Source organism: Carassius auratus, chromosome 5 (assembly GCF_003368295.1).
Source record: "Carassius auratus strain Wakin chromosome 5, ASM336829v1, whole genome shotgun sequence".
Lineage (NCBI taxonomy): Eukaryota > Metazoa > Chordata > Actinopteri > Cypriniformes > Cyprinidae > Carassius > Carassius auratus.
This window is the reverse complement of record NC_039247.1, coordinates 22836280-22889369: the sequence shown is the minus strand read 5'-3', so window position 1 is coordinate 22889369 and position 53090 is coordinate 22836280. Positions and strand designations below refer to the sequence as shown.

General features: G+C 36.5%; 2 protein-coding genes across 5 annotated transcripts; both read left to right on the top strand.

Moving 5' to 3' along the window:
* The first annotated feature begins 1926 nt into the window (after nucleotides 1-1926).
* LOC113081414 (general transcription factor II-I repeat domain-containing protein 1-like) lies at nucleotides 1927-28378 on the top strand. Of its 3 annotated transcripts, none has more exons than XM_026253523.1 (27): nucleotides 1927-2434; nucleotides 11036-11165; nucleotides 11263-11404; nucleotides 11504-11683; nucleotides 11796-11979; nucleotides 12730-13025; nucleotides 13769-13864; nucleotides 14892-14975; nucleotides 15509-15692; nucleotides 16222-16247; nucleotides 16525-16648; nucleotides 18684-18727; nucleotides 18845-18925; nucleotides 20660-20746; nucleotides 22514-22564; nucleotides 22647-22712; nucleotides 22858-23041; nucleotides 23160-23221; nucleotides 23500-23562; nucleotides 23761-24028; nucleotides 24167-24195; nucleotides 24305-24352; nucleotides 25533-25610; nucleotides 25698-25890; nucleotides 26011-26048; nucleotides 26138-26253; nucleotides 26584-28378. In XM_026253523.1, the coding sequence occupies exons 2-27, from the start codon at nucleotides 11040-11042 to the stop codon at nucleotides 26650-26652; spliced, it is 2919 nt and encodes a 972-aa protein (XP_026109308.1). In that variant the 5' UTR covers nucleotides 1927-2434; nucleotides 11036-11039; the 3' UTR covers nucleotides 26653-28378. The 3 variants fall into 3 exon arrangements, with proteins under 3 accessions (XP_026109308.1, XP_026109305.1, XP_026109307.1); XM_026253520.1 differs by having other exon boundaries at nucleotides 1929-2434; nucleotides 23497-23562; XM_026253522.1 differs by having other exon boundaries at nucleotides 1930-2434; nucleotides 22650-22712; nucleotides 23497-23562.
* Nucleotides 28379-29580: 1202 nt separating this feature from the next.
* On the top strand, nucleotides 29581-46753 carry LOC113081462 (probable E3 ubiquitin-protein ligase DTX2). Of its 2 annotated transcripts, XM_026253528.1 has the most exons (9): nucleotides 29581-30415; nucleotides 32190-32784; nucleotides 35860-35918; nucleotides 38828-38965; nucleotides 41211-41278; nucleotides 41608-41769; nucleotides 43121-43282; nucleotides 43514-43603; nucleotides 45375-46753. In XM_026253528.1, the coding sequence occupies exons 1-9, from the start codon at nucleotides 30106-30108 to the stop codon at nucleotides 45594-45596; spliced, it is 1806 nt and encodes a 601-aa protein (XP_026109313.1). In that variant the 5' UTR covers nucleotides 29581-30105; the 3' UTR covers nucleotides 45597-46753. The 2 variants fall into 2 exon arrangements, with proteins under 2 accessions (XP_026109313.1, XP_026109320.1); XM_026253535.1 differs by lacking the exon at nucleotides 38828-38965 and having other exon boundaries at nucleotides 29583-30415.
* Nucleotides 46754-53090: the final 6337 nt, after the last annotated feature.

The window sequence follows — 53090 nt, the reverse complement described above, 5'->3', positions numbered from 1 at the left end:
ATAATCTTTGTTTTATTTAGAGTATATCAAATATTTGTTGTAGTGTAGTCTTAGCCCCCTAATAAAAAATTTGCAGAAGAAAATCATTATTTTACAAGGAACTAGAAACATGCAGATCAGAATTCATATTGACTGTTAAGAGTTCAGAAAATATGTAATCACAAATTGAAAATTGAAAAATTATTTCGTAATTTAAGTTTTTTTAAATTCATTTTCCAGAATTTTTTTGATTAAAAGTTAAATACGAGAATGTTATTCCGTTATCTAATGAAACGGTAATTTTTCTCACATAGGGAAAAAGTGATTAATGACAATTATATACATTATTAGTGAGCAAATTAAATTAAATAGTTATAAAATAATAGGCTTTTCCTTAGAATAAACAGGCCCAAATGAGCTCATAGTTTAAAAATCCTATATATCACTGAGAGACAAGTTTAGTAAGAAGTTATCAAATGAATTTTCATTCCTCAAATCATCCTGAAGATATGAGCCAATATATTTTTTTAAGCAGGTGCAATATCTGGAGAGCAAAATATAATGGCCATATGGGCACCAGGGCCATCTGAAGATACATATCTGCAAGCAAGAGCATGATTTCCACCAGCAAAACTGAATGACCGAGGTGAGGGATAAACGCATTACTATGTCACGCCGGTAGGTGGAGACATAACAAAACAAATCAGCCTGTTCTGTTGATCTCTAACCTTTGCCGTTAGACAGCAGTTTGTCATCACAGATAGATCATCAATGCTGCCTTGATCTTTTGTGTCACATAGACTTAAAGAACTGTACTGTACAAACCCATACAAAATTACTATTATCAAGGCATTATTCCAACAAATGCAACATTTTGAAATGTACTAAACATGTTTTGTGTTTGCTGGGTCTTATAAGCATAACCGGTTTAAATATGGTGCATATCCTCTAAACATTTTAGCATCTGTTTTAGCAGTTTGTCATTGTGGGCCACACCTAGAAAAGTCATTAGTTTCAATCGAAATATTTTTGGCCATGATTCAAACTATTCTATAGACAGAAATGACATCTGAGACATAGGTTTTGTTTGTCTTGACCCAGGAATTCAGATCAATTTAGATCCTGAATTACTTGCAAAAAAAAACAACAACAACAACAACCAAAAACAATATTAGATATCATAGCACTACCTAGTATTAAATAAATGTGCATATTTGGGATTTGGGACCATTCCACCAAGTTTGCAGACAGTTTTTAATAAAATAAATAAATGCATGCACTTTTGGTTATTTAGACTACTAATAATAAGAAAACGGATACAATACAACCCTTCAGTGCTTGGTTCATAATATGATCTCATCCATGGTTAAGAGTGGGATGATTTAAACCAGGGGTCTCCAGACTCGGTCCTGGGGGGCTGGTGTGCAGAGATTAGCTCCAATTTGCCTCAACACACCTGCCGGGAAGTTTCTAGTATGCCTATATGATCTCGATTAGCTGGTTCAGGTGCAGGACCCCGGCCCTGCAGGACCGAGTTTAGAGACCCCTGATTTAAATATTAAATATGTTATTACATAGTATAATACTTAATAATTTTACTTGAATTTTTGCTGAGGTTAATTTATCTGATAACAAAAGAGCATTTTTATATAAGTTATATGACTAAAAATGATATAACAAATACTACTTTTAATAGTAATTTAAGTAGGATATTTCTATATTTTTATTCATAATATATAATTGTTAAGTAAATATTTGTGTATATCTTTTTTTTCAGATGTAGGATTATTTATTATATTTAAGATTCACTGCAGAGGGCATCAGGGATTTCTACGTTGCATTATCTTTATCTAACAATCATAAATGCATTTCCAGATTCACGCAATCGACGCGTCTATTCCGAAACTGATGATCAGGAGGTTGCACGGGTGTTCAGGTGAACGGTTTGCGCTCATTTTCCAACGGTCTAGCTCCTCTTAAAATAAAGCAACAATAACGGGGGGCTGTGGCGAGGGGCAGAGAGAAAAATAGACATGTTACAGTCCCAATGTCAAAAGAGTTAGTTGCACACATTTGTCCTGCGAGTGTCTGCGCGTGCTGTTCCAGCGGTGCTTTAATCCTGTATGTAAATGACAGCCAATAGATGCTGTTGTTGAGTTGGGCTGGGATTAGCGGAGGCGAATGACTTTCAATTTTACTGGATTACAGAACAAAGAGAGGGGGAAAGGGGACACACTCCTCCGGTAAAGAAAACAGAAAGAAAACGGGCCAAACTGATCAAATAAATCACCTCGGATTGCATTTCAACAGACTACGAACCATTCGAGATTATGTCATTTTACAAAATCGCTGTCGGCTTTCTTTAGATGGGAATTCAGCTCTCACCGTTGGATTAAACGGAGAATAAACCTATTCCGGGATTGGCAGCATAAGGCAATTAAACACGGGGAAATCGGTAAGGATTAAAGATACTTCTGTTTGTATATGTATGGGGAAACATGTAACGTTGCGAGTATAGTTTTTGGGCACGTGACTTTTTATGGATGTTGAAAAAGTGAAATTACAGATTATAATTTAGGGGGAGGAGGATGGCTAGGAGTGTTAGCACACTGGCTATCATGCTAACGCTCCGCACGCGAATCTGTGCCTCTCGACGCGATGTTTTACACGCTTTTATGAAATAAACACGCGTTAGAACACGTTTGGGATAAGATAACAATTAAACGCCTTTGCATTCGGCGTTTTTATCTAACTGTAGCCGCCACTCGCACGTTTTGTTTGTCCTGTAAAAATGGCAACACAATTTGCGTGCTAGCAACTTGCTGAAATAGAGCAGTTGTATTGTTGGCCGGCTGATAAATTGCAATCAGTCGGTTTTATTTCATACTCGCTGAAAAAAAATCGCTGTGGTTGCTTTGCGTGGTCACGGACGCTTTTTTCAACCTGAGAAGGTCATGTTTACAATGTCAAATCCACCTATCAGTGGCTGCTAATCTGGGTCTACTGTGTAGACTGCTTTTTTAGTTTACGCATATCTGAATGTGTCCCAGTAACTCAAGTTTGCGGCTGAGTAATAATATCACATGTCTCGACACTTGCTCGGTTTCCCTCGAAGGTCTTCTCGCCTGTCAGATCCATTCATGGAGACAATGAGAGTTTATGATTTATGTCATGTGTCCCTCTGTGAGTTTGTAACTGAAACATGAACTATCTCAGAATGACTTGTATTTATAACAGTAATAACTGTCCGTGTTTGTCTGCACCCAGATTTTATAGCGGACACAGTACCACAGTTGCAAGTGTTTTATATATATATATATATATATATATATATATATATATATATATATATATATATATATATATATATATATATATATATATAGACACACATACCTTGGACTGCATATGGAAAATTATTGCTAAAATGTAGGCTGATTTAGGAAGTTAACAGCAGAAGTGTGATTGAACTGTATAGAACAAACACTGGACAAATTATCTATATTATCAAGACAATTAATTTTCTCCCAATATTTCTAAAATAAACTGTATATATATATATATATATATATATATATATTAGTGGTGGGCATAGATCAAATTTTTTAATCTAGATTAATTCCAAGAGTACATTGAGATTAATCTAGATAAAAAAATTTGATGGCTCATTTGAATTCTGCCAAAGGCATTCAGAATATGTGTGCTATCCAAATAAAATAATGACTAAAAGTAACGTTAAGTCTTTCAGAATGGGTTTCTCAAGACAGGTGGTGTATTAAACCAGGGGCTCATCTCCTGTTTTTAAAATGCTTTACAAAGTGCTTGAGAAAGCTGTAAACAAATTCTACAACCTTACGCCTGTTTCACACATACTCCGTCTGCAGTGCGTATGTGTTTTGTATTTTTTTACGTACCCATGTTAACGGATTCAAGCGTTCACGTGGTTGCGGTCCGTCAGTGTGTTCCAGGAGTGTTGCGTCTGCAGCAGTGCAGCGATCGTTCACGTACCGAGTAGTTAACTGCAAACGTGTCCTGTGTGAAAGCATAATGAGTCCGTGCTGCTTCTGCACCACATACGTAACGCACAAGGACTGCATACACACTGCAGACGGAGTATGTGTGAAACAGGCGTGCGTCTTGTCGAGGTTTGCATTGGGAAGCTTCTTTAAAAAAAAAAAAATTCCCTGAAGCAAACCCGGCGGCTTTAGCTGCATCCATGTTAGCACGTCACGTTTGATGTGGTAATTTATTTCACAGTAGGCATACACACAGGTTTGAAGACTCATTCTCGCCCCCTTCAGATTCGGCTAGGTATACATCCATGCTAAAATATCATGGTGAAAGTCATCATAGCTCGCCTAGTATAGACCCAGCTCCTTACCCAACTTTGATAATAGATTAACAGCGATATCTTTTTTATCGCCCGATAAGACTCTCATGTTAACGCAGCACGTTAACTCCGATAACGCCCCACCACTAATATAAATATAGCTGAGAGCTGGGTCTATACTAAGCAAGCTATGATGACTTTCACCTTGATATTTTATATAACCGACTGACTGAGGCCAGCCTAAAAAGATGCTCAGGACAGTTGACGGGCCACTCCTGCACATCGTCCCGAAAACTTATCTTTTATACATGTTTTAACGCCTTACCGCTTGTCGATTTAAACATTAAAACATCCAAACACAAGACGCGGAAAAGCTGAACGGAGTAGCTGGTTACTCGCGCGCTGTGTTCGGTGCGGAGAGAGAGAGAGAGAGAGAGAGAGAGAGAGAGAGAGAGAGACGCGTATCACGGACAGCGACACTGAACCGAGCTCTCTTCTGTGAAGAGAAAGACGTCTCAAAACACTTGAACATCGAATTTGCTTATTTTTGCTCTTGTGCCGACAAATACAAAAATATGTCAAAATATCCACCTTGGAAATTATGTTCGAAAAAACTGTCAGTTATTTCTCAAGTCAAAGTAAACAGTTGAGGAAAAAAATGCGATGTGTATTATATTGGATGCGTTCATTGCCTTATTTAGCTACTGGCTGCTGTAATGTTAATCCAAGAAAATGAAAGAAAATCACTCACTGCTCTTGAATGAATTACTTTGTAGTTTTAACAGTCAAACCAAAAAATTATTCAGACACCAGATATAATTTTTGATATAGCAAAATTGTAATAATGTGAGAAATGTTGAAGGTGTCTGAATAAATGTAGGTTCGATTGTATATTTCATTTTTTACATTGAAGACTATCCAGTGCTATTTTACATTTAATTATATGGTTTCTGTACCTTGACACCTACAAACTTGAAAAAAACTTAAACATTGGTGTGAAACAGGGCAGGCGTAATGTTGTTTGCACCTTGTGCAATGTGGAATTAGTTTAGAGCTTTTTCAAGCACTTTGTGATGCATTTTGGAAACAGGAGATGAGCCCCTTTTCTAATGCACCACCTAGCTTGATAAACCCCTTCTCAAAGACTTACTGTTTATTTGGGTAACACATATTCTGAATGCCTTTGGCCGAATTCGAATGAGCCATTTTAATCTAAATTAATCTAGATTAATTTCAAGATAACAGTGAGATTAATCTAGATAAAAAAAAATATGATTATGATTAAATATTAGATTAATTATCTATGCCCACCACTATAATATATATATATATATATATATATATATATATATATATATATATATATATATATATATATATATATATATATATATGATGCCAAGAATACAAGTACAATCAAAAGTACCATATTTTATGTAGTCATATTTGGTATTACCTTGTAAATACAATTATACAATTATGTATGAATATAGCAATTATTCAGTAAAGTTTATATCAAAGTAACTTGATTTCAGAACTTGTAAATACATACAAAACACTGGTGAGGAATTACTGAAAAAGTACCATGTTTTATGGAAGTAGTGCATAGTATTCTTTCAAGTTCCTTTGAGTCGAATGTAAACACAGCGGTATATGAATATGGCAATCATTCAGAACAATGCTATATTTCAGAGTATCATTATTTCAGGACTTCTTTCAAGGTAAATTATTTTAAACACAGTCATTTTAAATTGGTTTAAAAAGCTGGTTTATTCACAGCTAATAATGATCAGGTTCTTTTCAAACAGGGTTTTCAGTGTACATATACATGTTATAGCAGAAACACTTAAAAAGATGATAAAGCTATTTATTTTGTAATCCTAACTAATCTTGATTATATAGTTCATTGCATTTTAATATTTGTGTTTAATTTTGGTTTACTCCAACAGACCTAGATATCACTAGTAGAGTACTACTGAATCTACCGTCAGTGTCTTTCACTTACAAAAATTATATTATTTTACAGACGTAGTATCATGGTATTCTTTAAATGACCTTGGGGTAGCATGCAAATATTTTATATTAATATGGCAGTCATTCAGTATCAAAGTATCATGCTTTCAGTATTATCTGTAAGGTAAATTAGACATTTGGCTTTAATTTAAAAGGGTCTTTCAGTCCACATATTCCCATATGCCGGGTGTAGCCAAGTTATCTGTTTCAGCAGCAAAACATTCTTGATCTGAAGCACAGAGCTGAATCTTTCCAGAAGCGGATCACAATCAGGGCAGTATCTTCCCATGCAGGCCGCGCTTTGTGTTTACTCGATGCAACATGTTTGTGTGCCCTTTGGGGAAAATGTCCAGGGTGAAAGGAATTAGGACCAATTAAAAGTAAATTCTCAGCCTTTGAGCCGAACGATTTAGATACAGTTGTGTTTCTGAAGGGATCTGTGAGCAGAATTTGTATAAAGGCTATTAGCAGAAGTATGGTGTATCAATGGCAGAGCCACAAGCCTCTTAGGGCAAACCGGCTCATAAAAACTACGTTACCCTTTCTTGAGATGCCGGTAATATCTTTAAGTACCATACAGGCAGTAATTCAAGAAGTAAAGGAGCGGCTACATTATGCTTCCCCCCTCGAGCTGAGGATCTCAGATAGCGTGAATGAAAAAAACTGCATTTTGGCTGGGTGGACTCGTAACAAGGAGGAAGTCATTAATCTGAGCATTTAAGCATGTCAGTCTGGATCCCTACTTTTCCTGCATTTTTTTAAGGAGTGTCACCAGTTGATTTTTTTTTTTTTAGTGTTTTTTCACCCTAAGAAAATATGTTTGTTATAGCTAACTCATGTCTTTTGGCTACTGCAAAGGAAGCTTAGTGTAGAGTACAAAACAAGTCATTTATACATGAAGCTTAAGGTGTCAGTAGTTTCTCCTGCAGATAGGATAAGCCTGTTCAATGAGGAAGTCTCACCAATCTCTTCTTCTTCAAAGAGTTTTGTTTAACTTAGAAGTGTCAAGATGAAGCCATTACACGACCTTAACCTTTTTAACGCAAGGTTATTTTCTAAGGCAAGCATTGTTATTGTTATCGCTCATACTGCGGGTAAGATTAAGAAATACCTTAACCTAAAATCCTGAATATCCTAAACTTTAAAGGGATACAGTTTGGTGTAGAAACAATTTTCACTCAGAAATAGCTAATTTTACAATTAACTACGCATCAGTATATGGGTACTCATGATTGTGTAGATTCTGACATCCATTATATGCTAAAGTATGAGAACATAAACTGAAAAAAGCAACCACTGGTGTCTGGTGTAATTTGGATTTACTTTGAAAAAGGTTTCTCTTAGAATTTGATAGTAAGTTTTGCTAAAGTAATGCATTGAATTTAACAGGACATTTTGAAGTAGAAAGACTGAAATAGCATTTTCTTATAAAAAAAAAGTTTGCTTACCACCATACTTCAACATATATTATTTTGTGTTCTGAGGAAGAAAGTTTGGCTGCTCAAATTGTTTTCATAAAATTTTTCATTTTAGTTTGTTTTAAGGTCTGAAAATTTCATCCTGAACTCAAGTCGTGCCGATGGAAGACATTTACTTTAAAACAATTTTCACTCAGAAATGTCAAGTGTGTTTCACATTCAAAATGGCAAGCAACACGCTGAATTAAAATAGGGCTGTCAATTGGATTAATCGCATCCAAACAGAAGTTTGTTTAATATATTATAATATAATATATGCGTGTGTACTACTGTCACTACTTTCTTAAATATATACTTGTATGTGTGTATTTATGTATATATATAAATTTACACAGTACAAACACATATATTATGTAAACACAAACGTCTATTTTAGATGCGATTCATCGATTTGACAGCCCTAAATTAAATATGATTTGGAATGTGAGTAGAACTTTATATGTTAATGTTCAATGCAGAAATGTTTTTTTTGTCTATTGACAAAATAGAATGAGAAAAAAAAAAAATGGTGGCTGATTTTTTTTTTCAAAGGAGAAACCCAGATCACTTTATAGCAAAACCTGAAATAGTGACAAAGTTTTGAATATGCAGGCACATTTTCTTCATAAACTGTAAAAGTATATTTTTTATTGTCTGAAAACTTCTTGAATGTGCAACACAAATTGTGCTGATTCTGACGTCCATTATTACACTAAAGCAGCAGAACATACTCTTAAAAAACATTTTAAAAAATGGTGTTGGATTTACCTCTAAACTATTTCCATTCCGAAATTCCTTTTTCACATTTTTTAAGAAATGGCAAGAAACATATTGAAGTAAACTTGAAATTTCGAAGTAGAAATACTGAAAAAACATACTCCAGTAATCTTTGTTTGATTTACAACTTCTAAAAATGATTTTTACAGTGTAGCTTTATTTTTCAAGGACCCTAAGTAGTGAATTAGATGTGGCTGTTTGAATGAATCCGGAATGAACTATAGATATAAGGTGTTGGTGTTCAGATGTTGTATGTAAGATTACGCTCGGGCAGAGGCATCCGGCTTTGAGCTGCAGCAGGATTTATAGGAGGTTTTCAGATGAGTAATAGTAGTACTGGGCTCTCTCTGTGCAGTCTGTGGTTTTGGCTTTGCCCGGAGGCTTGGATAATGGCTCCCAGTGTCTGGAGAGATTAAAGGCCGGAGCTGCATTGTTCACATGCCTCGAGATTAGTTTCCAAGGAAACGGATTGCAGTTGCCATGTGAACACGAGGCCCGAAATTAGGATTGCGTTATATATTTATTAGTTTTTTCAGCTCACATCCGTTATCGCTTCTGTTTTTATTGTTTTTCATCTTTAAGCCATAGCTTGGTTTGTGTTTTTTTTTTCAAAAACCCACCTTAGTTTAGTCCGTACTCAAGTTTACAGCTTTGTAGTTCAGAGCAGACGTGGCTGAAATCGAGATTGGATTCAGGATCTGTCGAGGGGGATGGGTAAAGTAGTTCACTTTAGAGGGCTCATGCTTCCAGGCCTTGTCTTGCTTCCAAGGAGAACAAATTAAGGATGAAGGGTTTTACGGCAATAATCTGAGCTAGCTTTAATTGGTTGACAAAGGCTTATCGTAATTAGCTACTTTCACATGTGTGTGACGGATTTTGGTGTATTAGCACAGGGAAGGGTATTACTATCACTTTCCAAAGCTTCTTATAGGTTTTTCCATCCTTCAGTACATTTTGTACAGCTGAACATATTTTAAGTTAATGGGGAGCTTGAAGCCTTCTTACCCTTTAGAATATAATTAACAAAATATATTGGTTTGTTTTTGGACGTAATTATTGTAAGTCCATTAATTATGATTAGTTGTTAATGTTTTCTCATCATGTCTGTGCTTCCTGCAAACCGCAATCAGCGTATACGGCATATCGGTGTTTCCTATTCGAAATAGCTATTCGCTAGGGATCCACCCAAATTAAAATCCTGGATGCACTTGGCCGAAAACTAGGGCTGACCTTGACTAAAAAGATTTCTAGTCCACTAGTTGTCGTTCATTTTGAGCAATTAGTTGACAAATCGCGTGTTTGTATTAATTACATAATCTGATAACATAATCTGAAAATATTTGTTTTCCATATGAATTGGTTCATTTAAAAGTAGACATTTTTCTTTTTATAGATATATTTTTTATGTCTGTGAGGCAAGCACAGAGTTTCGGTTAAAAAAATGTGACCTGCTCAAGTTCACAGAGGCAGAGACGGCAGAAAGCACAGCCTGTTTGCTTTCATTATTTTACAAAAGCACAATTATTTTATTTTATTGTGAGTGCACACCAATAAATTTACAGAAAGATAAATACATTTACAAATTTAGAAAGATGTATTACTCTGTATGAGCAAAATGACAGTAAATGCAAATGATTTCACCAGTGCCCCTAAGTTAATTGTCATACATTGAGCGCACTACTATTCAGCTTCCACACTCTGCACAAACACTTGAAGAGCACACATTTTTCTAGGTTAGGGTTAGAGGAAGCGTCCATAATCGTAAATAGCAATAATGTATAAACAACATATATAAACAAACCATATTGCTCATGTACATTAAAAGTGTAGCCTTCATTTTTAAGCTTTCCTTAAAGAAGTAATAATAATTATTAAGCAGCTGCAAGTTTCATGAAACCTCAAGTACACAAATCAATTCATTTCGAAGACAGACATCATTGAAAGTAATGATAACACGCAGTTCAGTAAGACAAATGCTGATTAACTACCTTCTCTTATTTAGTGAGTTCATGAACAAAACTACTTCAGATGAGTGGTTCATACGTTTATGAATTGGATAACACTGAAGTGTTTGTTTCTTTGTCTATCCTTTGTGGTCAACTCAATAGCAAGAGATGCTTTTCACTGTACATCTGTCCCTTATAGCATCATCTTTATTTGTGTCAAATTAAATATGGTGTCCTTTAAAAATCTGATTACAAACTTTGCTGACAATTTATTTTTGTGTACTTGTTACATGTACTTACTATAGTGATAACATAACATAACCATAATAAGTACAAATTGTTAATTAATATTAATCAGAATTTGCTTGTGTAATTACACTACAACAAGGACACCTAAAAATAAAGTGTAACCCAATCTTTTGGTGGCACAGCTGTTTTGTGTTTTTAGTTTTAAGTTAATGAGTAATTCATTTTATATTTAATGGATTTGGATTTCAGTCATAGTGTGTTTTATTATGTGTCTCTTCCTGCAGAAGAATGGCACAGATACGGAAGCTTGGCTGTGATGGGATGAGGACCAACTCTCGGCCAGAGCTCAAAGTTCCCCAAGTGTCAACCAGACAAGAAATCCTCACCAGCCTAGTGTCTGCCCTGGACTCTGTGGTAAGACTGTCACCCGCTCTGAGTTTAAAGATACTTACGGTGTGTGTTTTATGCAGAATTTTGGTGGTGGATGACTTGAAGTGAATTGTGTTTGCAGTGCTCTGCCATGTCTAAGCTCAATGCTGAGGTGGCCTGTGTCACTGTGCATGAAGACAGCGTGATCGCTGTGGGAACAGAGAAGGGGAGAATCTTCCTAAACTCCAGAAAGGAAATACAGACAGACTTTCACAAGTTCTGCAGTGAGTTAACATGAAATCAAAGTTGGAACACAACAGTTTTGAATGTAACCTGCACGAAATAGTAGAAATGTTTAACAGCTAGTTGTTCTGATTCCACAGAAGTGTCCTGTCTGCAAGCATTGACCGCCATGAACTCCCACGCCAAAGCTCCTGATGTGGACTGCAGCAGGACTAGCAAAGACTGTGGGCAGCAGAGCAGACAGAGAGCCTTACCAGACACTCATTCCAACATCTTCGTCCTGAGGAAGATGGTGGAGGAGGTGTTCAGCGTGCTTTATAGTAAGATTTTCTCTACATTATTACGTGAGGGGAAAAAGGAAAGAGAAAGGAGGTTTAATCTCTGGCTCAAATCAAAACACATGTTTATCTACTGCCATGTAATGTGTTTCAGGTGAGGCTGTTGGGAAGAGCAGCCTGGTCCCAGTGCCTTATGACTGGATTCTCAAGGAGCCCAGCTCAGTGGTTGTTTACGGCCTGCCTGATGGTGTAACTCTGAGAAAGCCTTCAGAATACGACACCAAGACCTTAATGAAGATCTTAGAGCAGAGCAACCGCATCCGCTTCATAGTCAAAAGGTCTTCTTCTAGTTTATTCTTTATAATATGCTTGTGGTGTCATGGGCAGAAAGCAAAGGCCTGAAAGGTCTGAATTTTCTGCATGACAGAATTGTAAAATAAAATATAAAACATGCTGACAAAATGGAAATGTGTTTTTATACCGCTACTGTACTAAAGTTTGGGGTGAGTAAGATTGTAATAGTCATCATGGATCATGTGACACTGAATTCTGGAATAACGGCTGTTGATAATCCCGCTTTGTCATCACAGAAGTACATTACATTGTAAAATATATTTGAATAGAGTTATTGTACGTTGTAATAGTACGTCACAATAGTACTGTTTTATTGTGTTTTTGATCAAAGCTTTGGTGAAAGAGACTTTTTTTTCAAAAACATTTAAGTATCGAACTTTTGAAGGATTTACCTGTTTAGCACTATAGTCATTACAGGATCCATAAAAGACATATATCATTATAATATTTTGTATATATATATATATCATGTTTGACCTTATAATGAGTGACTCTATTGTCAGATCTCAGATGGTTTACAGATCATATGAATAACTGCTTTCATTCAAAAAACATAATTGGTGTGAGGAGTTTACGTAAGTCATTTGCAATCATAAAAGTAAAGTAAAGTTTTTTTTTGTTTGTTTGTTTTTTTTAAAGAAGAAGAAATTACCACAATTATATCATTGTTTTAACATTTAACATCACTATCAGCACCCAATGAACAAAGACCATGTGTGTGTGTGTTTTAATAGAACACCAGAGGAACCCTCTCGGGATGCCAAATCCTGTCCGGAAGTCAACCATCACTCTTCAGCCTCAAAGAGCGTAAGCAACCACGCCTCTGTCAAACCCTCCACGCAGGAAGCGTCTGCTAGCAACTCCATGCTCTCCAGCTTCCTGTACGGCATGCCCATGTCCTCCCAGCCTCACCCAGACAGCAAGCTGGACCTGAAGCCCACATCACTGCACAGCATAGGTAAAGAGCGGCTGGGCATGTGGCCGTCCGCTGACGAGAAAGCGGTTCAGGCCAAGGAATGTGCTGACAATGGTAAGAGCCTCCTGGTGTTCTTCTATATACACTGGCTGTCAGTATATTTCTATGGAAATTAGAGGTGCACTAATGATGTGTGATACTACTTGTGTAGGTGCTGAACCATATGGATATGGTTCTTTTTTAGGGCTGTGCCAAAAATCGAATGCGATTTTCATGCACATCTCATCAGTAAAGACGCTCCTGTAATTAGAAGTATATCTCCAGCATGTGCATTCAGATCAGGGTTGCCAGGTTTTCATAACAAATCCTGCCCAGTTGCTTCTCACAACTAGTCCAAAACTAGTCCAATCGCGCTTCCAGGAGGTTCCCCGATAAAAATTGCTTCCCGAGGTTACATTATAAGTTTTTTAGCAGGGTTGCTTTGGTAAAATTCATATTTTAGGTGCTAAATATCACGTTATATTTGTATTGGGGTCGCTTTGACCCGCGGACATGAAAAACAACCACAGATTTGGCAACAAGCCAACCCTTCCAAAAAATGTATATTTTAACTCCGGTAAGCAATTTATAATCGAGGAACCTCCTGGAAACGCGATTGGGATAGTTTTGGACTAGTTTTAAGAAGCAACTGGGCAGGATTTGTTGTGAAAACCTGGCAACCCTGATCTGAACGCACGTGCTGGAGATATACTTACAGGAGCATCTTTACTGATGAGATTTGATTTTTTTCACAGCCCCATTATTTTTTATGTACTTAACTCTGAGCTTATTGCTCTGACTGTATGTGTCTCTTCCAGGCGAGCGAGTAGGGCTGGCAGCGGATCTTACTCAGAGTCCTCCCAGCATCCATGTCTCCAAGCGCCTTCTGTTCTCTATAGTGCATGAAAAATCAGGTGGGCGACAGACTGTACTCACCATTACAGTGTCTGGCCAAGGACATGCTGGCCTTCATTTCAGTGGGTTTTCGGGGTCCCAAGCAGTGTATATATATCTAGAACGGGATATAGACCAAGTTAATTTCTGGAATATACTTTTATGTAAACCAGCCGAATTATATATTAACATTCCACCCTGTAAAAACCTTCTGAAAAAAAAAACAGCTTTTACAGATTATTATTGAAATTCTACAGAAGCAAATTGACAATTGTCATTAAATAAATACTTTTATTTATATTTTGGATGATTCATTTACACTAGTCTGAAAAAAGATTTATGGAATCAAATGAGAGTTATAGAAACAAAATAGCACAAAATCTCAAAAACGATCAGTGCTCGATAAAAGAAGTGCCAAGTGCTTGTTGTGTTTTGCCTTTTGAGTTTTCAAGGCAAGACGGTTTCAAAGCTTTGACTGAAGAGATAGAGGGTACTAGTCATTTGGACTCCTTTTTTGGAGCATGACATATTGATGTGTTTATTATAATCTGTTCTTTAGTTTATAAAAACATGGTATGACGATTCATCAGAATTTCTCTCTTGAGTAAATAATGACTTGGTGAACCATCCCTCCCAGTAAGAAAACACAACCACTCTAACTGTTAAACTGTCTGGACAATAAATCAATCATATCTAATGATCCACAGACGTTTCTTTATATATGAGTGGTATTTTCTAGAGGCGGGTGAGACATAAAGAGAGCTGAACTTGGCGTAGTGGGCAGTAGTAACGGGAGTTTAGCCAGGTCACCTGGGCTAGCAAAGTCTGTTCCTCTCAAAAGATCAGCATGAGATCTTCAGTGACTACAGAGAGTCAAGACCTGCCTTAATTGTCTTCTATGTCTAAAAGTACAGAGGAAAACCTCAATGTATGCAAATATATTTCACAAAATGTTAATGGAGACTGTGACATTATTGCTTTTGCCTTAATAGGGGACATGAAATCTGATTGTTACATTATACTTTTTTTTTGGTATTTCATGCACAGAAAAATGGGATTCGTTCATCAGGGAGACTGAGGATATCAACACCCTTCGAGAATGTGTTCAGATCCTCTTCAACAGTAGATATGGTGAGCTGAAGTCACAATGCAGAATTCACGGCCTTCAATAAAATACTGCATATTAATAATAAAAATGTATTTTGAGCTGAAGCATGTCATTTTTTCAGTGTTAACCATGACATATGAAATACTAGTGCAAACAAACATTTTTTTGTAATATATTTATTAATTTATTAATAAACCTTTAAAAAAAACTGAGTTGTTGGCCTTAGAAATGTGTGGATCAAAAATACAGTACGCTTTATAGGGTTAAAGTATTTTCTCTTATTCCAGATTAATATGTAAACGATTGTAAGTAAACCATTAGTCGGTTGATTCATTTGAAAGGTGTGCCGTCAAAACAACCAGCAACACTGGCTCAACCGATAGTGTGCGTTTGGGGCGGGACCACCTTTTTTTGTTTGACCAATGGCATTTAGGGGATTGTTTAAAAACCTGTGTAATACCATTTCAAATAGTTTAGATTCCATTTGGTGATGCTAGTAGCTCAGAGTATCACATACTTCAGCTTTAACTTATCACTTGTTTGATGTTCATTTCAGCTGAAGCGCTAGGCCTGGATCACATGGTTCCTGTGCCATACCGGAAAATCGCCTGTGATCCCGAGGCGGTAGAGATCATTGGAATTCCAGACAAGATTCCCTTCAAGAGACCCTGCACTTACGGTGTGCCTAAACTCAAACGGATCCTGGAAGAAAGGCATGCTGTCCGCTTTGTTGTCAGAAGGTTTGAAACTCCATCTAAACATCCCTTTGTTGGAGAACTAATGTTGACCTGATAAGAGAGATTTCCTTTTGAGTGAATTAAGATGAATAGAGGCATAGTCAGATTTCAACCAGAAACAGTGGCAGTGTGATTTGTAGCTCTTTCAGTTTCAACATGTGATGACAGTGTGAGAGATTTAATTACTGATAACCTCTCATTTTTGGTCATGTAATTAACTGTGTGGCTTACTGAATATGAGTCCAGATATTGGTACTGAATATACAGAATTTTTAATTTGCTTCATAAAAAAAAAAAAAAAAAAATGTCTGGTCGTCTTTGCCATCTGGCAGAGCGGCACTAGGCATCCAAAGTGGAGCGTCATGCTGTTTGTGGTAACCACTGCCATACACGAGCCAGCATGGAGCCGCTGATTTGGCGTAATGAGGAAATCTCCTGCTGCTTGGCACTAGACCTGCATAGACAAGCATTTCAATGTTTCAATATGCTTATGGCTCACATGAACTCACAATTTTCTTTTTCTTTTTCTTAGAATGTTTGATGAACGAATTTTTACTGGTAAGCATTTCCTTAACCAGTATTTGTTTGGCTCCTGTTTATTTAGTGCTCTTATTATAATGTAATAGCATTGCTATTACATAACACTGTACCTGTTTTTGCACTGTAAGAATTGGAAATGTCCTGTTGTTACCTAAGGAGCTATTTCTACCTTGCCTGACCATTTTTTTTCATTTAACCTTATATAGACAGGTTTATTCGGTCTTATTCAATAATATTTCTGATTGAAATCAATGAGATGTTACAACATTAAGCACATTTAAACATTTTCTGCAAGCTGCTGGTAAAGTAGCCAAGGAAGAGGGCAAACAGGATGGTGCCGCCCCTGAGGACGGATTCCCAGATGGCCTCAGGGTCCCAAGCTCTTCTCTAGAGCTGGTCAGCAACACTCACAGTAGCAGGTACCAGTTTACCTTTCAGAAGCATAATATCTGTATTTTCTAAGATAGATTGTGACTTTTTATTTTCCTGTAGCCATACACTGAAATTTCAGCCCCTAGGAAAGAAATTTCAGCTGAAAATGTGACCTGAAACTCTGCTGAAACAAATTTGATAACTTTGGCTACCTTCGCACTGCAAGCCTTAGTGCTCATTTCTGCTTTATTGCTCAGATCTGATTTTTTTGTTTGGCTGTACACAGCATATTTTTTCTGGCCGAAATCAGTGTGGATTGCTTACAGCCTCAAAGTGACCCGTATGTCCAAAAGAATGATAGCAAGATGATTTAATGTACAGGCAATAAAGAGGGTGAAGACAAGGATGAAGAGAAAGAGAGCAAAGTCTTTTTAAGTTTGCCATAAAGTTTTGCTGTCACAATAATATTTACAGCTCACTGTCCCTCCTCTGGCTTGCGTCATGATTATCTTCCATATTATCTGAGCGACCAAAGAACTACCGTTGTGTAAAATCTTTGGAGTGCATCGTGTCAGGGCAGAAATGTGACGTATGACAATCTAGAGTGAGGTAAAAGTCTGATGTGAATTCATATTATTATGTTCGACCGTTATATCGCCGTGGACAATATATTAGCTGATATTTGGAATTTTTAAAATATCGGTCACTGAAACTTTCCGTGTGGCCGATGTTTTTTTGTGCATTTATGTAAAATCTTAAAATTTTTAAGTGTTCCTGTAGCTCAAGTAGTAGAGCATTGCGTCAGCAAGCAAAAGGTTTGGGGTTCGAATCCCAGGGAACACATATTAGGAGAAAGTTGTTAATTTGAATGCAATGTAAGTCGCTTTGGATAAAAGCATCTGCTAAATGCATAAATTAATTTAATTTAATTTATTTATGCTTCCTCTTTAAGACAAGCCACTCAGATGTGAAGCCAGCACCAGAATGACAGTAAAATTGACCAATCATCATTCACTTTCTAACGTGACGCTACGTTGTGTTAGAGAACTCTATTAAGTAGTAATAATATGTTTGAATTCATTTATATGTTTATTAGGCAATATCTGCTGTATTTGATTGCCCATAATTGGCGTAATATCACTTGTAGTATACTTTTTCATATGTTCGCTTGCTTATTTAATTGCTTCTATATACTGATAACCAAGCATGCAATTATACGTCTTCAGGCTTGTATTAAACAGACAAGCAAAACTAAAGAAATCAGAGACAAAATTTTTCATTATTAACCAGTTATCCTATACTATAATTAAAACAACCTATTGCTCGGTAAACTATTTATATATTGTACATAAAATACATGGAATTACACATACTCATTAATTATGAATGTTAGAAAGCCTGGACTAACCCCTGTTAATTTAAGTGTTATCTCTGTTGTTTACATTTGTTAATGTTGTTAATTTTATATGGTTTATAAAGGAAAGTCTGCACTTATTGTGTTAGCTCAATAATTTGAATGACATTTAGGTTTAAACATAATTCTATGTTGTTTGTGCTGTTTACACTGCTCTTGGAAAAAAAATTGGATTTGGGTCACTTTTGCATGCAGTCTGAACGAAGGCTGGATTAAAAGCCCAATAAATGTGACAATAAACAAACAAACATACAATAAATAAATAAACATTTGCAATTTCATTTCCCCAGTAAACAAAGGGTACATAATTGCAAGCGTTTTACTTTTAAACAAAAAGTGTTGTAGATATTGATTGCCATGTATACAGATTTAACACTTCTCATGTAACACAGTGCTTGTATATAATAATCAGTGGGAGAGTTAATTAGCAAGTTATTATTCACTGTTTGCATCGATTTTTTAAAATATATTTTTATTATATTATAGGCTAACAATTAGCCAAGGCTAATTTAAAATCAGAAATTTCGACTTGATTTGATGTTCTGCATTTGGCCTTGAATTTTCTTTCAGGTGCATGCTTTTTTCTTGTGATTAAGAAAATAAGAGAAATAACTAGTAAAGATGCATTTGTGTACAAAATGCTGAAGGAAATCTTGTTTTTGTTTCAGATCAACAAGCTCCTGTGTCAGTCCTTTGGCTGAGTGTGAAGCAGGTAGATTGTCCGCTCATCATTTTAATACTGCTTTGGTTTCTGCCTTGCAGTTTTAGGATTATAAAACATATTTTAAGCGTAAAATTCGAAATAAACCAATATGCTTTATTATTTCAGGGCCATCTGGGGACTGTCTGCCTTTGAAAAAGATCAAAACGGAGCCCCCAGATGGTGAAATTATCCAGGTGACAGTGCCAGGTATGGTCTCCCAGCCCCACAGTAAAGCTCACGCTGAGAGTTTTAATATTTCAGCCTGGCACCTCAAGTTTTGTTCTCTTTTTTGTTAGTTTACAACAATCATCTGTGCAGAAATGTAAAAGTTTAAAGCAGCATGAAATCCCTGTAGGTCTGCTGGATGGGAATGCATTAGCATATTTCACTTACTCACAGAGAGGAAGTGTGTCTCTGATTTAAAAATATTTGCTCTCATTTTCCACCCTGCTGTGCAGTGATCTGAGCCTTTGAGGACAGGCAGGACATCATATACTGAGCTGGAGGAATATCATATACATGAACGGCAAATTTCAGCAAAATTACTGCATGAACAATATTAAAAAACATAATTCTAAACAAATATCACTTTTTACCTCCTCTTTACCATCCAACCTTACTTAAAGACCTTATTTATGTTTTAAATATTCCTCGCTTCAGTAGTGCACCTTATTTTCATTGTCAAACAGAGACCACTTTTCATGATCCGGTCAATCCACAAAGGATTTTTTTTCTCTGCTGTAGGTGACAGGGAGACCGCCGACAGACCAGGCTCTTGTCTTCATGACAACAATATCTATACTTCATGTTGAGCATAAATATAAAGCCTACTGATAAAGGACACCGTCAACAGTATTGACTGCAAAATAGACTATGTTTGACAGGTGCAATATTTGAAAATCAATAATTATTAATTTTATTTTTAAATTACATTTATATCTGAATTTATGTCAACCTATAGACTTTCAAACATCAAAGTGCCATGAAATAATATGTATTTGTGTACAAAATGACATATAAACATATTTTCCTATTCTATTTTGCCTGGAAACGCTTCCAACATGCTTGTGTGTCGCGTGAAAAATAGGCGTTGGTTCTATTTCTAGCATGCACGCGTTTTCCACTTGGCTCGAGCCGGCAGTCTGCAAGCTCTAACCTGTTAACATGGGAGCTTAATTAAAAACGGACACGCCACGCAGCGGAGATGCTTGCGCCACGCATCCAGGGTGTCGCCGGCCTTTTAGAGTCAGCTGCAGGGCGGGATTTGCGCCACTTAATATGTTCGTTTGGAAACACGAAAATGTCCTTATGTTCCGCACACAAAATATTGCATTCTGTCATCCGGTACACACGTGCACCGTACCGAAAGCCCTGTACCGAAACGGTCCAGTACGAATACACATACCGTTACACCCCTTATATATAAATATACATATATATATAGCAAATAAATTCAGTTCTTTACAAATTTTCTATTCAGAAAAGACTTCTGAAAAAATAAATGAAATATGCAGCACAACTTTTTTCAGCTTTGATAAAAATATTAAATTGTTATCTGAAAGATCTTGAGACACTGAAAACTGGAGTAATGGCTCCATAGATGATTTAACATTTATTAAAATAGAAAACCATTATTTTGAATTGTAATAGGATTCGCATTTGTAACAACACTTCATATTATCACCTTTTCTGCATTTTTGATCAAATATATGCAGCCTTGGTTAACAACAGTGACTTATTTTTCTCACTGGCCTCATAGTGGATGATTCAATCAATGCATTATATTCTGAAAGGTATTAAACAGTTTTAGCAGCATAGATTAAACCCTGATTAATACATCATATTATCAAAGTTTAAGGCACTTTGAATGACGTTTCATTTTGTTTTAAATGTACATCCAACTTCTCTTTTCTCGCCTTTCTCTCATCTTCTACATCTCAGAGTCCAATACTTGTACAGAAGAGCTAAGTGAGCCTCAGGCCGAGCGGGTGACCCCTGACCTCTGTCGTCCCAAGGAGCCTGTAGCAGGTAGCTTCTTACCTTATATCTGAATGTAGTTCCACATCCATCTTTTCAGTCTCGTGCCTCTGGTAGTACATACATAATCCCAAACATATGACATATCAAAGCCTCTAAAATAACCCCTCTAATTTCTCATCCAGTTACAAATCCCTCTCCCCGGTCTGTACCTGCCCTCCTACAAGTCTCATAATCTTTACATGTACATGTGTGAGTACGTCTAACGAACTGCCAAGTCCATTCTTGTAAGACATTTCAGTGAGCTTAAGCTCAACATGGATATGACTAATAGTGCTGATTAAGCCACTGCATTGTGTGGAAAAACCATGTCCTAATCTCACAAAAGGAATACTACATGAGTACGAACCTCTGTGAAGATTGAAACAGGACAGCGGCAGTTGAAATACAAAAAAATCTATATTTTGACCAGTAATTAAAAAAATAGGTTCAAATGTGGTAAGACAAGAGTTCAATCAAAATACCCCAGTCTTCCTCAAACAGTAGTCTCACCCGAGTCAGATCAAGTGTCAAACCTGTTCCCAGTGCTGTGCTAGTTTACCCACATCCCATAGAATTCCCTAAATAGACTCCCAGTGTTAGCGCCCCTACTATATAAAAAATACACTGTGAGTTGATATGAACACTCAACTGCTCTGATGTACAGGTATGTACACTATTTAACAGGAAGGAAACCTTGCTATTGAAAAATTTGAAATATCATGGAATTTTTTAATTGTTTTGCTTTTTTAGTTATGCTATAAAATATTTTGTATTTTTGGTGATGTTTTTTACAGTAAGCCTTGGAGGTAGGCCAGAGTCAGATGTTTTGAGTTGGCTCTTTTCCATGAAATGATTTGGTCAGAATGATTCATTAGTGAATCAGTCTGAATCTAAAGGAGTTTGAAAAATCCTTATTCACTAATCAGGAATGGCTTTAGAAAAGTGTGGTTTATACAGAATGTGCGCTACAGTTCAAACATTTGGGGTCAGTAAGATTTTCTAAAGAAATAATTTATAACATTTATAATGTTACAAAATATTTCTATTTCAAATTAAATGTTGCTCTTTTGAACTTTTTATTCATCAAAAAATGTAACCGCAGCACAAGAGTTTTCAGCATTGATGATAATACGAAATGTTTATTGAGCACCAAATTAGACTGGAGTAATGCTGCTAAAAATTCAGCTTTGCCATCCCAGGAATAAATTACATTTTAAAATATATGAAAATAGAAAGTAGATGTTTTAAATTGTAATAATATTTTACAATATTCCAGATTTTACTGTATTTTTGATCAAATAAATACCAGCCTTGGTGAGCATAAGAGACTTGCCAACCCCAAACATTTGAAAAATAGTGCATTTACAATTTATTTTAAGAATTTGATATAATAATAACAATATAAATATAATATTTTATTACAGTTTTATGTATTTTCAAATCATTTAATGGCTTTATTTTATTATTTGCAAGTTATTTATAAACATTTGGTTAGTTTTATTATCATTTTTTATAGTTTTTTATATACGAGTCAGGTGTAGAAACTGGTGTTCATATTAACTCACAGATGAAGCGTTTTGACTCATAATTAATAACACTGGATTTGTTATGTTGAAGTTTGCATTACACAAATGGTCACTGGAGTAAACCACAGGTGAGTTAATCATCAAAACACCTCCTGCAAGCTTGTAGGCGTTACACCATCAAATCATACACACAGGAATATTTCCCATGTGCTACACTCATGTTAATCTTATCCTGTTTGTATCTCTGCAGAAGATTTAACGCCGAAGTCTACAACACAAGGGCTCAAGAGAGCTGTTGAAGGTAAAACTCCAGTTTGAAAGCTCACTCAGCTTGGTCTTTAGATATTGTAGGCTGTTGGTGTGATTGTCCTCCCTTTCCCCAGAAGACATCGGAGAGATGATCCTTCAGCTGCGGAATCAAGTCGAGAGCTTGTTCAGCTCCAAGTACAGTGAGTCATGGACTTACTCACTCCATGATTTACAATCAACTGTGACAGCAGCCTGCATATTTGCCCGTCAACCAGTCAAATACTTCTGGCTATAATTTATACAATTGTTATATTAAGTCAAATCATCTCTCTCTTCTTGCTCTAGGTGAGGCTCTTGGTCTGCCTGAACCGTCTAAAGTGCCGTATTCCAAGTTCCAGATGTATCCAGATGACCTGTATGTCACAGGGCTGCCAGAAGGGATGACTTTTCGAAGACCGAACTGTTTTGGAGCAGCCAAACTTCAGAAGATTCTTGCCGCCAGTAGTCAGATTACATTTGTCATAAACAGGTATAATCATACAAAACACATTTAAAATGATTTAACAAATTTGTTCAGATTCGCATATAACCACTAGAGTGTCTGAAGAAGTGATGGAACAACAATGTGCCTTTTTTTATTTTGTCAGGCCAGAATTGTTGACAGAACAGGTCAAACATGAAGGTGTCTCTAAAACAACCTCCGATTCAGGTGAACTAATATTTTATTTTATTTTATTTTATTTTATTTTTATTTATTTTATTTTATTTTTATTTATTTTATTTTATTTTTATTTATTTTATTTTATTTTTATTTAATTATTTATTTATTTTATTTTTTTATTTATTTGCAGGATGCATGACCAGTCCGTTGCAGGGTTTTTGTTTTGTTTTGTTTTAACTGTCCATTTTATATGTTGTCATTCTGTATTAGCCAGAATATCACTTACTAATCTTATATAATGCTTCTTTTGATTAAATGTTCAGCAGAGACTGACTCCAAAGACCAATCAGATGACCCGGGACCTGCCTCTAAAAGACCAGGATTCTCAGGTAACACCATGATTAAGTTATCAGGTGTTGTACACGATAAGTTTGGGACTTAATTACATCCTGACTGAATGAAGTGATTCAGTTGATCCATGTGCCATGTTTTGGATGCCAGTTCACGTTCAAAACTGCATTCCTTCTAACCTTTCCCGATATGCTATCGCTAAACCCTTGGCTTTTCTAACATTGTTCTGCCCGCAGACAGTCTAGAGGCCAAGCTCTCCCGTATCGACTTGGCGAATACTCTGCGAGAGCAGGTCCAAGACCTGTTCAACAGGAAATACGGCGAGGCACTGGGCATTAAGTATCCTGTGCAAGTGCCTTACAAGAGGATCAAGAGTAACCCCGGCTCAGTGATTATCGAGGGCTTGCCCCCTGGCATCCCCTTCAGAAAACCCTGTACCTTCGGCTCACAGAATCTAGAGAGGATATTAGCGGTGGCCGACAAGATCTCTTTCAGCATTACAAGGTGAAGCGCTTTTTGAAGTTTTTGAAGAGCTTTCCAACTTTTAAATCTTTTTAAATAAGAAACAACTAAAAAGTGATTAACTTGTGTATTATATTAGGAAATCCCAGAGAATTACCAAAGTCTTTCTTATCTTTTCAGACCTTTCCAAGGGCTTATTCCCAAGCCAGGTAAGCTGTGAACATTTCATAGCACTGCTTTATTTATTTATTTTATTGTCTATATTTTTGCTGAACTACTCAGGGAAATAAGTTAATCAAATCATTTTTACTTTGCCAGCACCACGGCGAATAACAATATTGAAGAAAGGTTTCACCCCAATAAGTGGTAAGATTAAGGCATCATTTATGATAGATTTAGTGTTGCAGTTATTTATTGCAATTAATGCACAAGTATCCATTTGTACACTGGAAGTGCAGATCATTGTGGTGCAACCTAACTAGATCATTCCTACTATAATCAATTAAGGTGTCACCGTTTTTGACGGGCTGCACAGCGTCTTTGGCCACTTTAGAATAATGTATTCAATTTTCAAATATACAGCAGTTGAAAAGTAAAATTTGTATTTACTGTACACTGTGGAGCCGTTTTCATGACAAAGTTTTTAGCCACAAACAGGAAACTTTTTTATGCATTTTCTTGTTCGTTTCCGTGATAATGGCGTTTTGGGGACTGAAAAGTACACATTTTTGAAAACACTACAGTTGAAAACGGTGACGTCTTGCGCGTGCATAGTACAGTACGTGTTCGGTGTGTATAAATGCGAGGTACATGTCTATTTTAAAGGCAAGCGTGAACAAACATACACAACAATGTCGGAGTACACGGTACTGTTGTTGCTGCTCAAGAGTTTGCTAACGCTTCTTCAGCAAAGTGTAGATTTACTTAAACAATATTACAACCAACAGCAGAAACGCATTATAATCATACGGCATATTGTAACACAGCGTTTTTGGCCGTTTTCACATATATGTGTAAACGCGAATCGCTTTGAAAACGTTGTTGTGTATACGTGCACTATTTAAAAACGTTTCCGTTTTTGACTACATCGTTGTTGGGTAAACATAAGATCCTGAGATTCCTATTTTTTTCAGGATTCTTTGATTTTCAGGCTTTTTTACACTATAAGAAAATTTGCCATTACTACAAAATTGTTTCATTCACTAATTGAATCGTTTGTAATACTCTAAAATATATTACAACATTATAAATTATGATAGGTAAAAATTGATAACCTGAATGCACTGTAAGTCGCTTTGGATAAAAGCGTCTGCTAAATGCATAAATTTAATTTAATTTTTAATTTAATTTAATTTAATTTTAATTTTAATTTTAATTTAATAAAACAGTTTATTATAAAACGGTAAATGTCCGAGATATTTTCTTTGGAAAATAATGCAGGATAAGTCTCCATGTAAAATCTATCTACTATGACTGATTTAGCTAGCATAAAAATGTACTTTAATGTTGAATACGTCAGTAAACTTGTCTCATCACTGTCCAACAGAAGAAGATGAGGTCAACCGGATGGGAGAGAAAGTGATATTAAGGGAACAAGTCAAAGAGCTCTTCAATAAAAAATATGGTATGTTAATTACTAATAACTGATTTATTCCTTTGTGCAAACGTAAAATACTCGAGTGCTTCATTTGTGATGATGTCTAATGTTCAGGTGAAGCTTTGGGTCTGGACCGCTCAGTCATTGTTCCATACAAATTAATCCGTGCCAATCCAGGCTCACTGGAAGTGTGTGGACTTCCCGATGATATTCCCTTCAGGAATCCTAATACTTATGACATAGTTCGGTTGGAAAAAATCCTGCAAGCCCAAGATGAAATTATCATCAACATCAAAACCCCTCTACAGTAAGTCTTGTGTAAGAAATGGTTTGTGGTTGTGTTGCATGAGCAATGCTTGATGTGTTTAGTACTTGTACTTCATTTGTTTAAGTGTTGTTTGAGCTCATTGGTTTTGCCCTTGTTTAGGCCTTTTACAGAGTTGTGTTCTCAATCTTGTAATAAAGGTAAGAGCTTTCTCAAACTTTGTATTTCACTTTTGGAATTGATTTCACTTTTGGGAAATTAGCGCAAATGTGTACATGCTCTTTTGCAGAAGGTAAAGAAGTGTCTACAAATCGACGCAAACGTAAACGAGTACTTGACAACAGTCAAGCATCCATGCCTTCTGGAGCAGACTCAACACTATCAACCAATCAGATTCCTGTCATGGTAAGCAAACGTATTATAGTGGAGTTGGTTTCTTTTTTTTTTCTTTTTATTCGTCATAAAAGGAATTTTCATCCCAGAATATGTTTATAATCTGACATACAAAAAGTGCATAGCAGGGAGTCGCGAGGACTGGAACTGAGAACCGCTGATGAATGGCTCATTTTACAGCCGTTTTGTTAAAACACAAAATATTTCGAACACAGATGATTTTTGCACAATTAGACCATGAACATGGGGTTCTTTCAAATGAATTTGCATGTTGAACTTCAAAATGGCTGATTTTTAGTAACTGGACTACTGTTAATAGGTTTTTTTTTCCTTTTTTTTCAGCAGTGGCCCATGTACATGGTGGACTATAGCGGAGTGAATGTTCAAGTTCCTGGAAAAGTCAAATACTAATGAACTTTCTGATTCCGTACGAAAAACTTTTACCATTAAGGGACCTTTTTTTTTAAAAACAAACCTGACGTTTCTGAATGCTAAATTCAGCTTTCTTCAGAGCTGTGGCAGATCCTGTGGCTCGCACATGGAGTGTGTTCTGGCAGGTATTAGAGAGTGTGAACTGTAGGAGCAGTTGTTTCTGAATGAAGTGATAATGATGAAAAAACACGGCAGTAAATCAATCTGCTAGTGCTTTATTTCTTCGAGGAATAGTACTCAACTTCATGTCAGTCCAAAAACAAATGCTTTAAATTTTTTTGTGGAACACGAAAATAGAAATCATGTAAAAGAAGATTTGTTCTGTGTGATGATTTGTCAGAAACTGACTTTTAAAGGAATAGTTCATCCGAAAAAGTCAATCTGTTGAACATGTACACACCTTCACGCCACCCAAGATGTAGATGGGTTTATTTCTTCATCAAAACAGATTTGGAGAAATTTAGCATTCGATCACTTGCTCACTACTGGATTCTCTGCAGTGAATGGGTGCCGTCAGAATGAGAGTCCAATTAGCTGATAGAACAAAACATTAATCCACCTAACTCAAGTCCAGTGAAAAGCTGTGTTTGTCAGAAACCAAAGATGTTTATTACCTAAAACTTTTCCTGGAAGCAATGGTTTGAAATTAAAAACATCTTGATTCAATTATTACAAAACGTTATTTGATTGGACTGGAGTTTAGTGGATCACTAAACTGTGACGTTTTTAATCAACTCTTTGGACTCTCATTCTGGCGGCACCCATTCACTGCAGAGGATCCATTGGTTAGCAGCTGAAGTAAAGCTAAATTTCTCCAAATCTGTTCAGATGAAGAAACAGATTTAAGTGTTCCACTAAAAAATGAACAAAATGCAAGTTTGGTGCAACATGAGGGTGAGTGAATAGAAAAGTAAAAGGATAGGATGGAATTTGTGCATTTCACCCATCCAAGTACACACACCACAAGTACACACACACACACACACACACACACACACACACACACCTTCCTTTAGGAGGTTGTTTGTAAAAGGAGTAGCCTTTTATTTGCATATCAGATGAACTATATTGCTTTGCCACCAGGATTTGTAATAGCAGATCCTGGACACAATCATGGTTAAATAACCATCTCATAAAGAATAGTAAGAATGGGATTTGGGATTTGTCTTTACCCCCAGATACGTCTAATCACTGTTGGTATACACAGCCTTGTTTGGTGCCGAGAGCTCGTACAGTATGTGCATAATAGATCGACTCCTGTAGTTATCTGGATCTCATGCCTTGCAAATGTTTGTATTATTATTTATTTATTTATTGAAATAAAAAACTTGTATATGCAGGGAATGTAATCTACCACATTCAGTATAGAGCATAAAGTACTGAATGACTAATGATGATATAAACAGCTAGCTACTGTATGTATTCAGAAAGAAACATCTGCTTCAGGTTTCGGTATGGAAAAGCCCTAACAAGATAGCACTAACTCATATTCAACTGAGAGACTTTTTGTATTCTTTTAGCTTTGTAAGTTACTGTTGAGTTCGTTAAAGTGAGGTATTTCCCGGAGAAAACATCATGAATGTATTGTTTGTAAAGGAAAGAATGCTATAATGTTATTATGTAATGACTGTCTCTGGAATCGCCAGTATTTATATGCTGTACCTTAATGCCATTTAGGCCTTTCGAATAAAATGTGTTGCCTTGCGTTTGTGTGATCATGATGTGAATGTTATGCAGTGAAAGCCTTGGAAATATGTGATCTCAAATGGAAACTAAACTAGATTAACGGAGAAGAAAAAATAACATCCCGATAACATTAGCACCATCTGCTGGCCTCAAAGCAATAACACACACACTCACACACACGTATGTATATATGTAAGTAAAACCTACAAATCTACCATTTGAAAGAACAGTTTTCTATTTAAATATATTTTAAAATGTAGTATTCCTGTCGTGCTAAAGTTTCATTCCTCCAGCATTCAGTGCCACGTGATCCTTCAGAAATCTGATTGCTGCTCTAAATACGATTCTTCTTCTTATAGCTGTTAAATACAGCTGAAATACAGCAATAATTGTGTGGAGGTGTTTAAATTGTTTTCCAATGGCTAGAGAGATTGAATTATAAAATGGAAATTAGAAATGTAATCTTTTTAAAAATAATTTAAAATAGAAATCTTTATTAACATTATTAATATCAATTTCTTTACTGTCATTTTATTTTTTTCCATTGCACATTTTGTATGTTTTATTGCATATACAATGCAAGTCAGTGAACATAAACATCGTAAAGAACACGACACTGAATACAATAAATGTATATAATTTACTGTAAATTGTTTAATTTACTTGTTTAATCATTTACTGTAAAAAACACACTTTACTGTCTTTTTTTTATTTATTAAAGGGATCCTTGAATGAATGAATGAATGAATAAATAAATAAATAAATGAATAAATAAATAGGCGCCTGACAGCTGAGAGTTCATGAACAAACGATTAATTTGAGTCGGATCTTTTAAATGAATCCAATACATAAAACCTAATTCGTTCACGAATCAGACCAGTCCAGTTCTAACAACCCTCTCATCGCATCGGTAGCAAACTGGACAAGAAAATGACCAGTGAATGATTCGGACAAACAAGTTTTGGATGTACATGCCTTTACTTTGCCATTTGTCAAGTTGTCAATAAATACTTTCAAAATAAAAGTCCTATGTCATGCGGACATTATATACCAGAGACAAGATTTAATATTTGTTATAGTACAATTAACGGCAACAGGACGTAAACTTCCAATTGCTTAGAAAAAAGTAGCAATTTAAACATGTAAAGCATTTTATCTTAAATGTGTAAAATATTGCGGATCCCAGTCAAGAGGCGTTCTCTGTGTCCGGCTTCACAGTGTGTGTATCTATGGGAATCCACCAGGAGCGACACAAACACACACCGACCGCAGGCGAAGAAGTCTCCGTGGCACTACAAACAAGTGCGTTACGTTACTTTAAAAAAAGAATCATGTTGAGTAGCCTGTTTTTATTCGCGACCTGACAACTTAAGTCTGCTGCCTACTAAATAGTCTCGGTTATATTATATGATAGTGGTTTATGAGCCTTGTAGCCGTGCAGTAACGCACTGAATGGCGAAGAGAAGCGCGAGACGCGACTCCAGCAGCCCAACAAGATGATGCGACGTCACTGCGTTTATGGTCAAATCTGCGGCTAAATAAACGTGTAACGCTACTACTGAATAAAACACTATAGGGGCGATATTGACATACCTCTAACTGAATACGACTAACGTTAGTTAGCAGGCCAGCTGGGTTTAAATCGGCTGAAACCGAAAGGGGGTTGTTATTGTTGTTAGCTGGGCCAGATCGTCACGTTGCTTTACCCCGGCTTACTTTAAGATCGGACAGCTTTTAACAGACACAATGGCAACGGGCTCCAGTTTCCATCCCGGAGGGAGTGGGTCTAGAAACGGGCCATCGTTCGCTTCACCGTCGTCTTCCTCGTCCGGAGTCCCGGGGCAGGCTCAGCCGATGGCGGTGGTTTGGGAATGGCAGGATGACCAGGGCTTCTGGAGGCCCTACACCGGACAGGTGAGCAGCTACATCGAGCAGTGTCTCCAGCAGCAGAGAGGAGCCGGGCCCAGCAGCAGCATCTGCCTAGCACAGGTGGACCCCAGCCTGTCTGCGTACATCATCGACATCCCCAACCTCAAACAGTTCAGACAGGACACGGGTGAGTGGAGCTCAGAGATCACTGCTGATGAAGAGCTACTAATAGTGGAGTAGTGGTACAGTGAATATGAATCATCTTCATCTAAGCATCTATGGAACTTTAGCCTACTATGGTTTTATTAAATGTAAATTAAATTAAATGTATGAATTTAGCAGACACTTTTATCCTAAGCGACTTCCAGTGCATTATGGGCGGGCAAACATTTTCTACCTAACATGTGTTCCCTGGGAATCGAACCCACAACCTTGCGCTCTACCACTTGAGCCGCAGGAATCTTTTATAACATTTTATTTTAACCTTTAGGAAGGTTTTATTATGGGACACATCCCAAAAAAATAATATTAGGACCATCATACACCATATATTTTTTTTTATGATGATGATTATTATTACGATTATTAGTAATTTAATAAAAACTGCATTCATTGAATATTTCTTATTAATTGGCACAAATGATGTCACGGTGATGTTCAAAATGTTTTGAAGTACCTAGTAAGGTCAGCTTTGGTTCACAAATATTATTTTCTAGACCTGACACTGTGTTCGTGTGTGTGTTGTGTTGTGTACAATGTTCACCAAGGTTGCATTTATTTGATAAAAAAATAAGTAAAACTAAAATAAACAATAGAATTGTCAAATATTATAACTGTCTTCTGTTTGAATATAAGTTAAATAGTGATTTATTCCTGCTGTGTCAAAGTTGTATTTTTAGCAGCCATTGCTTTGTGTCACGTGATTCTTAAGAAATCTTTATTTGGAAATAATGTTTATCCGGTGCTCAAGAAACATTTCGTACTATTATTGTTGATAAAAGTAGTTGTATAATGGTTTACACTAAAATATTAAGTAGCACCTTTTTTCTATGTTTTTGGATGAATAGAAAGTTCTGAAAACAATTTCATCGGAAATTAAATCTTTTGTAAAATGTCTTTATTGTCATTTTTGCTAAAATTAATGATTTATATATATATATATATATATATATATATATATATATATATATATATATATATATATATATATATATATAATATAATTTTGTAGTATACATTAATAAAAGTAATATTTTCTTTAGAAATAGTTTTACGGCCTATATGTAGATAGAGAGAGATATATTTCGTATTTCATAATGCATGTTTTTGATAATTGTTTAGAATAGTATGTGCTGTAGACAGTTTTATTATATATTTTTTAATCAATTTGGACATTTTTATGTTATTAACCCATATGCTGTGCTACGTGATGATATTACCATCTAGTACTGCCACAATACTTTACTGTAAGAAAGTGTTAAGGAGACCTGGTTATTGCTCAATGTGGATTAAGTAAAATGTGTTAACATCTGTCAAGGAAGTGTCTGAATAATCTGCAGAGTGAAAGAAGCCTAGAGTGAATCCTGGTGGAAATTCAGTTGCTGTAAATGTATGCTATTTAAGCTTCATTTTTGATAACAGTTCATTAAACCCGCTGGATAAAGCTGTGTAGTGCTGCATAAAATAGCGTTAGGTCTGTTAACTGGAGATTAGGCTTGTTTTGGGGGATTTTTGAACAACTGTGGTTTCTACGGAAAAGAACAGGAAAGAAGTGACAGAAATCTCAGGAAATAAGCGAACAGATGCCGACAGGATGCACAGCATGTTTTGTTGCTGAAATACACCGATTTGTTTTAGAAGAGAGAGAAGCACTTTTCTGTTGTTGAGAAATATGTAAATGTTTTTTAGAATGATAATGATCTTGTGCCTTTACTATGAAATTTGTCTTTAACCCTTCGTAGGAAAGGTGCGTGCTGTGCGGCGATCCCTGTTCCCGCAGTCCTCTGCCCTGGGCAGTGGGGTTCTTTGGGAGTGGGCCAATGATGAAGGAGGGTGGACGGCGTATGAGATCCGGACCTCCATTATGCTGGAGCACAGCTATCAGGCAGGGCAGGCCACGGCTGACCTGAGCCCACACGGCTACAACTACATTGTGGACCTCACTGCTCTACAGCAAGTCAACAAGGCCACCAGCTACAGACGGCAGGTCAGGCGGCAAGTCAGCGTGCCGTATCCTCTAGCCTCCGGTTCGGTCATTCACTCGGGCCCGGCCTGTTCCTGTCACCAATGTTTGAGCAATAGCAGCGCCGCCGGACCCATGCTGAGCAGGTCACGGCATTCCTTCACCGCGGGGCAGGCCAACCGGCCCAGCCTCCAGACCCAGAGCCAACAGGGACGACTTCCTGGAACCAGCTCTTCTTCAGCCTACTCGCCGTACCCCAGGAGACCTCTCTCGATGGGAAGCTTGTTGTGGAACGGCCCGTGGAGCACCCCCACCTCTGTGGCTCATACTTCAGGACCACCACAGGCTTTCGGTCACCATGCAAATGGCTTAAGGTAATACTACTAAGCATAGTTCAGAAATTGGGGGAAAAAAATGCTGGTTATTCCACATTATTATCATTTTTTAATATAATTACTATATGATACCTTCTCTGTATCATAGAACCACCTTAGGATTTTTGTATGGGAAAGAGACTCATTTTAGACACAATTTCAAGGAGTCTGCACAAGCATGGACGTCTTCCCACAGAGAGGGATTTAAAAATAGTCAACTGGCTTTTAGTCATGAAAAGGAAACAAGATGTTTGACCCGCAGAGTTTCAAATGACACCAAAGGTCTAAAGGTTTAATTTCATCAGCTACTGAGTTCTCCTCCTTCCTGTCATTGTGTCTGTCCTCTTGTGTACTTTGTAGCAGTCGGCTCAGTCATTCTGTGTGACTCCATGTGCAGCATAATTTTGACTACTGCTAAAAAATATTAATTAGTTTAAAATAGCCAGGAAAAACTGTGGTAGGACTTTATTTTATCGACCTTTCTGCAGGTGTATGTGCTTCCTATGTAATTACTTGGTTAGTAAATAGGGACTAATAATCCATAACCAAGTGCCAAACTTAACCATAACCCATGCTGAAGAGGTGATTTGCCCTAAAATGAAAAAAACTCATTTACCCTGCCTGATGTCGTTCCAAACCTGTATGACTTGACTTCTGTTTTTTTTTTTTTTTTTTTTGAACATAAAATAAGAAATGCTTAAAAAAGTCTGTGTTTTTGTCTATACAGTGGATAATATTTTCAGGTAGGTTTGAAAGCAGGAACATAAGCAAAACCTATGTGGGGAAATCTTTGGCCCTCACGCAGAACTCTAGATTGCTCAAATGTCTGCTGGAATTACTGGATTTTGCCCACAAAATTTTGCAAAGAAATGGTTAACATTTGTCGCACTTTAAATGATGACAGAATTCAAATTTTTGGCTTAACTATTCCTTTATGTCCATTTATTTACCTTGTGCCGCGTTTCCACTGCAGGAACTTTACCCAGGAACTAGGGACTTTGGCCTGGTACTCGTGTGTTTCCACCGCAGGAACTAAATAAAGTTCCAGGTAAAAAAATGCCCCTCAGAAAGTCCCTGCTGGCGAGGTGGTACTTTTTCAAAGTTCCGGAACTTTCGGGGGCGGGAGTTGGGCGTTAAACATCCTGATTGGTTGAGTTCACGCAGCATTGGTTGAGTTCAACCACCATTTATTTGGATCAACATTTTCAAATTATTACTGTTATTGTGTCATGAAATATAATTTTCTAAGTATTTCAGGCGAGAATGTAGTTGTTTAAAACTCAAATCTGTGGTTTATTTATAAAGACAGCGCCTATTTAAAAATGTGTTTCGATGATCTCGGAGACATGAGCTCCACTGTGTTGACTTAAAGGGGAAGACCCATATTTTACTTATTGTTCTCTTCTAGAAACTGTGTTGAAAGGGGAACCAGGAAATGTCAGTTTTTACTCCTGCCTCTCACTCATCTTTCACACAGTCAATTTACACAAACCACCGTATCTCAGCTTATGAGACCTTAGTTTCATTATCGGGTGGTCAGAGTACACCCAGGTTATAATCTCTCATGATTACTCTGAAATAAACAGTCTCAGCTTTACAGAATCCTCTAGCTGACTAATAAAACACAAGCAATAAAAGATCAACATCTGGACATAGTATATAACTTCTGAGTGTTGCTTAATAAAAGTCAGATTTGCGCATTTGTACGGCGAGACGTTTAAACTCTTAAACTTGCGTTTAAATTGTGGTGCTTAATACATCCTGCACAGTGTCTGCTGGTTCGTATGATGGAAATCTACAGCCTCATCACACCCAACAATCTCATGAGATTCTCAGGTCACCGTGGGAGTGTCATGCGAGCTGTAATTCCTGTGAAACTGGAGTATCATTGCATAGATAAAGCAAAGTTGAATTGTAAGGAAAACAGCAATTGAAAATAATAAGGACAGCAGCGGCGGCGGTTCGCCAGCTGGCAGAAGAATACAGTTAAGTAGCAGAAACATCAGATGCTTATGTTTTGCATTTGCATAAATAATTTCTTTTATATCGCCGTAATTCACATATTTACTGGAATGATGTTCTTTCAGGTTATGCATTACATTGATCTCTTAAAAGTACTTTGTCTGGTTTCATACTCTTGACACTTAATTATAAAAAAAATCTAATAAAATGTGACCTTTACAATAAGAGAGTGAACTTTATAACATCATTCTCCTCAAAATCAAAATAATTTCTGATTTGTTCAAAAGCTTTGTTCTTCATATGAATGTTTACCAGTGTAATTTTTGTACCTTTTGTTGTTTGAAATCCTTTTAAATTCATTTTTATGTACTCCGATTATTTGCATCTACACTTCAGTTTTTATTCTGTAAATAAAATAAAATAAAAAATTTGAAAGAAGTCCAAGGCTGTATATGCATGATCAAAATACAGTAATAGTTATTTTGTGAAATATTATTACAGTTTTAAAACAACTGATTTCTAATTTAATGTTTATTTTCAGCATTCTAACTCTTGTCACATGATCCTTTAAAAGTCATTCTAATATGCAGATTTTGTGCTGAAGAAACATTTCATGTTATTATCAGTGTTCAAAACTGTTGTGCTGTTTTTTTTTTTTTTGTCTTTCTTTTATTCGAAGATTCTTTGAGGAATAGAAAGTTAAAAAACAACAGCATTTATTTGAAACTGTCACTGTCACTTTTGATAAATGTAATACATCTTTGCTGAATAAAAGTATTCTTGCTTTCAAAAAAAAAATCTTACTGACCTTAAACTTTGGAAAATGTAGTCTATATCTAAATAACATACATATCAGATGGCATAGCATGAATTACACCACGACAGCTTGAGAAAGCTGGGGAATTCCCTTAGAAAGTATCTTGCTTTCATTTTATCTTTAATAGGTCATCAACAGCAATCTCAACCAACTGAATTCCCCCTGAATTATTTTTGTATCATAACAAGAACACGACAAATTTTCCATTATGGGAGTGTAAGTCATTTTGGAATGCTTTTGTTCTCATGCATTAATGTCTGTTTGCACTAAAGATGTGTATGTTTCTGTCTCCACAGCATCCCAACCATCCCTCTACACATGAACGGATCCAGTAGTGTGAACTCTGCACTGGCAGGTACAGCACTCACCCGTCACACATGCCACACCAGAGAAAATCCTTACAGTCTCCTCATCCCAGAAAGCTGTTTGATGCTGCAGTAGCAGTTGAACTGTTTCTTGGGAGTGTCAGTATGAACCACAGAAACGTTTCCCAGTGCGGTGATAGTCAGTGAAGTTAGCTCTGGCATTCTTCAGGCAATGTGTCACAAGTACATTCACGCAACAGCCTTGCTTTATATTTTTTCCACCTTGATTTTTTTGTCTTAATGTCAGTTTATGACATTAACGGCTTCATTGAGTCACCAGTTTGTGGGTTTCGAGTTGGTATGTTTTAAAAGAGCTCTCCTTTCAACAAGTTTCAAGCTAATGGCGCGTGTCTGGGGAGGTTGGATATCTGTTGTTCTTGTAGCTGACAGCTGCTGCAGCAAGATGAATGGGGCATGCGGGGAACAGAGAGAGAGAGATTTGGGACGAAGAGACAATTCCAATCTAATTTTCACTAGATTGAAGGTGGGGAGATGAATAAAGTGAGTAATGCAAACATGAGTAAACTGTAGGGTTTCTCAATGGTCATCTTCACCTGACCGTTGACTGCTCCAACTCGTGGTCATTCTGTATGAAGTAATTTTCATCATGAGCCCAATCCGCTGATGTTTTTGCGCAATTTTTGTGTCTGCACTGATTTCCGCATGGACAATGAATTGCGCATATGTGAGTAAAATGATTTGACTCACATTGTACAACTATGTAGTGTACAAGACAGGTTTAATGTCAGACACAGATGACCCAAACATAAATGTTTAGATGGGTGATCTGGATTTTGTTAGTATATTTGTGTAATTGATAGTTGTTTGAAAACTGAATGTTAAAGAGATAGTTCACCCCAAAAGGAAAATTATGATAATTTACTCACCCTCAAGTTGTTTTAAACCCATAAGAGCTTTTGTTAAAGAATTAAAGAAATCTATATGAATTGAGTGGTTTAATCAAGGCGACACACTTGCATTATATGATATAGCAATAAAAATAATAAATACAGTGAATAAAAAAAATACAGTGAATAATGGTTACTAAAAGTGGTTTGAGTTGTAAAAAATTAAACCCAAGTATGAAAAGCCAGATTTTTTTCATGTTTTTCACAAACCATTCAGGCTTAAAAGGATTTCTCACTCAAGAAAAAAATAAGTAATTTTTCAGCTTATTTTTGAAATTCTTTTTATTTTTCATGCAGATGCACTTCACATCAAAATCACCCCACTAGCTGTATTTTTTTTGTATTCTTTCTATATAGCTATTCAGCTAATCTGAGGGAAATTCTTGTTTTTTTTTTTTTTGTGCAATATATATTGCACAAAAAAACAAAAATTGTGCAGACCTAGTTTGTCACTACAAACTATAGTTCAGTGACTAAATGGCTGAACTATCCTTTTAATTATGCCTTTATATAGGGAAGTGCAAAATTAATGGATTTGTTGTTGGATTGCCTGAATAGCTAGTTGGCTAATCGTCTTAAGAAAGCTCTGTAAAATTAATTTTTTTTTTGGTCCATCTGACCCCAAACAGATGCATTTCACAACATGGGTCTTGAGGCAAAATGGTTAAACTTCAAAAGTCTTGTTGTCATAAAAATTAAATGTTTGTGTTCAGGTTTTTCCAAATGTGTTGTTACAAAGCTTAAAACCTTGAAATAGGCAAAGCTTAAAACCCTGTGCTGCTTAAATGTTGTTTGTAATGCATCAGGAAGCATTTACTTTTTATGCTGGTGTGTTATAATGGTGTAATTGAAGATGGCCTTTTCCTGTTAAAGTGGACCAGACAGGCAAAAGTCTGGCACTATGAGAGCAATGTGAGATCCGTGTCTCCTCTGAAGGTGGTTTGAATGATTGGATTGCACTTAGTGTCCGAAGCCCATTGGATTCCGTGCAATGGATTTAGTTCATTTAATCTAGATGGATATTAAGAGCAGGTGGTATTGTTGTCAGCACATATAGCTAGGGTGACCAGATGAGATTGGCTGAAGTTCGGGACGGGACCGGACGGGGGGGATATTAGACTTCGTAGCCTATAATATAAGAAAATGAATTTCACACCTTAACTAAACACATTTTTATTCAAAGATCAACCGTCTATCATTAGTCTTTAGTCTGCCACAAAAAACGACGACAGTAAAATCATGAACTCAAATGTCATTGTAAAAAAAAAAAAAAAAAAAAAAAAAAAAACAATGACTGTTGTAACAGTGCATAAATCAGAACTTTCTGTAACGCTAACGATAAGCTTATAAGGAAATAACGGAATAATTGTGTAGCGGAGTATTTTTTGTATACATTGCCGCGAACTGTCAATCACTCCTGTTTCGCGTGCATCACTGTCCTCCTCGCAGCTGCAGCAACTTGCGTTGTCTTTATCAAGCTTTAAAACAAAAAGGGGACAAAAGGTCGTATTGTCTTTGTGCATATAGATTAATTAGATAAATGAATATCTAAATTCGTGCCTAGTCGCCTACGGACTACGGTATTTTTTTAGAACTTAGAAAAAAGATGCTGCAGCCAATGAGCAGCCGGCGGGAGCTGGTTGCAGGACGACTCAACCTCCGCAGACAGTTTTTAATGTTTATCAGACAATAACTACTCAAGATTTTGCTTTAATTTTCGGGACAATAAGGGCCAGATTCGGGATTCAGGACAACAGTTTAGATTTCGGGACTGTCCCGAATTTTATGGGATGTCTGGTCATCCTACATATAGCTGGATCGATATTATTTCCTCTGCTGTAAGTAGGACCCTAAACTTTTCTTGACTTCATCAGAGCATGCCTCACTTGTGGTTGGCCTCTCCACTCTTGGCTCATTACTCTTCCTTTCCTTCACTCCTCCTCCTCCTCCCTTCCTCCTGCATGTCTCCACATGGCCTCCGGCCGTTCCAGGCATGGCTTCCATTTTGATGTCAGCTGCAGGACTGGGAGTTCGTTTCTTGACCGCCCCCTTCTCCCAGAGTGGCTCCAGCAGGCACACCAATGGCCAGCCCAGCTCCATTAAGAGGCCAAAGAGACAGTCCCGGACAGGTAGTTAAGCACCACCAACCAGCCCGACCGAACCTACCCTCCGCTGGCCTTTTAATTGCTGTTTTGAGGTCGACCGATAGTGAATTTTACCGATAGCTAGGTTGGACCACACCGGCCCGATACGGATTAATCAACAGATGGATTTTTAAAATGAATACTGAATGAAAACTACAATTGTGCTCTACTAGTAACCCCCCCCCCCCAAAAAAAAACCTTGTGAACCATACTTTGTAAATAATTTAAATATCAATTATATATTAATCATTGAAGTTAGTTATTAGCTTTTTAACTAATGTTAACAGAAGCAACTTCAAAATGTAAAAAATCTATTAATAGATGTTGAAATTAGCACACTCTATATTAAAGATCTACACAAAGGCCATAGCAGGAAATCACGTACTGTGCATATACATTGTGTGTATACTCTCACTCTTGAAGTGGATCTACTCTAGAACACATGATGGTTATCTAATAATAAAAAATAAATAATAAAATAGCAGTGCCGCATCTAGGAGAACTACACACACACCGAACGTGTTGCATTTAGTTTAAGAGGTGGTCCATCTAGTCCAATAAATTAATTGCGTAGTAATGATATGAAATCATGCTCTATAGTGTACCGTTTACACCCCGTTCTGTTGTCTGTTTTAATTGCGCATCTTAAGTGTCCCGCTCTGTGCAGTGCGCAGTGTCATGTGTCAAAACAAACAGCACGTGGCGTCAGCGATTCAGCTCTAGATGCCTCTCTCGTTCCGTCTAATGTCAGTGGACCCTTCTCAGCCGATCCAGCAACGGACTAAACCCGGAAAAACTATCGGTATGGATTTTTGTCAATAATTTCCGCAATTAACTATCGGTGCCGATTAATCGCAAAACCGATACATCGGTCGACCTCTACTATCTTCCCTACCATTCTACTTTCAGTTTCTATTGTCCTCAAGGGTTTTGGTACTTCAGCTTCATTCCGACTTGCTCCTTTCGGTCATTGCAAGATTTTTGTTTCGCTATTTATCACTTGCTTCGGCTGCCATGTTTTCACCCATTTCATGTTTATGCCGTCACGTTCACATTGTGTTGCTTCCATCCTCCCGATCACACATTGAATGCCCTATTGATGGTATTCGGCTTGTCACCTGCCTGTTCACCTGTGGGACACTGCAGACAGATGTCTGCTGGGGGTTTATGGAATAACAATTGTTCTGTTTTTTCTTTCACTCTAACCCTACATAACCTGTGTTGTTGTTTATGCCATTTATTTCAACGTCTGTAACACGGAAGGAGGATATTAGGTTCAGACTGACACTCACAAGCAGTGCTAGTTTATAGCTTTAATATTCAACTTACTAAAACATCCTAAACACATTTTCTGTATTGAACTGGCTGTTGCAATGTTGTCTGACAACTCTAAAAACTAACACCAGGAAGTGTAATCTTTAAAGTGTGTGCTTTTATACAACATGATAAAGGCTGATAAGTATCTAAAATTAACTGTTTAAGAAAAGCCATTTATATAACACACATATTCCTGTCTTTAAATTCTGATTGGATGAGCCACTTTCAGAGCCTTTGTAAAATGACTGATAAATGCACGTGTTCACATTATTTGAGTTCTTACACTAATAAACAAAGTTACTTATCAAATAGTTTTTGATATTTATTAGTTGTATTAGTTCATTTAATTATAAAATGAAACCATTTATCTTGCAATGTTCTTATTTTCATAAGAGCAGTAAATCGTATGTGGCTGTTTACCTGAGAGTTTTAGAAAATAATGTTAGCTAATTTAATTTGCTAAGATCCATACATTTAACTGGTGACACTTTACAGTAGGGTCCCATTGGTTACCTGAATGTTGGCTTTAGAAAGCATTGACATTGTAAAGGGATGTTAATTGGATGTCAAAAAACCCCATGAAATGGCTTGAAACGTGAACTTTGGGTGTGACATACTGAAGAAAAAACAATTTGAAACAAAATAATTTGCTTTTGTTGAGTCACAGCCATGTTTAAATTGTCTCACATTGGTGTTATAAGAAGGAAGGATTTATTTGATTGGCCAAAAATCTGTGTAGTAGATGAATCATTAATAACCGAACACACAGCCTAGCTGACAGACATATATAGCGCTACAAGCCACAACACTGTACAAGGCATCTTTAACTAAATGTAATCATGTCATAACATTTTATTTGGAGTGCCACTTATTGGACTTGTGAAGTTATGCTCTGTCTTATTTATGTTCTTAGCACCAGCTCAGAAACCAGAAGATGTCATTAAGAAATACATGGAGGAAGTGCCTGTGGTCCCAGATGAGGTATATTTCAAGTTCACAGTTCAATAAGACTTTTTGTACTAGCATAAATGGTTGAATTTCAACAGGACAATGGTGAGGTTTTACCCCATAATTAAATAGAATTAAATCTTCACTTAAAGAAAATAATGACCTTTTATGGATAATTTTTACATTTATTTTCATGACTATTGTGCAGGTTTTCTTGTGGAATAATGCAGAAATCTTATTGGTCCTATTATATAACCTTGACATATTTTTATGCTATTCATCTATATGTTCAAAGCTTCTTCTGGAAATATTATCCATGTCCTGTCCTATGAGATGCGTGACATCTGGCTGTGTGTTTTCAGGACTGTATTATCTGTATGGAGCGCCTGTCCTGCCCGTCTGGTTATGAGGTCCCAGCTGAGTGCTCTCAGTCTCTTCAGCCCAACACTGTGGGCAAACTCTCAAAATGTGGTCACACTTTCCACATGCTCTGCATGCTGGCTATGTACAACAATGGAACCAAGGTGTGCAATACCTTACCCACACGGAATTGGGAATTAATCAAATAAAGCAATTATTTTAGTTAAGTGCAACTAATATGAATAACTATTGTAGGTTTCCGTGAATGCATTAAAGATTGGTACAGTTAATACCCAAAATAGGTTTGGAATGTGAGTTTGGTGTAAATAATGACATCAAAAATACAGTAATGCTGTAAAATATTGTTACAATCGAATAACCGTTATCTATTTGAATATTTTAAAATGTAATTTATTCCTATGATGTATTTTAAGCATCATTACTTCAGTCTTCAGTGTAATGTAATTCTTCAGAAATCATTTTATGCTTATTTGGGGCTCAAGAAACTTTCTTATTATCAGTGTTGAAAACAGAGGTGCTGCTTAATATTTAATGGTAACGGTGATACATTTTGTATAGAAAGTTAATTAATTTGAAATAGAAGTCTTTTATAACATTATAAATGTCTTCACTGTCACTGTTGATCAACTGAATGAGTCCTTGCTGAATAAGTGTTAATTTCATTTATTCATTCATAAAAAAAAAAAATTAAAAAAAAAAACCTTACTGTGCGTTCACACCGCTGGCGTCGAGAGCGTCAAAGCGGCCGGAAGTTATTCATTTTCAATGTAAGCCGGCGTTAAGGAGCGTCGCGGTGTGACTTGGCCGTTGAGAGCGTCGTGAAGAGTTGAAATCAAGGCAACATTATGGTAATGAGCTATGACGCGGTTGGGCAGCAACCAATCGGAACGTAGAAGTCCACCGCTTGAGAGGATTCCAGAGAAAGCAGCTCCGACCACATTAGTTGCCAAGCACAATGGAGGTCAGGTTTGATTATTGCTGCTTCAAGTTTGCAATAATCTATGAGGTGTCCCTGTTTGCGTAAAGTGATAAGTTGATCAAGGTGTCTGAGATTTGTTCATTTTAAGTAAAGGATCTTAATATTTCGTTCACAGCAATATTTAATGAGGTTAACTTATAACGTTACCCTCCTTGGGCTTAGTCTGCACGAGATCAACAAGCTTGTTTGCTTTGCGGCCACTTTAAATACAAAATAAGCATTCGATCTACGTCAGAGCGTCTGAGCGCTCTCGAATCTTTCTGCAGCGTCGTGAGCAGAGCGGCAAGAGCGATTTTTGACGCCCTTGACGCCGGCGGTGTGAACGCAGTTACTGACCTCCAACTTTTGAAACTCTTTGTATATAATCCATATCTGGAATTGCTCCAAAAATGCCAATACAGGTTAATGCAATTCCAGGAATTACTTGATTTTCTTAGTTCCCTAATATTTTCATGTAAACCATTCCTTTCAGCTGAACTCATTTTCTCTAATTATCACATTTTGTCACATTACAGGATGGGAGTCTTCAGTGTCCCTCATGTAAGACAATCTACGGAGAGAAGACCGGCATCCAACCAAAGGGCAAGATGGAGATTTACAGTATCCCTCAGTCTTTACCTGGACATCCAGACTGCGGCACGATACAAATCATTTACAACATCCCGCCCGGAATACAGGTCAGACTTGGCATGACTTGATATAGTGCTGCTACTGTTTTATATTTATTTACACCATGATTCATTTTTATTCTTAACAATAACCTTTTACGAGAGGTCCATATGAACCAGCCAAATGTGTTCTTCCAGCAAACTGACATCAGCATCCAACTGTGTTTGTTAGCAGCATATGGTTTTGTCCTGGCCTCGGCCCACACTAAGCACTCATCTTAATGCACTCTTTATCTGCAGGGTCCTGAGCACCCAAACCCGGGGCAGCCGTATACGTGCAGAGGATTCCCTCGCTTCTGTTTCCTTCCTGACAATGACAAAGGAAGAAAGGTAATGGAGGGTTATTGACCCAGTTCAGATAAAGATTTATGCCATGCTCATTTGTCAGAATATTGAATCACTAGTCCTTTTCATACGGTAGACCTGTTAAATTACTGTTCAGTTGCTGAATCAACTGTTCCAGTACTACGTATTACACAAGGTTTGGCTTTCCATGCTACCATTCACACACTTGACACCAACATGCCATTAAAATGTCATTGCCTGTAAAAAAATACAGCAGGCTAGAACTAGTTAAAAAAAATGGCCAGGTGCTAGAGTTTTAGAATTGAATGCCCTGTACATGTATTGTGATTTATTTTTGCAAACACACAAAAAAAGGTACATGGTCCACTGTCAATAATGAAGTGATGCACAAAGCACCACTCACACAGAAGTCCCATTCAAAGCAATCAGCTTTTCTGTTAGTGAATGTGGAAAATTCACGTGAAAAACTTGATGCAAAATCAGTGTGGTGAACTGTTTTGCCTTATCACAGAGATTCCTATTAAAATGAGCTTATATTAATTTCCAAGAATTTACATTTGTAATGTTGTATTTACATTTATAATTTAAAATCTCTGATTCTCTAATCGTAATATTTATTGTAAAAAAGAAAAATACAAATTTTTCACACATTATCACAAATATTCTCACAAATATATATATATTTTTTTTAATATAACTTTTCTGTACAAATAAAATATGCAATAATGACTCCAAATTATAGAGTTTTTGTAATTATACAAGAAACTCTTAGACAACAATCAATTAATAAATACTGGATAACGATGGCATGCATTGAAATACATTTACTGAATGTAATTTTCAACCCATTCTTAAGTATTCAACTAAAACCTCATCTGTGGTAGCAGTTCAACAAGTAGACGAGCTGACTTTGCAAATATCACAGAAAAAAAATACACATTTAAAGGGATAGTACATAATTTACTCACCCTCATGTCGTTCCAAACACATTTGCCTGTTCAAGACTACCATTTATCTTTTGCACCAAAATTAAGATTTTTTTTTAAAGAATCACATCATTTTTCTCCCTCCATTAAAAGCAAGTCTAGGTAATCAACATTTTCGAGCTTCAAAAAGTGCATAAGACTTTTTAAAGTAAGTTATGAATCGGGCCAATATACGATCACTTTATGTACTGTTTAAAGCTTGAAAATGTTGATTACCTAGACGTTCAATACATGAACACAAGTGATGAGAGAATATATAAAAAAATAAGTTGAACCGAATGAGTTTGAGACGCCAGAAAATTGCTTTTTAAGTTTGCAAGGTGTAAAAATGCGTATGCACAATCAAAAATGACCCATCTTTGTTATTCAGCCCTGTATGTTCACATATTTATGGGCTAGTTGTGTCTGAAATTCCCTAGAATCCTCTGCTTACATCAGAGCATCCTAACCTTATACAAGGATGAACCTTTAAGAAAATGTTTAAACTTTAGCGTTAATTGATTGTCGATAATCGCAGAACATAATTTCTTGTTTTCGTAACCTTAAGAGTTCATAACAAATTGAATAACATTGCACAAGCGTGTGAGTTTTAACAGCACGTGATTTCTCTTGCAAGAAAAACAAATCACTTCCATACTGCAGTGAAGTAACAAAAGAAATGCAGGAAGTAACGGATCACGGCCAGGTCTGGCTCAGCATTTAATTTTTTTAAGTTGAGCGTTGCGCAGTGCTGTGATTTTGCATCTCCCTCTTTGAGCAACCCCGCAACCTCTGTTCACTTTAAAACTGAGGCTCCTGATTATCTCCAGGTGCTGGAGCTGCTGAAAGTGGCGTGGACACGCCGCCTCATCTTCACCGTGGGCACTTCCAGCACCACAGGGGAGCCGGACACCGTCATCTGGAACGAGATCCACCACAAGACTGAGATGATGTCCAACGTCTCCGGCCACGGATACCCCGACCCCAACTACCTGGACAATGTGCTCTCAGAACTGGCATCACAGGGCGTGACGGAGGACTGCCTGAAATGAGACCCTCAGTGCCGGGTGCTCAAGGTTCAGCCATGTGTGTCCCATCTACTGTAGAGCGAATAAAACTTGATGAAAAGGAAAACTAGAGTTACGCTGTCGGTTGGATGTATGCGAGTGTAGTTGAACGCAGCGTTCCTCATCCATTTCCACTCTTCGGCTGAGTCTAGAATATTAACGCACATGTAGGGTCACTGGCTTCATGGTCATCTTTACTTTTTCCGTATTGTAAGGCAGCTACAGATGGTTCTGTGGGAATGGCTCAGTTTAATGTTTATTATTAAATTGGTGCCCAAATCTCGTGCCAGGAGGAAACTCGCCAATGTAGGCATCCATCTCAACACATGATTCATCATGGGGCTATGAAGTCTTTCCTGACATACTACATTACAGTAGAGCATCTGCGATTATTATCAATTTACTATTGCTGGGAATCAAGCAGACATGATTTCTTTAAAAGCAGTATGAAAACAGTAAAAATTGCACATCAATGCAAGTCATAAATCGTTACTAGTACTTTGAAACGTACTGCTACAGAAATGAAAGGCACTTTTACAGAATTTGCAGTTGTTGGTTGATTTTTGTTTTGGTGATTGTGTTCATTTGCTGCTATTACTTTCCTTGGTTTGTTTTTTTTGTTCAATCATTAGGGACTTACATTAGGGAAAGTCCATCCAGAAATGTAAATTGGGTCATAATTTACTCTCACACATGTTGTTCTAAACTTGTATGATTTGCCTTTTACTAAGAAAGGAAAAAGAGGGGTTTTTAACCAAATAGTTTCTGTTACCATTGACTTACAGGACAATGTAACAATGTAATTTATTTTGGTTTCCAGCATTCTACAAAATGTCTTTTATGTTCCACAGAAGAAAGAAGTTTGGAACGGCATCGAGTGATGGCAGAATTTTAATTTTTGCGCGAACTGACACTTTGATTTTTGAATTCCACGCAATCCGTTTCTATTGCAATGAGCCCCATTTTCTTTTGAATGTACGTGAATGTTATCTATTTAAAAAAGCAAGACTTTCAACAGCGTAGCATCAGTACTTAATGTTTTTTTTTTTTTCCTTTTCTTTTTTTATTCAATGCCTATTTAATTGTAGTCCAGATCCTGAAAATAGGTGTAGAAATGCAATTCCACAGCGTTATCATTGAGTTGCAGTATTAGATGGTGCCACAGAGACAATCAGCAGTGTTCATTACCACTGCGGGTCTGGAGACATTCATCCATCATCTCATATTCCACAATATGGGATATTTGGTTTTACAGTGTATGCAACTGTATATATAAATATATATTCAACTTCTGATCAGCAATAAACATTACACAATATAACTTTTTTCTGTTTCTTTTTACTGAGAACACTATGAAACAATATAAATCTCATTAAGGCATCATCAGGCATTTGGTTGCAACTGTAATGCGTTCAGAAAATCTACTTTAAATTACTTAAAAACTACTTTTTGTTGGCTTATTATTTTAAAAGTCCCAATGTTTCCTAATTTTTTTTTCACTCTGTAATTAAGGCAGTACATCAAATACTATCATATATCATTTTTATTATTATTATTATTATTTGCATTACAGTAATGAGTATAAGATTTACTACTATTGCCATGAAATGTAAGAAATTAATACTTCATATAGAAGGGCCAACTTTATAAAAAAATAATAACAGCAAATAACAACAAAAGATTCATATTTCAAATAAATGCTATTCTTTAGAATTTTGTATTCATCAAAGAATCCTAAAAAATACATATATCATGGTTTCCACAAACCGTACTGATTTAATAATGAGAAAATGTTTCTTGAACACCAAATCAGTATTTTAGACTGATTTCTGAAGAATCACGTGACACTCAAAACTGGAGGAATGATGCTGAAAATTCAGCTTTCAGCCAGCACAGGAATACATTATATTCTAAAATATATTAAAACAGAAAGCAGTTATTTTAAATCGTAATAATATTTCACAATATTAGGGTTCATATTATATTTTGATTAAAAAATGCAGCCTTGCTAATCATTCGAGACTGCAAAAACATAGAAACATTGCTTTATATGTTAATACAATATACTTTATATTTTTACTTTCAGCATGAAAAATGACCTGCACATGTTGTAGACATACATACAGCCTTTCAGTATTTATACCTACCATACTTGTAATACTTGAAGGTGAATGAAGTCTCCCAGCTGGAATGCAATGTTCAGTCAGCAGAGGACAGTGTTGCTCTATGAGACTGCAGCACATCCACATCACAGAGCTGCTGCTCTTATGCTCTTATAAAGACGAATGCTTTTCACCTGCAGAGTGAGATTCTGTTCTTCACTTGTGAAATGAAAGCTGCAAACTGTCGCAGATATGCTCAGAAATTCACTGTGCCACCTTTCAGATCTAAACTAGTGTTTTAAATGGAAAAGTTAATGACTTTCTACAACTCCTCCTTATTCCTGTTGGTTAAGAATCCTTTAACATCTCTATGCTTTCTTTAACTGATGTGCACCTGCAGCACAAAATGGTTGCGAACTTGCCACGGTATTAATTTTACTATGTAAATGTCCAAAATGAGCTGTCTTTATAAAACACCCGATAAATAAGCAGCCTTTGATTGTAGGTAAGAATAAATCACTGGTAAGTGCTAATGCTGTAAGATGCTAAATGCAAATGTGAAGATCAAACAAGATTAACAAGAGAATAATGCTGATGCACAGCGAACACACTTGTTCTCCAATGTCTCAAGTGTTGATTCAGATCACAAGTATGCAATTCCTTTGAAATCTTGAGTCCTTGTTACTACTGGGCAGTAATATTCAAACCTGGGCAAAATAAGTGATTGCATGACAATTATAGCATCTTTGAGCTTAGATGGGAGAATGCGATCTTTGTGCACATTTGCATCTCAAATGATGAGTCTGAATAACACAAGTATTTGGAAACTTAAAGGGATACTCCACCCCAAAATGAACATTTTTTTTATTGAGCACTTATCCCCATGTTGTTCCAAGTTCGTCTTCAGGACACAGTTTAAGATATTTTGGATGAAAACTGGGTGGCTTGAAACTGTCCCATAGACTGCCAAGAACTGTCAAGGTCCATAAAAGTATGAAAAGCATTTTCAGAATAGTCCATCTGCCATCAGTGGTTCATCCATAACGTTACGAAGCAATTCACACATTCTTGTGGCATGGCTGACACAGAAGAGCATACACAACATAAAGTGATATGAGAGAATCACAAAGGAGACTGTTGACAAAGGAATTGTTTAATAAAGTCATTATTTTAATATTTTATTTGCATACAAGAAGTATTCTCGTCGCTTATGGTTGAACCAATGATGGCAGAAGGACTATTCTGATGATTCTTTTCACACTTTTCTGGACCTTGAAAGTGTACGTTTCTTGGCAGTCTATGGGACAGTCACAAGCCTCCTGGTTTTCATCCAAAATAATCAAAAAATCTTAAATTGTGTCCCAAAGATGAAAGAAGCTTTTACGAGTGACAACCAAATTGTCATTTTGGGGTGGAGTATCCCTTTAAGTCACATAAAAAATAACAAATATATATATATATATATATATATATGTGTGTGTGAATGAAATCGAATATTGTGAAGAGCTGTTTTTGACCATACTCTGAAAAAAATTGTGTAGGATTTACTTTGAAATAATTTTCACTCAAGATTTGCAAAAAATGGCAAGTAACATTGAATTAAATTCGGAAATTTGAAATTGAAAGACTGAAATAGTATACTTTAATAATCTTTTAATAATCTCAAAATAGCATCAAACAAGATTGGCTTTCATTGTATGGACCAAAAAACACTGAGGCCTAATCTTAAATTAAATTATTACCTTAAATTAAAACCTTCAGTTATCTTCATCAATATCCTTCAGAAGACAGAAAGTTAGATCTGTTGAATTAACAATATTAAATTTTTGGTTGAATTAAGTGACCAAGTACTTTTTGGGCATTTGAATCACATGAAGATATGGTGTGGATCAATCAATACTGTGAGAAGATTTCCTAAAAATGGGTTACCCCTCGTTCTACTCCAAACAAATACTCGAAACACAACACTTCTCATGCCAACTCATTTTGTAACTGATTTACTGCCTGTTTATTGTATTCACTTCCTCTATATGCATGAGAAATCCTCTCTTTTGCTTATGAAAGCTCCCGCACTTTCTCCCTCCCTCTTTTTTTCTTCTTCTTCTTCTTCATAACTGGTAATGAGACCCTCTCTGACTCCATCTTATTAGAAAACATCTATGCTGTTTGTTGTGTGTAATTAAAACAAGGAGCGAAGGGTGCTGTGATGAATTTCCTTCACTGAAGTGTGTCCCACTGCACGCCCACAGGCTCATCTTCTCCTAAAATGGGCTCTTGCAGAGGTTTCTGAAAGAAATGAAAGAATATTATTCGATCGTATATGCGTTTTACTGCTGGTTCTTGAGATCTCAGATTAAGGAAATGGACAATTTTGCAAATTCAAATTATATTTTGCATGAAAATAATTGTTCGGTTTACTGGTGCTCTAGTGTACAGTAATGTGATTTTCTTCATGATGGTATATTTTGACCACGGATGTTACTTTTATTTAAAATTTAAATGTGCTGGTTGTGACACTTTGAATTGGTAAAGGACTTTTGTTTATTTACTACTTTTTTGTCTTACAAAAAAATAATAATAATAGATTTTCATAAATGCGAAAATCAGGTCTAGAACAATATTTCCTTTTATTTATATTTCATAATTTTGTATTTCCACTTTTTAAGATGCTTTTCAACAAGCAAGTTTGTAACTATGAGATTGAGAGAAAAGACAGAAAAAAGAAATTGCAATTACATTTTTATACTGTGGCCCCGATATACTATAAACAAAATATAAGAACGAACTGATATGATGTAATTTCGAACAAAATCAGGAACGAAGTTCGTTTTGGCAGTTCGAAACAGCTGACAAAGGCAAACTTTCTGGGGGAGTTCGTTTTGGCTCCTAAACACCTTTGAACTTCCATTAGTCCGTGGCGGTTACAAAATCAATCAGTTGGTGTGTTCTGAAACTCCACCTTCTTTGACGTGCAATTTTTTTTTCATTCAACGGACGTCCGACAGGAGGACAACAACATCTCCTAGTCACTAGCAACATGAATACACTGGAGTGTCCAATAGCTGAGCTGGCACTAATATATCCGCACCGCTACGATTGCTCGCAGACAATTAAGAGTTAAAAAAATTCAGAGAAAATATTTAAGTAGTAAGAAATTGCAACAAAGCTTGGTGTCAACAACCCGGAGTTATGCAAAAAGTGACGCAGAGAAACATCCCAGACAAGTTTTCCAAAGCCATGAAAAGAAAGAAAAAATGTAATATAGAAAGTACCATATACATTCGTTTCGAATAAATGTTCCACCATACTGCTGCTGCTGTTCTTTTAATAAGCGAATTTAAAGGGTATACAATAAATGAAATGCCAAACAAACATACAATAATAAACCTTTGTTTTTTATAAAAAATAAATCATGACACTGCATAAAATATAAAAGGTCTAACAATTTTCCAGTTTGATAAAATATATGAACACTAATACAATAAAGAAACAAACTGATTACAATATATATTTTTTTTCATTTTCAGACTTTGAGACATTCACACTTCCCATAAAAAACTGACTATGGAAATGGAATGGTTCTTTTGTATTGCAAACATGATACTTGACTCAGAACTGCTTCTAATTATTCTTATGTCTATAATATTCTGACCATTGGTGCCCATCTCACACCTAGATGGCCTACAGGTCTTCATTGCATTGTATTTTTGTTTAGGGGATACGCACGAGCGTTGCGACACGTTTACATTAATCCACGTACACCCTGCCTCCAGCAGCAAGAAGGTGTTGTAATGTTTGAAAACTGTACCGTCACTCAGTCTTTTTGAACTTCTTTTCCCCCGAAAACGAAGAACAAATACGAATTTAATTTGAAGTATAATGGAGCCTTAAAGCTGTCTTTTATAGAGATGTGAAGGATGCGGTACTACAGGTACTCAAAATTAACATTAGATTGGCAGAAACTGTTTGTTATGTACTCTTTAAACACGATCCGCATTGACAGATGGCAGTGCATCTTCAAACAGCATTGTTTTATACTAGGTACTCAAAGTGCACGAACAACATTAATGCAAAGAACTAAAGGATGCACCATTAATGGACATCCAGTTATTAAATCTCATTACACAGTGATTTAAGAGAGAAATTCTTGCTGACCGATTCAAATGAACTTGTGTCATCTGTCGCAGTCAGTGGAGGGATTATGTAGGTCAGTGGATGAATGCACAGATCAATAATTGAACCAAGTAGGCCTGTGGCATGTTGGTGTATTGGCCATGTAGCCTATTTACTCTGAATACAAGGGTTTTTAGGTTCTAATCTGCCTTAGTAGACCTTTTTCATTTGAATCATCCAAAGTATATGTTTTTAACAAGCTTTTGGAGGGCATTAATCTGTGACATGCAGTGGTCTGAAGTCAAACTCAACTCCGGCCCACACGACTCTCATGAGCTCAGTGGCAGTCTCAACCACTGCGCCATTAATCAGTGCGTCACGTTTCATCTGGAGGTGTTGACACTCCACACACCCAAATGGCTGATCACACACACCGTGTTCACATTTCCTGTGGGCTAATTGCACATTTTGCAGTGGCTCTGGTCCTGGTATGGGACTATGGAAATTAACTTCCTCTCTCGCAGTCATGCCACTATTAGTTCATCATCGTCAGTTAATAAATGCAGGCTCCGTTGTCTCTCAAAGTCTGATGAGATGACATGTAATTAATAGTGAGTTGTGCAGAATGCAGCTCAGGGGGGTTTCGGTTAGAGAGTGCTGATGTTCTTGCATTGTATCATTTTGTGAGCACTTCATTAAAACTCACACTCAAGGATATTTCAAAATGGCTGACCTGAACATTTATGCAACATGAAATCAAAGATGACTTTATTTACATGCTGGTCATATCGTGCAGGAGTCATAGTTGTTCCTTTTTGCTATCGTTGTTCATGTGTAATAATTTGCTACACCTCTGAATTAGCTTTCCTTTTTCAGTGATTTCAACAAGTTCGTTTATTTTTGTAAATCCACTTCTCTTTCCTAGTATTTAAAGCCCACTTTTTTTACAATCCAGTTAATTCAAAAAGTCTTATTACAGTCTTTTCTAAATGAATTTCCTGTTTTTTGGTCAACACGCCCACAATTATAATTAAAACACGAAATACCTTTTTGTTTCTATTTATATTTCAAAATGCTGTCATTTTGAACTTTCTATCCAAAACAGATATATTGATATTCAGTATTCAGTGACATCACTGGAGGTTGCAGAGTGCTGTTTATTTGCATAAAGTAAAGCTCACCTTTGTAACATCACCAGGGATGTCTGTTAGCATGTCGCCAGCATTCGCCAACTTTTGTTGAAATTGAATGACTTTGGGTCAAT

Coding starts and splice junctions, on each gene's coding strand:
- LOC113081414 (XM_026253520.1), top strand. CDS start 11,040: ATGGCACAGATACGGAAGCTTGGCTGTGATGGGATGAGGACCAACTCT. Junction 18,728..18,844: donor TTTGGCTGAGTGTGAAGCAG/GTAGATTGTCCG, acceptor TTATTATTTCAG/GGCCATCTGGGGACTGTCTG. Junction 25,891..26,010: donor AACATCAAAACCCCTCTACA/GTAAGTCTTGTG, acceptor GCCCTTGTTTAG/GCCTTTTACAGAGTTGTGTT.
- LOC113081462 (XM_026253528.1), top strand. CDS start 30,106: ATGGCAACGGGCTCCAGTTTCCATCCCGGAGGGAGTGGGTCTAGAAAC. Junction 41,770..43,120: donor TGTACAACAATGGAACCAAG/GTGTGCAATACC, acceptor GTCACATTACAG/GATGGGAGTCTTCAGTGTCC. Junction 43,283..43,513: donor ACATCCCGCCCGGAATACAG/GTCAGACTTGGC, acceptor CTTTATCTGCAG/GGTCCTGAGCACCCAAACCC.